Source organism: Hemitrygon akajei, chromosome 1 (assembly GCF_048418815.1).
Source record: "Hemitrygon akajei chromosome 1, sHemAka1.3, whole genome shotgun sequence".
NCBI classification, from domain to species: Eukaryota; Metazoa; Chordata; class Chondrichthyes; order Myliobatiformes; family Dasyatidae; genus Hemitrygon; species Hemitrygon akajei.
This window is the reverse complement of record NC_133124.1, coordinates 214,175,071-214,247,159: the sequence shown is the minus strand read 5'-3', so window position 1 is coordinate 214,247,159 and position 72,089 is coordinate 214,175,071. Positions and strand designations below refer to the sequence as shown.

General features: G+C 42.0%; 2 protein-coding genes across 2 annotated transcripts; both read left to right on the top strand.

The window, feature by feature from the left end:
- The first annotated feature begins 5,961 nt into the window (after positions 1 to 5,961).
- On the top strand, positions 5,962 to 10,302 carry LOC140735382 (interleukin-1 beta-like). The gene is made up of 6 exons (XM_073060374.1): positions 5,962 to 6,035; positions 6,813 to 6,879; positions 7,164 to 7,434; positions 8,274 to 8,438; positions 8,909 to 9,042; positions 10,048 to 10,302. The coding sequence occupies exons 1-6, from the start codon at positions 6,013 to 6,015 to the stop codon at positions 10,258 to 10,260; spliced, it is 873 nt and encodes a 290-aa protein (XP_072916475.1). The 5' UTR covers positions 5,962 to 6,012; the 3' UTR covers positions 10,261 to 10,302.
- A 14,928-nt stretch (positions 10,303 to 25,230) lies between these two features.
- Positions 25,231 to 68,111, top strand: ckap2l (cytoskeleton associated protein 2-like). The gene is made up of 9 exons (XM_073060348.1): positions 25,231 to 25,403; positions 33,968 to 34,040; positions 37,689 to 37,755; positions 39,444 to 40,798; positions 50,539 to 50,740; positions 55,235 to 55,393; positions 55,504 to 55,576; positions 62,505 to 62,649; positions 65,418 to 68,111. The coding sequence occupies exons 1-9, from the start codon at positions 25,358 to 25,360 to the stop codon at positions 65,635 to 65,637; spliced, it is 2,340 nt and encodes a 779-aa protein (XP_072916449.1). The 5' UTR covers positions 25,231 to 25,357; the 3' UTR covers positions 65,638 to 68,111.
- Positions 68,112 to 72,089: the final 3,978 nt, after the last annotated feature.

The following is a 72,089-nucleotide window of genomic DNA, read 5'->3' as shown; positions in this document are numbered from 1 at the left end:
AGTGCAGCGGTTAGCATAACACTATGACAGTGCCAGAGTTGAAATTCCGTTGCTATCTGTAAAAAGTTTCTATTCCTACCCCATGATTGCATGGGTTTTCTCTGGGTTTTCTGGTTTCTTCCTATACTCCAGAGACATCCAGGTTAGTAACTTAATTGATCACATTTCTGCAATTGGGCAGTGCAGGCTCGTTGACCTGTTTCTGTGCTGTACATCTAAATAAAAAGGAATGATCTCAATCCAGCCTTGAATGCTTCAATCAACCCTCAGTATCCAGTCTTCTAGACTCATGCAAAAATCTCCATGATGAAGGGTGTCAACTTGAAATTGTTTATTCAATTCCATAGATGCTGCTTGGACTCCTGAGTTCCTCCAGCATTTTGCATGTGTTGCTCTCTGGATTGCCAGCATCTGCAGAATCTCTCATGTTTAAAGATTTCCACAACTCTTTGGAGTAAATGTTTTCTGATTGGTCTCATACTGATTTCCCCACTGGTCATGGACTTCCCTGTCAAAGGAAATAGTTTTCCTCTAGTTAACCAATCAATTATACTAATAATTTCAAGCATCTTAGCTAGAACCCCATCGATCTTCCATACCCAAAGGTGTACTAGATTTTATGACTCATGTGCACACTTGGGACAATTTATAGTGATCAATTAACCAATAAATGAGCATGTGCTTGGGATGGAGGAAGAAAACAGATCTTGTGGAGGAAACACATGCTGTCACATGGAAACACCCCCCCCCCCCCCCCAACAGACAGCACCCAAGGTCAGGATTGAACTGAGGCCTCCAGTACTGAAGCAGGGGCTCCATGCAGCACACGTTAAATTCATGATTTTACTACAGATTTGAGTTGTGTGTCCTGAACAAAACAGAGTGATCGAGTGTAGTTGGGGAATCATCCCGTCAGTCTCCGCTTGGAGTACCCACCGTTGAAAGACGTGTTCTTTGAGTGAGGTATGGATTTGGCTGTTCCGTAGCCTTCTGGCCACCTCGAGTCTTGGAGCCACCCCAGACCAAGCTCCCTTCCTCTCCCCCGCCTCCGTTGGGTAAGCCAGGCCTGATTGCCATTGCCCTGCGGTTGGCTCCATCCCCTCCTGTCCCTCGCCTCCATCGAGTAAGCCAGGCCAGATTGCCATTGCCCTGCGATTGGTTCTGTCCCTTCCTGTACCTCACCTCCATCGGGTTGTGCCCCGTGACTTGCCCAGGCCCCCTGCGCCCTGCCCAGGAGTTCAGCGGCCCACACAGGAGGCTAGCTCCTTGAACCTAGTCTCTAGACGGTTCTGTCCCTTCTTGTTCCTTGCCTTCGGCGGGTTGTGCCCCGCGTTCTGCCCAAGAGTCCCGCGACCTGCCCAGCCCCCTGCGTCCTGCCTGGGAGTTCTGCAGCCCGCCCAGGAGGCTAGCCTCCTAGAACTCCTAGGGCACAGCCTCAAGCCAAGCTTCAAGACCTCAGCCTCAAGACCTCGTCCTCAAGCCAAGCCTCAAGACCCCAGCCTCAAGACCTCAGCCTCAAGACCTCATCCTCAAGCCAAGCCTCAAGTCCCCAGCCTCAAGCCAAGCCTCAAGACCTCAGCCTTAAGCCAAGCCTCAAGACCTCAGCCTCAAGCCGAGCCTCAATACCTCCTAGGACTCCAAGATCTGCTTGATCTCCACGGTCTCCACGAATGCCACAGTCTCCACAAACGGTGGGATTGAGTGTAGTTGGGGGGTGGGTTGTCCTGTCAGTCTCTGCTTGGAATACCCACTGTTGAAAGATGAGTTCTTTGTGTGAGGTATGGATTTGGCTGTTCCATAGCCCGCCCAAGTCTTCCGGCTGCCTCGAGTCTTGGAGCCACCCCAGACCAACCTCCCTTCCTGTCCCCAGCCTCTGTTGGGTAAGCCAGGCCAGATTGGCATTGCCCTGCGGTTGGTTCTGTCCCTTCCTGTTCCTCACCTCCGTCGGGTTGTGCCCCGCGACCTGCCCAAGCCCCTGCGTTCTGCCTGGGAGTTCCACGGCCTGCTCAGGAGCTCCGTGGCCCGCCCAGGAGGCTAGCCTCCTAGAACTCCAAGGCCCCAGCCGCAAGACCTTCTAGGACTCCAAGATCTCCACAAATGCCACGGTCTCCACAACTTGTCCTGTCCTTTAGCTTTGTCCCATCCTGTTCCTAGTACTTCATTTGAGTCCAGTCTCCACGCCCTGCTTATGACTATATATATCTAGGATCCAGTTTTGGGGGGGAGGTGTTCAGGCCCAATAGACTCAGCTTTCCAATCAGTTTCTGAGGGATGATTGTGTTGAATGCTGAACTAAAGTCTATGAACAGCATCCGAACGTATGTGTGTGTGTATATATAGCTAAATTAAATAAGTAGTGCATAAATAGACATAAAAAAGTAGTGAGATAGTGTTCATGGGCTCAATGTCCATTCAGAAATTGGATGGCTGAGGGCAAGAAGCTGTTCCTGAATCGTTGAGTGTGGGCCTTCAGGCTTCTGTTCTTCCTTCCTAATTGTTGCAATTAGAACAAAATATGACTAGGGTAATGGGGGTCCTTAATGAGGTGTTGCTCCTTGATGATGTCCTGGATATTATTAAAGCTAGTGCCTTTCACATGGCTCATCATAAATGAAAAATCTGTCATCAATCAGTGAGATAGAGTATGTCAGCATCTACTTAATCTGAGTCTCTGTACATTGGGAAGGAAACTGTAAGAATCACTATATGCCAATGCCTCTGATTTATTTCATTGCCTTGTCAACCTCAGCCTCGGCATTGCCCTGTATATAGAGTACAATTGACCACAGGTATTCTGGTATGCATTGACAGCTGAGAATGTTTCTAGTAAATGCAGTCATTGACCTTAGTAACAAACAAGAGAAAATCTGCAGATACTGGAAAACAAAGCAACACACACAAAATGCTGCAGGAACTCAACAGGCCAGGCAGCATCTATGGAAATGAGTCCAGTCCACATTTCCGACGGAGACCTTGGTGCGCTGCCAAGTTATAATTTTCTGAAAATTTCCCTCAAGATGAGATTGGCTTATGTTACTCACTTTTGTCTCACATCTCTGTTTTGGTCTCACAAAAACATCTCTGATGTAAGTTTGGCACGCAAGTTCTGGGACTAGTCCAAAGCTGATGATCGATACTGATCCCTTTGTGTTAAGAATTTGAAAGAATAAATGGGTGCTGACTTTTGCTTGTGTTTATTAAGATGGAATCCCATCTGTTAGAAAGTAGGATACCTTTCTGGGCTTTGATAACATGAATGTGCACTCGAGGGAATATTATGTGTTAACATATTTGACTCAACAGTTCAGTTCTACTTTTTGTTAACCTGTACATCAATTCTTTTCTTGTTTTGTCTTCAGAGTTAGACTATAGGGAAGGGAAAGGAAAAGTATATGACATCATTTGAGGTTCACCCATCTGAAAGAACATTACAGTAGTCACATTTGACTGTTCTTTCATCCTAACACTGCATATTTGCATATTTTCTTTCAAGATTTTACCAAACTTTCCATTGAAACTAAGTCCTATCATTGAATCTACTTCCACCATCCTTTTAGACAATGCTTTTGGATCCAAAAAACTTTGATTAATTATTTCTATGGTTAAAATCCTGTTTCCATTTTTCTGACCAACTGACCAGACAATCGACATCTTGTTGCAGTATAAATCTTTCCTCTAGAAATCACTTTTCTCAACAACTGACCAGACCACCTACATGTTGCTGCTGTATAAATATTTCCTCCAGAAATCAATTTTTCTATCATGTGCAAATTATTTGATCACACCTATCTATGTGCAGAAGTTCGCTGATGACACGGCCATAGTGGGGTGTGTCAGGAATGGACAGGAGGAGGAGTATAGGAAACTGATACAGGACTTTGTGATATGGTGCAACTCAAACTACCTGCGTCTCAATATCACCAAGACCAAGGAGATGGTGGTGGACTTTAGGAGATCTAGGCCTCATATGGAGCCAGTGATCATTAATGGAGAATGTGTGGAGCAGGTTAAGACCTACAAGTATCTGGGAGTACAGTTAGACGAGAAGCTAGACTGGACTGCCAACACAGATGCCTTGTGCAGGAAGGCACAGAGTCGACTGTAGTTCCTTAGAAGGTTGGCGTCATTCAATGTCTGTAGTGAGATGCTGAAGATGTTCTATAGGTCAGTTGTGGAGAGCGCCCTCTTCTTTGTGGTGGCGTGTTGGGGAGGAAGCATTAAGAAGAGGGACGCTTAATAAGCTGGTAAGGAAGGCGGGCTCTGTCGTGGGCAAAGTACTGGTGAGTTTAACATCGGTAGCTGAGCGAAGGGCGCTGAGTAGGCTATGGTCAATTATGGATAACTCTGAACATCCTCTACATAGCACCATCCAGAGACAGAGAAGCAGTTTCAGCGACAGGTTACTATCGATGCAATGCTCCTCAGACAGGATGAAGAGGTCAATACTCCCCAATGCCATTAGGCTTTACAATTCAACCGCCAGGACTTAAGAACTTTTTAAAAGCTATTATTAATGCTTTTTGAGATAGTGATTTAGATGCATATCATATTTTTTACTGAGTTAAGTATTGTATGTAATTAGTTTTGCTACAACAAGTGTATGGGACATTGGAAAAAAAAGTTGAATTTCCCCATGGGGATGAATAAAGTATCTATCTATCTATCTATCTATCTATTGTAAACAGCAACGCAATGTGTTCTGAACCCTGTAGACCCCTACAGTGAACATCACAAATTCCGATTACTCTCAGCAATCTTTATCTTTATGTCCTGCCACTTAACAAATTTTCGATTCAATTTTCCTCTCTCCCTTTAATAACATGGGCTTTACTTTACGGACCAATCTACTATTCGATGACTATTGACGATATCAAGGGGCATTACTGTTACTCCTGGAATTCAACTCTTTAAAGTGACTGATGATTAGTTTCAGTCGTGCTTCAGACTTTAGGAAGAGGCTGAGATTGATTGCTGTCTTGCCATTTAAGTCTGATAGTAATTATAAACGCGTGGGCATACCATCTTTGAGGATGGGAATAGCCATTGAATAGCCTCCTCAGACTATTTAATACATAATCTCTATTTTTGACCGCAATAGCAGTGACTTTGATCTGATTGTGTTTCCACCTCATGAAGCATCAGTTCCACTATACACAATTATCCATAGCATATCTTGATTTATTGATCTGCAACCTTTGAGATAGTCCGTAAACACAAAATAGAATACTGTACTAACTGGAGATCCGGGAAGAAATGATTAAATGCTCACCAGATGAGTGCACAGGTGGAAATTTTGTTCTGGCTAATATCTGTAAATCGTTGGTATGTTCTCTTTGTGAACACATGGGTTTCCATTGGCTACTCTGGTTTCCTCTCACATTCCAAGGACATACAGTTAGGCTTGTGGGCACTGGAAGCATGGCAACAATTGTGGTCTACGCCCAGCACAAACCATGTAGATTTGATTTGACATAAACGATGCCTTTCACCAAATGTTTCGATGTACATGTGACAAATAAACTGATAATCCATTTAATAAATGAAATAGAACAGAATGGCCAAAGAACCACAATTTGTGTTTGCTACAAGATGAATTTTCCAGCATTATCATCAAACAATTTGATTCTTAGCCTCCAAAACAGAGATAGAAAATTGCTGTCAAATCAATATAAATAAGCATAAAGAAAGGAATTTTATTTTTAATTCTTTTGCAAACCTTAGTAATATAATTCTGAATTTTTTTAAAATTTCAAACTTCCATGTCACAAGGGCGCAATTTTGGGAAGATCTGCAAGTGAGGAAGTGAGAGGATAATTCACCAAACTGTGTAATCATAAAATTTCCAATCACTGTGCCACACCCTAGAGGAGGAGCATGGAAGGACAGTGAGCTTTAAATAAGGGATAGAGGCTGTTCATCAGCAGAGCAAAATTAGGAACTCACGCAGTACTGTTCTGACAATTTGAGAGCTACGCTATTACGAGGACTGAGACAGGATCTCTAAAAATTCCAATGGCTGAGAGTGAATCCCTGAGGTGAGCTCATGGTTTTCTCTACAGTACTTTTTGTTTAGCATGTAAAACCCAGTTGTGCAATCATATTAGTGCCCTTTTTGAACAGTGAATATATCTACAGCTACTAAATATGTCTGATTTCAGCTTAAACCAAACCAACAGAATGGTACTCTTATCATTAAGACTGAGCGTACAATTTGAAGAAAATATTTAGACTTAATTGCCTGTGCAGTATTTTTGAGGGAAAAGGAAGTATAACGTTGGTTATGTGTGTGGCATAGTCTACTTATAGTTAAACTTGCCTGTTGCTTATTAACAGATTTGGTAACTGTGGCAATATTCAGAGTATTTACAGTTTTCTTAGAATTTATTTTTCTAATTTTCAAATAAAGGTCAGTGCATCCTGCCAGATCCCAGACATATTATTTTGTAAGTGCGTGAAAGCCAGCTGCAAACAAGTGGATGTGGAGCAGGGTTATCTGACTGGCCCCACTTCCATTGCCTAGGATTCAGAGCAACACATAACTAACTATTTCAGTAACTGAAATCAATAAACAGCTGAAGTTTCGGGCCAAGACACTTCATCAGGACTGGAAAAAAAGGGGGAAGATGTCAAAGAAAGGCTAGATGATGCTGCCTGAGCTGCTGAGTTCTTCCAGCATTTTGTTTGTGTTGCCCTGGATTTCTAGCATTTGCAGAATCTCTTGCATTTGTGATTTTCATGTATGGTTAATAACTTACTGAAGGTGATCTACCCTTTTCCATATAAATTGACTGAAATAAGTCTTTCATCTACAGATCCTTAAGTTACTGGCACAATGGGGATTGTCATACAATATCTCCTACTTCTTGTCCCAGGGTCAAGGTAAGAATTATAGATATGATACCAGAATAAGTTTTGGGGAAGATATTTTTGTTAAAATTGGTGCAAGTTTTAATCAATAAATATTTAATTGCCATGAGGTATCAGAGAACCCAGACGGGAAAGCATGATGTCAGTTTGAGTTTAGAGTTTAACACTCTGATGTTTAGCCCACAAATCTTGGGATGGACCTGGTTATCAATTGTTCTATACCTTAGCTATCAGCCCCTCTAAAATTATTGTGAAAGCTGAATTGGGAGATTTAATGGTGGTTTCTCATTATGCAGAGCCCATTTCAAAAATCATCACCAAATCTGATGGAACTGACCACTGCCCATCACCATTCAGACAGTTACCACTTGAAGATCACAGGAAAGTTCTCGTCCATTAGCACGGCTGGCTCTGCAAAGCTGACACTGGAGAAAGCCATCATGTTGGCCCTTGCTGTTGAAAAATTTAAGAAGAAGTTGCAGCAGCCATGCAGAGACAGCTGGGGCTGTGAAAATACTTGCTTTGAAGATACTGACTTGCTTGGAAACTTCAATGCACTTGTAGAAGGTGAGCTGATCTTTCCTTTCAGTATTGTTACTCTGTTTGTCGTGATTAGTTACAATTGGAAGCAGTGGTTCCAAAGTGAAGGCCTGCAATCTGCTCCTGATGCCAGTGGTTCTGCTGTCACTGAGCCTTCACTGCTGCTCATTCCGTGTCATGAGAGTTTCTACAAAATGCAGAACTGTACCATTCACACAAAGATCTGAGCAGAAAAGTTATCAAAAAAAAACCCAAAAGAGACAGCATGCTGCCTGGACTAGAAAGCATGTCTTTATGAAGAAAGGCTGAGCAAGCTAAGGCTTTTCTCCTTGAAGCAAAGAAGGATGAGAGGTGACCTGACAGAGATATACAAGATGATAAGATAGACAGTGGATAGCCAGGAACACTTCCCAGGGCAGAAAAGGTTAATACAAGGTAGCATAATTTTAAGGTGATTGGAGGAAAGTACAGGAGGAACGTCAGAGGTAAGGTCTTTGTAAAAGAGTAGTGGATACGTGGAATGCACTGCTAAGTGTGGTGGCAGAGGTAGATATACTAGGACCTTTTAAAAATATCTAAGATAGGCATTGATGATGATATATAAAAAATTGGAGAGTTATTTAGAAGGGTTAGATTGATCTCAGAGCAGGTTAAAAGAACATCACAATTTCATGGGCTGAAAGGCCTATATGGTACTGTAATGTTCTATGTTCAACAGAACAACCACGATAAATCAATACACTCAGATTTGCCAGTACTGACAATGCCCAGGAATATTAAAGAAATAGTTGGGTCCAGGATTTCATTTATGTTTAATCTCTGTTAATATACCATAATCAATAACTGATACTTTTTTGTGCCAACAGAAGCCATCACCTACACCAACTATGAAGATGCTGAAGTGGTGCCCAGCTCCTACAGGTTCATGAAGACTGAGTGTCAGCAGGTGAGGGATGAACAAGACAAATGTCTGAAGTTATCAGAGAACTTCCAACTCCTGGCCATGTTCTTGCAGCAGCCATCAGACGAAGGTGGGTAAACTTTATGCTCCCACTTTTCTGTTGTACTGAACATACGGAAAGATTGGCAGAAGTATCTAAATCTTCAAGGTGTTATGACGAATGGGAAGGAACATTGCACAAAAGAGGAAATCTCTTCAATTCCTTTTCACATGTCGCTCTCATACCTTTAACTCCCTAAACATGTGCTGCCTTCAGGCTGTGACATTTTATTTAACACTGTCATCAGTATGCTTCTCCAGCTGAAATAGCAACATAGAGCTAAGCAAAGTTATGAATGAATCATGGGTAGGAATGGGAGTCCAAATAGTTGTCCCGCACCAATGTGTCATGCTCCATTCATGGCCTTAGTTTACTTAGATCCAAAGAATAGCTTGGTTATAACTCCAAATAAAGTAGCTACCACATTGCAGCACTTTTATTAATATGAGCATTAATGTATTTTGATGACTGTGCTAAAATATCCCTCCTTTGGTTGACAGTAACGCTGAATGTGAGGTACTACAAAGCAACTGCCAGTGAAGTAAATTACTTGCCAGTTGTTCTGGGAATAAACAATCAGAATAGGTTCCTCTCGTGCTCAGGGCCACCGGACAATCCCAGGATGCGGGTGGAGGTAAGAAATCATGTATGCATGTGGTTAACTGACTGGTACACAGTCTCATGTATTGTCATCTGGAGAATCTGCCTCTGCTTCCACCTTTTCCTTGGGTCTTCTGCAAATTGCATGTGAAAAAGAATTTGATCCACTTTTCAAAACATCTCCCTTACACTGGTTTTGTTTGCCTATATCCAGCATATATTCAGGTTCCATAACCTCAGTGAGAAACCTTCCAACACCTTTCACCATAACTGAATTCCTCCTGAAGAATTTCCATTCCAGGGTACTGGCCATCTCCAGTTTGGATGTGTGTTTACTCCAGGTGCTCCACTTTTGTCTGTATCCTAAAGACGTGCAGGTTAATTGTCCCCTGCATGTTACCCAGGGTTTTGCTAGCTAGCACAAAAATCAAAGTGAATTGATGGCAAGGAACAGAACAAAGAATAAATTATTGGAAAAAGGAGTAAAATGGCACAATCAGAAGCTAGCATTGAGAAGATAGATTTAATGGTCTCTCTCTCTCTCTCATTCATAAGATGAAAAAAATACATTTCTACAGAGCTGATTATTGAAACTGAAAGCTCTTGACTGGAGAATGATATCACAACTAAATCCTTACTTAGTACCCTAACCTCTGTGGTCAGTTGTCAGTACTTTGTACTTTCGTCCCCAATCCTGGAATGTTGAGATCTATGTCCCCTCCCTAATTCAGGTCAGCCATCTCAGAACAGTTTCAAAACTGAATTGTTAGTGACTTATAAACGATAGATAATTAAGCAATGAGAAGTTTAAACAGAGCAAAGCATCCCAGTTCTCTCCAGTCTGAACACTTTGAACACTGAAAGGGTTGGCAAGGTTAGGGCTGTCTTTACAAACATGCAGTTGGCACAAATCTCATCCCAGCAACAAATGCTCAGCACCTGCTATGTGGAGGCAGCTTGTCCTGAGTAATATTATTTATAGCTTTCTCATTTGACATGTAACTGTACTTAACTTTGTTTCTGACATTTATTTGCACAGAAATGGGATCAGAATTTGCAAAATATCAGTAGTGCCACTGACCTGCTTCGCTTCGTGTTCTTCAAGAAGGCTTCAAGTGCAGGCCAGTACTTTGAGTTTGAGTCAGCTCTGTACCGTGGGTGGTACATCAGCACATCCTACAGGAACAAACAGCCAGTTGAAATGGACGCGAAGGAACACCACAACAGAATCACAATCTTCAAAGCAAAATGAGGCATTTTAATTCTCTGTGTTATTTAGAACTCAAATCAGAAATTGTTGGTTTATAGAGTATGTATGTACTAAGTACAGAATATCTCTTATATGATTAACAGTTAATAGAACTATCTTCTAATTACTGAGATGTACAGGCAGCAATATTTGCTCACGTTTACATTTTATCATTTAGAGCTATTTACTCTTGAGAATAATGCTGAGTTTTCAAATGCAAAAGTATAATAATTCAATATTTATTGTTATTATTTGAATTATTGCTGGACAGGTGGAGAAACTTCCTTGTTGGTTGATTAAATATGTTATTTTTAAATCACAAGTTCCCCTCTTCATTTCATATTTCCTTAAATATTCTGTGAAAAGGTAAAGCACATAATGTTTCTGACATCTATAAGCTCTCAGATTCAGAATTATTTATCTGGATATTGTACATTGAAACATACAATGAAATATATTGTTTCGATTAAGAACCAACACATCTAAGGATGAGCTGGGGCAGCCCACAAGTGGCAGTACATGCCATTGCCAATATAGAATGTCCTCTAGCCTCTTTCTTTACACACACACACACACACACACACACACACACACACACACACACACACACACACACACACACACACACACACACACACACACACACACACACACACACACACACACACACACACACACACACACACACACACACACACACACACACACACACACACACCTCCAGCCCTCCGGACTGGCAGACAATGGTCTGTGACTTCCCCATTGGAATTACAGACTCACGGCTTTGGCCATCGGGCCTCAACCTTCAGACTTCTGATTGACTCCAGGATTTGTCAATGATGGTACCTCAAACTACGGCTTTGTACTCTGGACTCAGGACCCTGAACTCAAGCCTCAAACTCTGGACTCACTAATGCTGGGGCTCCGAACTTCAGGATTTTAACTCCAGACTCGCCAACTCACGTATCTTGGTGGGGGGGGGGGGTTCACCGGCCATCACACCTGCTGCCCACATGGACCTCTCATCTAGCTGATCCTGTGGGGGACATACTGACCTGGATCAACTGATGAGAAGCCCTTGTCCATGCTGGTCTTCATTCACTGTGTTTTCTGGGCCAGATGTCCTAAGGCAACATCATCACTGGCCTTTGGATGTGGAGCAGAGGTCTAGACTCAGCCCAAACTTCTACTTCCCAGCAACCCTGATCCTAAATCCCTGACTCCGCCCTTTGTCCTCAAAATCATCCCTATGAACCTAAGTAAAACAACTATGTCTGAGCTACGACCTTGACAGAAACCGCAGCTCAGCACCATGTTGACCGGAAGCCCCATCTCCCATTGCCAAATGAGGTTTCAGTATTTCCATGGCTGCTTGCTTCTTTTAGCCCCCTTCAACTGGCTGCTGGCTACCTGTTTCTTATCATTGCCTTGAGTTTTTGGCCTTGTGTGGCCCTATGCATTTTACAATGCATAAAACAATTTTAAAATTAATTACCAATGTAATGAAGAAAAACATAGGACAATTTATAATTAGACAACAATAAATATATAGCTAACATACTTTGCAGTAATGTTGGTTAAATATAGCTAACCATTATAAATGCAAGGTTTTGGTTATCTATCTGATGTACATCTTTGCATGTCAAGCCAAACAAATATTCTCCCTCATATTTGTTACAGTGTCAAACCTTGAAAGAGCAAGGTTTCTTAACTATAGGAGACAATTTCAAAATCTACAGTAAACAAAACTTGAGTGTTTAGTGAACTTTGATGACTTAAGATAGTCCAGTGATACAGGTGGACATATAGGCATTGGAAGTGAACACTTGAACCTGCTGATACAGTTGAATAGGAAGCATGAGCAGATCTAGTACAACAGGTTAGAATTTATAGCATATACCACCAGCATTGAAAACACTTAGTAAAGGGAAAATAGGTCTGAAGCAGAGTATAACGTTTTTATTTGCTGCATCAAAGAGAGAAAAGCAAAAATCTGTATTCTCAGAAATATAAATAGAAAATGCTGGAGAGGTTCACAAGGTTAGGTAGCATCTATAGGAGGAGAGGTAGAGTTAACATTTGAAGCCAATGACCTTTCAATGCATTTTGTGCTTTTCTTTCAATCTTTTACAAGCTTACAGAGTCTGGTGTCGATCATGTGAACAACATCGTCAATTACACCCACTGTGATGAAGTGCTTTGAGAGGCTGGTGATTAAACATATCAACTACTGTCTGAGGAGCAACTTGGATCAACAGTTTGCCTGCTGTCAAAGCAGGTGAACAACAGGTGCCATTTCATTGGCTCTTCACTCAACCTTGCATAGTGAACAAGCATATATCAGAATGTTCTTCATTGACTTCAGTTCGGCATTCAATACTGATACCCCTCAAAACTAAACTCCAAGACCTAGGCCTCATTACCTCCTTGTGCACCTGGATCCTCAATTTCCTCACTTGAACACCCCCGTCAGTTCAGATTGACAACACCTCCTCCACAATCACCATCAGCATAAATGCACCACAAATGCTTATCCCCCTGCTCTAGTCACTTTATACTAATGACTGGACTGTGAGGCTAAGCAGCTCCAATGCCATATTTAAGTTTGCTAACACCGCAATTGTTAGCTAAATCAGGTGGTAATGAATTAGCATGTACCGTAGGAGGGAGAATGAAAATCTGGCTGAGCGGTGCCACAACAACAGCAACCTGTCACTCATTGTCAGCATGACCAAGGAGCTGATTACTGACTGAAGGAGGTGGTAACCGGAGGTCTATGAGCCAGTCCTCATTAGGGGATCAGAGGTGGAGAGGGTCAGCAACTTTAAATTCCTCAATGTTATCAGTTCAGAGGATCTTTTCTGGGTCCAGCACACAAGTGCCATGACAAAGAAAGCATGGCAGCACCTCTGCTTTCTTAGAAGTTTGCAATAATTTGGCATGTCATCTAAAATGACAAACATCCGTAGATACGCAGAGGAGAGTATACTGATTGGTTGCATCATGGTCTGGCATGGAAACATCGATACCCTTGAACAGAAAAGCCTACAAAATATATTAGATATACAGCCCAGTCCATCACAAATAAAGCCCTCCCCACCACTGAGCACATCTACAAGGAGCGTTGTTGCAGGAGAAAAGCATCCATCATCAAGGACCCCCACCTTACAGACCACGCCATCATCTCACTGCTGACATCAGGAAGGAGGTACAGGAACCTCAGGACCCACACTACAAGGTTCAGGATCAGGCACTTGATCCAGAGGGGATAACTTCACTCAACTTCATGTAACTATATATTGAACTGTTCCCACCACCAAAGTGCTCAACTTCAAGAACTCCAGCATCTCATGTACTCGATACTTATTGCTTGTTTATTTATTAGTCTTATTGGTTTTCTTTGCACTTGCAGTTTTTTGTCTTTTCCATGTTAGTTGTTTGTCTGTCTTGTTGTGTGCAGTTTTTCATTGATTTTATAGCGTTTCTTTGTTTTTACTGTGAATACCCATAAAATTAATCTCACCATTGGAGATGGTGACATATGTGTACTTTGACAATAAATTTACTTATTAGAACTTAATCATAATAAGGGGGGGGGGGGGTCACCTTCTTGAAAGTGGCTCTGAAGTTCGCTTTTGAGATACCAAACAAGGGGTTGCCAGATTATCTAGGGATTTGCACAGATGAAGTCATATTCTCCCAGGCTAAGCTTACATAAAAGGCATTGAGCTCATCAGGGTGTGAAGCATCCATAGCCGTTGTACATCCAATTGTATCTTCAACTTTACACAGAATTGCTTTTCGCTCTCATGTTGGTTTTCCATGGGTTGTACCTGGATTTCTTGGGGGTGTTTTGGACAGTCTTGAGGGTTGTCAGAGGTTACAATGAGACATCAATATAATGCAGAACTGGGCTGAGAAGTGGCAGATGGACTTCAACCCAGTATGAAGTAGTTCATTCTGGTAGGTCCAATTTGAAGACAGGATATAATATACATGGTAAGACACTTGGCAGTGTGGAGGATCTGAGAGATCTTGAAGTCCGTGGTCAGAAAGCTGCTGGGCAGGTTGACAGTGTTAAGAAGACATATGGTGTGGATTGAGCTCAAGAGCCATGGGATTGAGCTCAAGAGCCATGAAGTAATGTTACAGCCATACAAGACCTTGGTCAGACCCCACTTGGAGTACTGTGTTCAGTTCTGGCCATCTCACTACAGGAAAGAAGTGGATACTATAGAGAGAGTGCAGAGGAGATTTACAAAGATGTTGCCTGGATTGGAGGGCATACCATATGAGAACAGGCTGCATGTACTTGGCCTTTTCTCCTTGGAGCAACGGAGGAGGTGGACTGATAGAGGTGTTTAAGATGATGAGCAGCATTGATTGTGTGGATAGCCAGAGGCTTCTCCCAGGGCTGAAATGGCTAACATGAGGGATGTCAGGGGTAAGTTTTTCACACAGAGAGTGGTAAGTGTGTGGAATGCACTGCTGGCAGCGGTGGTAGAAGCAGATACAATAGGGTCTTTTAAGAGCCTCTTAGATAGGTACATGGAGCTTAGAAAATAGAGGGCTATGCGCTAGGGAAATTCTAGGCAGTCTCTAGAGTAGGTTACATGGTCAGCACAACATTGTGGGCCGAAGGGCTTGTAATGTGCTGTAAATTTCTATGTTCTATGTTCTTGAAGGGATCCGAATTGCCAGTCTTGAATCTGTTGGTTCATCCAAGACTTCTAGTTTAGGAGGACTCTGTAAGTTCTCAAAGGCGCACAATCATCCACGCAAATTCTGAGGGAGTAGTACTTTCCATTTACAATCAAGATTTAACCTTGCAGAGTTTATATCATCTGTTCTCTCCACAATCTGTTTGAAGGATTTCAGAACCTTGTAAAGTGCTGAAGAATTCAGAGCACTGCTCCATCCGAACAACTGTTCAGCAAAGATCAATGTCAGCAGACAACTGCAGTAGTTTTGATCTGATGGTCCTATATTCTGAAGATTCAATTCTACTTGAGACAAAATACAGCTTGATTTATTGATATTCAGCCACTGGATTTGAGACAGCCTGGAAACACAAAGGAAAGTACTCCAGCAACTGGTGCTCTGGGAAGAAATATTGCAAATGCTCTTCGAATCAATCGCATCTGTGGAAGATCTTGCCCTGGCAGAAAAATGAAATAGAACTCGCTGGAATAAGAGCCATACAGCATACCTGGTTTATAACAAGATGAACTTAGCACTCTGTATCCAAAATAAAATGATTTTCAGCTTCACCAACACCAAAGTATCAAATTGTTGTCAAGACATTGTCAACAAATGTAAAGCGGTGAATATTACTTTTAATTCCTTTGCAACAGCACATTAGTGAAATAGTTCAGATTTTCAAATTTCCATGTCACCAGATTGTAATTTTTGGGAAGATCTGCAAACTGAGGAAGTGAGAGGAAAATTCACCAAACAACTCTGCAAGGGTAAAATTTACAGAATAGCACACCCAGGACAAATGAGCATATGGAGTCCAATGAACATTAAATAAACCTGGAGGCTGTTTGTTAGCACAGCAACATTTGGAACTGTGGAAATATTCAGTGTCTATGAAGAAAACAGTAAGAATTACCTAGAGCATTTTTTCTAATTTACAAATAATGGCCAGTGCATCCTGCCTGATCCCAAGCATATGCTACTGTAAGTCTGTGAAAGTCAGCTGAAGATGAGTGGATATGGAGCAGGGTTGTACCTGACTGGCCCCACTTCCATTGCCTTGGTTTCACTGTGACATACAGTAGTTGTTCATCTGAGTACATTGTAATTTCCATCTGTGGTTAATAACACTCTGAAGGCAAATTCATCCTTTTAAGATACTTTTCTTAAAACATTGAGTATAGCCCTTCAGACACCTGCACCTCCTCCCTGATAGTAAGAGCACAAAGTGGGCATGACCATGACATTCAGGGTTTTTAATGACGGATGCTGCCTTCTTGAGTCACCCTCTCTTGAAGATGTCCTTGATGGCGGTGAGGGCTGTACACAATCCAATGTCATTGCTATCTGGAGAATCTGCCTCATCTTCCACCTTGTCCTTGGGCCTTCTGCAAATTGCTTCTGATAGAGAATTTGATCCACATTTCAAAATGACCTCCTTACACTGGCTTTGTTAGTCTATATAGTCACCACATAGTCTGGGTCCATAACCTCAGGGAGCTACCTTCCAATACTTTTTACCATAAATTCAAATTCAGATTCAGATTCAGTTTATTGTCATTTAGAAACCACAAATGCAATGCAGTTAAAAAATGAGACAACATTCCTCCAGAATGATATCACAAAAGCATATGACAGAACAGACGACACTAGAAAATCCACATAACGTTTGGCAATCCCCAGTCCAGAGTCCGGAGAGGCTGCTGCGTATTAATATCGTGCTACCATCTTAGCGTGTTCCCCAGAAAGGAGCTCCAAACCCACCAGACAAAACAAGACCAAAAACTAAAGCTACAAGACCTGCACAAAACCACATAGTTACAAAATATAGTTACAACAGTGCAAACAATAGCATAATTGATAAAAAAAAAACAGACCATGGGCACAGTGAAAATAGTCCAAAGATGTTAAAAGACTATAAGTTCGAAAGAAACCACCACACAGTTTCCACAAGTTCTCAGGGTCCCGAATGACTCGTCATCCCACGCCCGCAGCAGAAGGGAATACCCCCTGCTATGGACTTCCACGGCGCCGCCCGACTCAGCCTCACAGACGCAACACACAATGAAAGCGACCTGACCGCAGAGGATTCTAAGTCCGTCGAACCTCCAACCATCCTCTCCGGCACAGCTTCTCTGAGCACCATCCTCTGCCGAGCGTATTAAGACGCCCCCGCCAACGCAACCCCGAGGACTGGGGGCCTGTTCTTCCCAGCAGAGACTCGGACCTTGCAGCAGCAGCAGCAATGAAGAAGGTCTTCCTGGAGATTTCCAGATGTTCCTCCGTGCTCCCACATCCGTTTTCAACCGATTATGATTGCGCATGGCACCCCTCTTCACAAATAACAGATAATTAGCTCCGGAGTGGCCGCTGCAAGCTGCGTCGCACCACCATCTTGGATCACATCGAAGAATGAACTCCTCCTGAAGAACATCCATTCCAGTAGGAGCATGGGTTTTCTCCAGCTGCTCCAGTTTCCTCCATATACCAAAGATGTACCATTAGATCAATTGGATACTGCATGTTATGCTCGGTGTTGCTGGAAAAGTGAATCAAAGGGAATTGATGGCAGGGAACAGAGAATAGGTTACAGGGAATGTGGTGAAATGGCAACAATTCCTTGTCTATCCACCATAGGATCCCTGTATATTCTTTCCCATATCTTTCAGCTTATCTGCATTTCTCCCAAAGAATTTCTATTCCAGGTTACTGGCCATTCTCCAGTATCAGTGTGCATCTCCTCTGGGTGCTATCCTATCTTCTCACTTTATATCTAATTTGTACAGTTAGTAACCAATAGTCCGTACTATTGTCCTCAATCCTGAAATGTTCAACTCTCTTCCTAGCTCAAACAAGCCTGCTCAGAATATTTCCAGAAGTGAACTGAAAGCAACTTATGAATTTGTAAATACTGTAATTAAACAATAAGAAATCTAAACAGTGGTCAACGTAGTAGCCCTCTCAAGAGCTGAATTCCTCAAGGTTCTGAAGACAAAGCATTGGCAAATTTAGGGTTGAATTCAGAAATCTGCAACAGGGAAAAAAAATCTCCTGACAGCAACACATGCAATGAATCTGTTGTATGTAGGCCAACATGTCCTGAAATCTTATTTGCAACATTTTCATTGAACTATCATTGTATTCAAATATATTTCTGTTATTCTTTAGCACAGAAATGGGACCTGAAGTAATACTATTTACAGATTTCTCATTTGAAATATACACTGTAGCCATTTTACTAGGCACATCATCATCATCATGTACCATTTTGTAAGATGTAGACGATCATGGTCCCACAACCATGATTGTTCTTGGCAAATTTTTCAACTCAAGTGGTTTGCCATTGTCTTCTTCTGGAGTGTGTCTTTACAAGATGGGTGACACCAGCCATTATTAATACTCTTCGGAGATTGCTTAGCGTCATTTTTTTGCATAACCAGGACTTGTGATACACAACAGCTGCCCATATGACCTGCTTGATAATGCAAATATCTAATCAGCCAATCATGTAGCAGTAACTCAATGCATAAAAGCATGCAGACATGGTCAACAGATTCAGTAGCTGTTCAGACCAAACACATCAGAATGGTGAAGAAACGTGATCTAAGTGACTTTGACCATGGAATGATTGTTGATGCCAGGCTGGGTGGTTTGAATATCCCAGAAAATACTGATCTCCTGGGATTTTCACACACAATAGTTTCTGAAGTTTATAGAGATTGATGTGAACAACAAAAACAACACCAATGAGCAGCAGTTCTGTACATGAAAACACTTTTTTAATGAGAGAGGTCAGAGGAGAATGCCAGACTGGTTCAAGCTGAGAGAAAGTTAACAGTAACTCAAATAACTATACATTATTTGACTACATCTGCAGCATGCTAGCACCCACACTGGACCCCCTACAATCTGCCTACTGACAGAACCGGTCTACCAATGATGCCATTGCCCCAGCACTACACACCGTCCTCACTCACCTGCAGAAGAGGGATGGATATGTTAGAATGCTGTTCCTTTACTACGGTTCAACATTCAACACCATAATTCCTTCAACTTGACAGGAAGCTCAAAGACCTTGACCTGCACCCCACCTTGTGTAGCTGGATCCTAGACTTCCTATCAGATTGTCAACAAGTGATAAGGACAGGCTACCTCACCTCTACCCCTCTGTCTTTTAACACAGGTGCCGCCAGGGTGTGTCCTGAGTCCCCTCCTCTACTTCCATTACACCCACGACAGTGCTGCCACATACAGCTCCAATCTGCTAATCAAACTCGCAGACAACACGACATTGATCAGCCTTATTTCTAGCAGTAATGAGACAGCCTGCAGAGGAGGGGTTAACACCCTGATACAGTGGTGCCAAGATAACAACCTCTTCCTCAATGTTCAAAAAAACAAAAGAGCTTATTGTGGATTTTAGGAGGAATGGAGACAGGCTCGTCTCGATCAACATCAATGGGACTGCAGTTGAGAGGGTGAGTAGTTTCAAATTATTCAGTATACACATCACCAAAGATCTCAGTTGGATTGTACACACCGGCTGTGTGGCAAAAAAAAGCACAACAATGTCTCTTCCACCTCTGGCGACTGAAAAAGTTCTGTATGGGCCACCAAATCCTCAAGACCCTCTACAGGTGCACCATTGAGAGCATCTTGACCGGCCGTATCACTGCCTGGAATGGGAATTGCACCAACCTTGACTGCTGGGCACTGTAGAGAGTGGTATGGACAGCCCATTCTACGCATCTGTGGACGTGAACTTCCCTTCACTGAGGACATTTAGAGGTGCCGGTGCATAAAGAAGGCCTAGAAGAGCATTGCGGACACCAGTCACTCCCAACCATAATCTGTTTCAGCTGCTTCCATCTGACAAATGGTACCACAGCATAAAGCTCAGGGACAACAGGTTACGGGCCAGTTTCTTTCTACAAGCCATTAGACTTATATATTCACATGTCTGTACATTTCAAGGGAGACATAAAGCAAAGATTTTACTCCCTCACGTCGTGGGATGGACTTAAGATTTAAATAAATTCAATTCAATTTAAGACAGCAGTCGTGTGCAGAAGTGCACCTCTGAATGCACAACACTTCAAATCATTAAATATAACAATAGCAGAAGATGACAAACATACACCTCAGTGGCCACTTTTATTATGTCTATGAAGTACCTAATAAAATAGACAGAGTGTATTTTTTATTTGCACAGAAATTGGACCTGAAGTAATATTATTTACAGCTTTCTCATTTGAAATTTAATTGTTTACAATATTAGCAGGGCCACCAATCTGCTTTATGACCTTTAGGCGGGTTATATCTGCTGGTGAGTTGTTGGCCAGAAAGAACTACCGTACAATCTACAAATAAGTGCACAGGAATGAGGAAAGGGTGGTGGAAACAGACGAAGTAAAAGTCTTTGTTCTTGCCATGTGATGGCAGGAATGGAGGTGGCTCATTTGTGACACAGCCCTTGCAGCTGCCATTTTGTGAACTATTTGGCGAATTGATTCTTGCTCCAGGACAACTCAATCAGAGCAACTGAACATGGGCGCACGGAGGTTCTGCTCATGATAAGCGAAACCTGAGACCATTCTCAGGTAAGAAGCTGTTTATTATGTAAATTAGCAGGTTTGCAGAAGAAGTGATCTAGTTCACTGAGATCAGCCTGTGATCTAGTTGGAAGGGGCCTAGAGTTAGGGTGACCTGGCTAAACCAGTTTAAATCAGTCCGAGTTGGACATAATCAATAAAGGCACAAGGCTGAAGGAAAAACCCATAAAGTGGTACTGCTTGTAGTCCAATGAGGTTTGACACAGCTCAGTTAAGTGACCTTGAGCCAATGAAATTGAAACACTGTAGATTGATCTGATAAGGAAAGGAATAAAAATGGAGGATAGTGGGAGCACAGGCAGCAACAACTCTTCGGAGACCACCCATCATGGAAGTGGATGCTGCCATATCGGAAACCTGGAGATTACATCAGAACCATGAGAACTGCCTGGCCAGTGAAAACTTTGTCCCAAGTTAATACTTTTCTAATCTTTAATGATTCATGGTCAGAGGAACTTAGTAAGTGTGGTCTTCTACCTTGGTCCTTTTATCTGTTTATCAGGTCAGAAATCAGGCATGTGTACAATGTGTTCTGCCCAGCAAAACCAACTAATGTAATTAGGACCTCAGTGCTTGAGATGCTGGCATGAGAGGGATATTGGTGTTAGTTTCCTTATCCTGCTAGTAGTCAAAGGGTTGAAACAGCCATCACAAAATAGAAGGGTGGACAATTTGTTTAGTTTTAACCAATGTCTGGAGGTGACTTCACAGACAATTGAGATTCCCTTTAGTACTGGGTGGCAAAACCACACAGAAGTCCGAGGTTCTTTGAGAATGTGAAGTACAAGCAAGCAGATTTAGTTATAGAACACTACTACACAGAAACAGGCCCTTTGGCGCATATAGTACGTGTCAAACTATTATGCTGCCTAGTTCCATTGACAACCACTACCCTAACATGCCACTTAGGTATTGTCTATTCAACTAGATCTCATTGCTACATTCTAAAAATTTCTTCAGATTAAGTGTTTGATAAATGGAAGGGTGTTTTTTTTTTATCCTCCAAAAATTACAACACACATAGAGGCATTAACATACTCAAATATTCCTGAGAATTTCAATATAATTATTGAAAACTTGAAGGCCAAGGTAAAGGAGGAAAAAAATGGCAGCTGGAGAACCAGGGTTTGATAAAAAATTTAAAAGCAGAAAATATGAGTAATGTACTGTAACTTTTCCTCAAAACTTAAATCAATGTCTATATAAGGTAAAAACATTTACACATTAAAATCAGTCTTAATTTTGCATGGTTTTGCTAAGTTGGTTTTTAACTCATGTTTTAGTTAACAAATTAATCCTATTAATCCATATTAGCTCCCAGTTAGGCATTTTCAAATTCCTTCATGGCTTCACTGCTCCCAATACTACAAGCTGTTGCAGTCTAAACATTCTTCTAAATATCTGCACTTTAATTATGACCTCTTTCACACCCCCAGCCCTAATTTTATGCCACTAGTATTGATAGCTGGGTCTAGTTACTTCCCTCACTAAATTTTGATACCTCCCTAAAACCTAAAACTACTCCTTGCAACTTTTTTAGGCAGTTATGGAGGATTGAGGACAATTTGCTGCCAATACCAGTTCTTCGGGTTCATAGGCGAGACCAGTATTCCTACCACAGAATTTCAGACTGGGCAGCTGATGTTGAAACAAAGGAAAGGTGTTTTTAGAAAACAGAAAAATACAGCATAGTACAGGTACACACCATTGCGTGTCGACCTTTTATCCTACTCCAGTTTAACTCCTCCCACCATTTTTCTTTCATTTATATGCAGGAAAGCAGCATCCATCGTCACAGACACCAACCACCTAGGATATGCTCTCTTCTCTCTGCTGCCATCAAGAAGGTACAAGAGCCTGAGTACTCTCACCACCTGGTTTTGAAACAGTTTCTGCCCCCTCAACCATCAGACTCTTGAACAAAGAGGATAACTTCAATCACCGTTATTTGCCCCATCTCTGAAATGTTCCCACAACCGATGGACTCACTTTCAAGGACTCTTCAACTCATGTTCTCAATATTTATTACATATTTATTTATATATTTTTTCTTATTTTTGCATTTTCAGTTAGTTGTCTTCTACACGCTGGTTGAAAGCCCTAATATGATGGTAGTCCATAACTATTAATTTGTTGAGTACGCCCTCAAGAAGATAAATCTTAGGGTTGCATATGGTGACATATATGTATGTTTATAATAAAATTTACTTTGATCTTTTAACTATCTAAAAATCTCTTAAAATATCCTTAATGTATCTGTGCCTACCACCATTCCTGGCAGGGCATTCCATACACCCACCTCCATATAAAAATCTACCTCTGATATCCCCCTATACTTTCCTCCAATCACCTTAAAATTCGTCATCATCATGTGCTGTGTCAAATGACATAGGTGATCATGGTCCTGTAATCATCACTGTTCTTGGCAAATTTTTCTACAGAATTGGTTTGCCATTGCCTTTTTCTGGGTAACCCCAGCCATTATCAATACTCTTCATGTATTTGTCTGTGTGGCATCAGTGGACACATAACTAGGGCTTGTGATATGCACCACCTGCGTATATGACCATCCAGCACCTGCTCCCATGGCTTCACATGACCCTGATATTGGGGGGGTGGGGGTGGGGGGAGGTCTAGCTGAGGGAAGGCGCACCTTACACCTCCTTTGGTAGGGATGCGTCTCCACCCTGCCACCCTCAAATAGGCAGGAAGTGTTTTATAAATAGAGAGAAAATTCAAAAATCTGATGTCTGATGGGACTTGGGAGTTCTCATGCAGGATTCCCTAAAGCTTAATTTGCAGGTTGAGTCAGTGGTGAGGAAGGCAAATGCGATGTTAAGGTTTATTTTCAGAGGAGCAGAACATAAAAGCAAGGATGTAATGTTGAGGCTTTACAGAACACTGGTGAGGCCTCACAGGAGTATGGTGAGCAGTTTTGGGCCACTCATCTAAGAAAGTGTGCTGAAACTACAGAGGGTTCAAAGGAACTTCACGAAAATGATTCCAGGATTGAAAAACTTAGAAAGTGCCTGGTTTGCTGTAACATCTGTCCTCCCATCACCTAATACACCCATATGTGCAGGTACCCAACAAAACTCCTTGAATGCTTCAGTTCCAAACTCTGCAGTACTGAGGATCCCACTACCAAGCACATTTTTCCCTCCCCCCTCCTGCTTTTCGCAGGGATCGCTCCCTACGCAACTCCCTTGTCCACTCGTTCCCCCCCCCCCCCATCCCTTCCCACCGATCTCCCTGCTGGCACTTATCCTTGTAAACAGAACAAGTGCTACACCTGCCCTTACACTTCCTCCCTCACCACCATTCAGGGCCCCAGACAGTCCTACCAGGTGAGGCGACACTTCACCTGTGAGTCGGCTGGTGTGGTATACTGCATCCGGTACTCCCGGTGTGGCCTTTTATATATTGGTGAGATCCGATGCAGACTGGGAGACCGTTTCGCTGAACACCTATGCTCGGTCCGCCAGAAAAAGCAGGATCTCCCAGTGGCCACACATTTTAATTCCACGTCCCATTCTGATATGTCTATTCATGGCCTCCTCTATTGTCAAAATGAATCCAAGCTCAGGTTGGAGGAACAATATCTTATATACCGGCTGGGTAGCTTCCAACCTGATGGCATGAACATTAACTTCTCTAACTTCTGTTAATGCCCCTCCTCCCCTTCTTACCCCATCCCTGACATATTTAGTTGTTTGCCTGTTCTCCATCTCCCTCTGGTTCCCCCCCCCCCCTTTTCTTTCTCCTGAGGCCTCCCATCCCATGATCCTTTCCCTTTTCCAGCTCTGTATCACTTTCGCTAATCACCTTTCCAGGTCTTAGCTTCATCCCACCCCCTCCGGTCTTCTCCTATCATTTCACATTTCCCCCTCCCCCCACTACTTTCAAATCTCTTACTATCTTTCCTTTCGGTTAGTCCTGACGAAGGCAACATCTAATCGGCGTTTTGGGCCGAGACCCTACTTCAGGACTGAGAAGGAAGAGGAAATATGTGAGAATAAAAGGGTGGAGGGAGGGGAAACGAGGAGAGCTGGAACGTGATAGGTGAAGACAAGTAGATAAGAAAGGTAAAGGGCTGGAGAGAAAAGAATCTGATAAGAGAAAAGCGTGGACCGCGGGAAAAAGGGAAGGGAGAGTGGACCTAGGGGGTCAGAAGAGGCAGGTGAGAAGAAGTGAAAGGTCAGAGTGGGGAATTTGTTCACCGCAAGGAGAAACTGATATTTATGCCATCAGGCTGGAGGCTACCTAGACGTAATATAAGGTGTTGCTCCTTCACCGAGGGTGGACACATCTTGGCATGAGGAGGCATGGCCCGACACGTCGAAACGGGAATGGAAATTGGAATGTAAATAATTGGCTATCGAGAAGCCCCGCTTGTGGCGGATAGTACGGAGGCGCTCGACTAAGCGGTCCTCCAATTTACCACGGGTGTCACCAAAGTAGAAGAGGGAGCAGCGGGCCCCAGCAGATTCGCAGGGGAATCTTTTGTGTGTGAAGTGTTACCTCACCTGGAAGCGTTGTTTGGGGCTCTGAATGGAGGTGAGTGGGCAGGCGTAACGCTTGCTAGGATGGAGATTGACAACGCCGCTCGCTGAAGTTGCCGCCCTTCAGGACGGACTGCTCCCGAGCCGCTCGCTGACTGCGTCAAAGGGCGCGACCAGCATCGGGGCTGCGATTGGCCGAATTTGAATTACGTCGATGTTGGCGCCGCCCATCAAGGGTGAGGCGGCTGGTTTGAACGCAACGACGGTTGTTGTGCGGTGAGCGGCAACATGGCGACGAGAGGGCGGTGTGATAGCGCTCGGATCGCCGAATCAGGTAAAGATGGGGTGAGGAGGATCCGGCAGCGACTCAATAAGGCGCACGTTGTTTGCCCACCTTTTCGTGCATGAATCGTTGCCCAGCTGAGGACCGCGGGTGCCCGTGGTCAATATGGGTGGGGAGTGGGCGGCTGTTTAGTACTGACATCCATCCTTTCAGGCCTGATCTGCCTTGGGCCTTTAATTTTAGATGGAGTTACTGACATAATGACAAAAACTAAACAAGAATACTGGAAGCGCCCCAAAAGGTGAAAGTGCATCTTTGGGGAAAGAAACAGCCCTTGACATCTCAATCAGTACTTGAATAGGGAGCAAACAAGAAGTGTTTTTGGTGGAGGGAGTAGAGAGAGCAATGAATGTCTCTTAAGTGCAGAACTAAGTTGTCAAGGTAGAAATAGCTTTTACGAACCGGGAGTTGGAGAAGAATGCGTGAGGGGTGGAGCCTGTGATGCTGCTGCAAGTAAGTTCTTCTTTGCCCCTGTGTATACATGTCTTTTTCTTAATGTGCCTTGCACGTTACCCGCTTGGGCTATCATGGCTCTCCACATCGAACTCGCAGCGTCAATGATATTTCGCACATTTAGATCTATTAGTTCTTTCACTGTGTCCACATATTTTCTTCTTTTCCTTTACTGTACCGCGTTTCCCAGGCATACAGCCTTGCCAAGTCAAGTCACTTTTATTGTCATTTCGACCATAACTGCTGGTACAGTACATAGTAAAAATGAGACCATGGTGTTACATGACACAGTACAAAAACTACACTAGACCACAGACCTACCCAGGACTGCATAAAGTGCACAAAACAGTGCAGGCATTACAATAAATAATAAACAAGACAATAGGCACAGTAGAGGCTAGTAAGGTTGTGGTGAACTACATATACCTGTCTGGACACGCCCTACTGCTGACTGCTCCTGTGGCTCCTCCCACAGACCCCTGTATAAAGGCGATTGGAGGCACTGCTCCTCCCTCAGTCTCCAGGATGTTGTGTGGTGGTCTCTTGCTGCTAATAAAAGCCTATCGTTCACCTCCCGTCTCCGAGAGTTATTGATGGTGCATCAAAGGTGTCAGTCCAGGCTCTGGGTATTGAGGAGTCTGATAGCTTGGGGGAAGGAACTGTTACTTAGTCTGGTCGTGAGAGCCCGAATGCTTTGGTGCCTTTTCCCAGACCGTAGGAGGGAGAAGAGTTTGTATGAGGGGTGCATGGGGTCCTTCATGATGCTGTTTGCTTTGTGGATGCAGTGTGTAGTGTAAATGTCCGTGATAGTGGGAAGAGAGACCCCAATGATCTTCTCAGATGAACTCACTATCCGCTGCAGGGTCTTGTGAGCCGAGTTGGTACAATTTCCGAACCAGGCAGTGATGCAGCTGCTCAGGATGCTCTCAATACAACCCCTGTAGAATGTGATGAGGATGGGGGGTGGGAGATGGACTTTCCTCAGCCTTCGCAGAAAGTAGAGACGCTGCTGGGCTTTCTTTGCTATGGAGCTGGTGTTGAGGGACCAGATGAGATTCTCTGTCAGGTGAACACCATGCTCTTAACGATCTCCACCGAGGAGTTGTCGATGTTCAATGGGTGTGGTTGCTCCATGCCCTCCTGAAGTCAACAACCACCTCTTTTTTGTTCACATTCAGTGACAGGTTATTGGCTCTGCACCAGTTCATTAGCCGCTGCACCTCCTCTCTGTAAGCTGACTTGTCATTCTTGCTGATGAGACCCACCACAGTCGTGTCATCGGCAAACTTGATGATGTGGTTCGAGCTGTGTGTTGCAGCACAGTCATGGGTCAGCAGAGTGAACAGATGTGGACTGAGCACACAGTCCTGGTGGGCCCCGTGCTCAGTGTGATGGAGTTGGAGATGCTGCTCCCGATCCGGACTGACTGAGGTTTTCCAGTCAGGAAGTCTAGGATCCAGTTGCAGAGGGAGGTGTTCAGGCCCAGGAGGCTCAGCTTTCCAATCAGTTTCTGAGGGATGATTGTGTTGAATGCTGAACTGAAGTCTATGAACAACATTCGAATGTATGGGTCTTTTTTGTCCAGGTGGGTTAGGGCCAGGTGGAGGGTGGTGGCAATGGCATCATCTGTTGAGTGGTTGGGACGGTACGCAAACTGCAGGGGGTCCAGTGGGGGGGGCAGCAGGGTCTTGATATGCCTCATGACGAGCCTCTCAAAACACTTCATGATGATGGATGTAAGTGCAACAGGACGGTAGTCATTGAGGCAGGACACTGAAGACTTCTTTGTCACGGGGACGATGGTGGTGGCCTTGAAGCACATTGGAATGGTGGCGCTGCTCAGGGAGATGTTGAAGATGTCAGTGAGAACATCTGCTAGCTGGTCTGCACATCCTCTGAGCACTCTACCAGGAATGTTGTCTGGTCCAGCAGCCTTCCGTGGGTTGACCCTGCACAGGGTTCTTCTCACATCAGCCACGGTGAGACATAGCACCTGGCCATTTGTTTGGGGGGGTGGACTTCCTCGCCGCCACATCATTTTCCACCTCAAAATGGGCGTAGAAGTTATTCAGTGCATCAGGGAGGGAGGCATCACCCGCACAGTCAGGTGATGTTGTCCTGTAATTGGTGATGTCCTGGATGCCCTTCCACATGCGCCGTGTGTCACCGCTGTCCTGGAAGTGGCTGTGGATTTGCTGGGCATGTGCACGTGTACAATATCCTGTGTATGTTTCTAAAAAGGGCTTCTTTGGTTTGTTACGAGTAGGGATGCTTCTTTGTTAAATGTTTCTCTCGCCGTTGTTTCGCTTTAGAATGGCTGATATGGTAATTGTATTCATTTGTTAATCAGTGGGGAATGTTATTGTGTTTTGTGAGGCTGGGAACTTGGGGGAGGGGTTGCGCGGGCTTGGGGTGTGAAGGGAGTCGGGAGGGAGACGCCGAGGAAGGTGGACGTGCGCTCGGAAGACCACCGGAGAGTCTGAGGTGGAAGACCTGGAAGTCGGAGGCAAGCGACGAGGGGTCGAATGGTTCGCTGGTTGAGCTCCAACGAGTGCACTAACTGACTGAACTTTGATCAGTTGGCGCCTTTTGTTTTTTTCTTGTATATATATATATATATATATATATATATATATATATATATAAATTGTATTGCCTAATACTCTTTTAATTTTAGTAAACTCTTTAAAGTGTATTTCATAACGGTATTTGTTGTGGGTTTGATACTGTTGGCGGGCGCGAGGCATAAACACGATTCTCACAGCACCTGCGTGTACGGGAGGTGGGTTGGTGAGTGGCTGGATCTCCTTTTCCCCTAGACATATACCAGCCTTTTGGGTAAGTGTTACACATGCTTAGCCCCTCTGATGGCCCAGGACAGTCTGGCCCTTTCTGTTGTTAGGGCTACCTTGTCGCCTGCTCTGAAGGCGGAGTCACGGGTCCTCAGCAGTGCACGCACCTCCATTGTCATCCCTGGCTTCTGTAATGTAAGGCATTCTATTTCTCCCTTTCTGATGACATGGCCCAGGAATTTAAGTTTCCTCTCATTTAATGTTCTCATTAAAGATCTTTTTGTATCGGCACGTTGGAGTACTATCTCATTAGTTACTCTGTCTCTATATGATATTTTCAGCATTCTTCTAAGAAATAACATTTCTGTTGCTTCTAAGTTTCTTTAGAGTTCTGGTCCATGTTTCAGAAGCATACGGCAAGATTGACTAGATGTAACCTTTTAGTAGCCTAAGCCTTGTTATAGAAATGTGTCTGTTGGTAAAAATGGGTTTCATTATTTGGAAGTTGGTTTTGGCACTAGCAATTCTTTTTATTTCTACTTCTAGCATCTTGCGATATAAAACTACCAAGGTAATTAAAACTGGTCTTTTGTTCAATCTCTTGGTTACCGATGTACAATTGGCAGTAGAAAGTAGCCTGCTGTTTTGATATTACCATACATTTCGTTTTTTTACAGTTGATGGTTAGACCAAAATCTGCACTTGTTTGTACTACTTTGTCTAGGAGGATTTGTAGGTCTTCTGCAGCACTTGCTATTAGGGTGGTATCGTCTGCATATCTTGTTGATGTTAACATCTCCAATTTTTATCCCATCTAGGTCTTCTATTTCTCACTATAGATATTAAATAATTCCGGTGAGGCAATGCATCCCTGTCTAACTCCTCTCTGAAATTTAGTTCAACTGCTAATATTATCATCAATTTTTACCACTGCTGTTTGATTCCAATATCAATTTTGAAGCAGTTGTTGGTCCCTTCTGTCTATGTTTAGTTTAGCAAGAATTTGAAATAACGTCTAGTGTATGATTCCTAATTGGGAACACCAGTAGAGGTCAAATGCTCTAGTTAGATGAGGACTGCGGCAACCGAAAGCAACGGCAAACTACTGTTGTAATTTCTGCCTAGTCAATCATGAACAGAAACAAAAGAAGGAAACCAGTCAACAGCATGAATGGGGTTGATTCTAATCAACAGAACAACACTTCACTTGGTAGGGGTAGTCATGTGCTGCAGGTGACACCAGACCGTCATCCAGAGACTGTAACTGATAGGGAAAGGCTAAGGGTGGCAACATGGAACATCCGTACACTTTACCAGAAAGGAAAGTTGGACAGCACATTAAATGAAATGAAAAGGTAGGAAGTTGATATCTTAGGCCTGTCAGAAATTAGATGGACTGACTGGCAAATTCACTAAGAATAGTTCTCTGAGAATTTATTCTGGAAATCGACATCATATGTATGGAGTTGGAATTATTTTAAACAAACAAGTATCAAAATGTCTTATGGGATATTGGGCGATATCCGACCGGCTGCTTTTATTAAATTAAGGGGTAACCCTTTTAACGTTAGCATAATCCAAGCCTATGCATCAACAAATGATGTGGATGAAGAAGATATCAAGAAGTTTTATGAAGATCTCGACAATGCTTATGAGCAATGTAAATCTCAGGATATAAAACTAGTCTCGGGAGATTTTAACTTCAAAGTTGGACAGGAAAGAGTTAATAACATCATAGGACCTTTCGAATTAGGGAAGAAAAATGAAAATGGAGAAAGGTTTACTGATTGGTATGTCAGAAACAACCGTGTGATCACCAATACTTGGTATAAAAACCATCCATGTAGATTGTGTACTTGGATTAGCCCTGGAGATAGAACAAGGAATCAAATAGATTTCATTACTATCAATGAACACTTTAGAAATATCACAAATTCTAAAGCCTACCCAGGAGCAGACTGTGGTTCAGATCACCATCCAGTAATAGCTACCATTAAAGCTAAATTAAAGAACCTGAAACGCGGAAAAAAGGGAAAGAAATATATGTTGGGAGAACTTAGTAATGATAGCATACTTGAGCAGCAATTGGGTGGATAACCCAAGAAATTTTAGATCTGATGGAACAAAGAAGGTTGGTGAAGAATGATAAGGTGCATACATGTACTTGTGTAAATAATAATAAACTTGACTTTGGCTTTGAAATCGTTAAACACAAAAAGCTTGAACATGAGATACAACCTCTTGTACCTGATGCTGTACGAGAAACATTAAGGGATGAATGTGATGGAGAATTAAAGTAAGAGGCAACTGGAAGCTCAGAGTTGACCTTACTGACCTTATCGTAGTGTTTTGCAAGTCATCATACAATCTGAGTTTAGCCTCTCCAAATTAGAGCATGAACCATGAACTGGGTTTCTTCCAGGGCAGTTTGGTTTGCTGGATGATAGGAGATGAAGAATTTAAAGGGCAGGATAAGATACCTGGCTCTGTCAACATCCAGTGTGGACTATATCAAAACCTACAATAAAACACGCAAGTCCTGATGAAGGGTCGCGGCCCAAAATGTGAACTGTACTTCTTCCAATGGATGCTGCCTGGCTTGCTGCATTCCACCAGCATTTTGTGTGTGTTGCTTGAATTTCCAGCATCTGCAGATTTCCTTGTGTTTGCGCTACAATAAAACACAGTTTTTGCTCTACCGGTCTAGTGGCATGTGCACCTTTCATATCTTCTATAGGAAGAGATGGCAGAGGTCTGCTGCCGTGTTGATTCTCGATGCAGACCCTCAATCTGAATTGCTGACCATCCTTTTACCTCCTGCTTGACCCACTAAGTTCTTCCAGTGGTTTTGCTGTGATTAATATTGCTGTAATGTGAGCCTGCTAATCTTTCAAAACCTGATGTAGTGCTTTTGCATCAGAATGTCCATTAGAGGGTGTTTTTCAAGAGGCTCTCCGTGGAGACACAGAATGCTGGAGGAACCAGCAGATCAGGCCACATCTATAGAAATGAATAGATAGACAACTTTTCTCTGTGGACTCATCATTTCTTGCTGCCTTGGTAAAGCAGCCAATGTAAGACAACCTCGACATTCTGTCATCTTTACCTCTACTGCCAAATAGAAATTAAAAGCCTGAAAGCACCTGTCAGCAGGCTCAAGAACAGCTTCTGCACCACTAACTATTGAATAATCCACAATATGATAAAATGGACTTTTAACCTCATAAACTACCTCGTTATGGACTAGCACCTTATGATTGACTAGCACTACACTTTTGGTGCATTCTGTTATTGTTTTCCCTTGTATCACCTCAATGTTACTGTTGTAATGAGAAAATGGCAGCGCGTGGCCACTCCAGGAATAAGTATCTGTAAGTAGGGGCCGTGCACAATCCTGATTTGATGGGGACGGACGTGAGAAGCACAGAGGAACATCTGGTGAAACTTCGGACATGCCTGTTTCGCTGCCGCTGCTACTGTGCGATCAAAAAATCTCCAGAGAGGAAGGCCCCGAATCCTCGGCTTTGCCTGTTGCTTGGTGACCGGGGCAGGGGTCGAAGTACTCAGCAGAGATGGTGCTCGGTGTCGGAGGGTTGGTCGGAGGCTCAAAGTTTTTCAGACGGACTCAGAGTTGGCTGTGGTCAGATGCTTCCAGAGGCTGCATCGGGAAGCTTTGCGGCACTGGAGGTTCATGGCAGGAAGAGTTCTTCTTCCTTCTACTGTCTACGTGAGATGATGAGCTATCGAGGACTTCGAGACTTTTTATTACCATGTCCATGGTCTGCCCTTATCAAATTACGGCAATGCTTTGCACTATTGTAACTATATGTTATAATTATGTGGTTTTTGTACGTTTGTAAGTTAGTCTTGGTCTGTCTTGTGTTTTTGTGATATCATACTGGAGGAACATTGTATCATTTCTTAATGCATGCATTACTAAATGACAATAAACGAGAACTGAGTGTCCTCACAATCAATCTAATGATCAGTATGGATGGATGCAAAATCTTGTTACATGTGACATTAATAAACCAATTTACCAATTTATTTTTAAAAGGTGTGTAGTCCCAGGAATTCGACCCATCATTTAAGTCAGTGCACCTTCACACCATCCGCCACAAGCGGGACTTTCCTGTGGCCAAACATTTTAATTCTGATTCCCGTTCTGACGTGTCAATGCATGACGGCTTCTTGTGTCAAGAGGAGGCCACCCTCCAGTGGAGGATTAACACTTTATATTCCATCTGGGTACTCTCCATCTTGATGGCATGAATATAGATTTCTGCTTCTGGTGTACAAGTTCCGCACTCAGATCTTGTACTTCTCACCTTCCTTTTCGTTCCTTTTGATAATAATTATTTCTCCCTGGGTCTCCTTCTCTTTCCTTTCGTCCTTCTCTTTCCTTTGGTCCATTCTCCACTCCTGTTAAATTCTTTCTTCTCCAGCCCATGACCTTTCCCACTTAGCTGGCTTCACATTCACATTCCAACTAGTCTGTTTTCCCTCCCTCCACCTGTCGACTGTTTATTCTTTTCCATAGATGCTGAGTTCCTCCACTGTTTTGTGTATGTTTGCTAAGTCAGGATGGCGTTTGCCTTGAAGGGTATTTCCATGTACTTCTAGCAAGACTAGCAAGGGCACAGACATTAAAAATTATAATGGAAAACAGCAGTGAAATTAAACAATTATGGAAGACAAGCAATATTAGAGAACCAAGGATGTAGTGAGAATGAGGAAATGCAGGATTTATCTGTTGACCAAATAGAGTATTAGAAAAGTTGGTGAGTGAAAGCTGATACATACCAAGGACTTGATGAACTACATCCCAGAGTTTCGAAGGAAAGTATTTTAACAATAGTGGATGCTCTGGTTGTCACTTTCTGGGATTCCCATACATTTTGGAATAATTTCTGTAGGAGCATTACAAACGTGAACTACAAACGTATATTAAAGAAATAAGGGAAGAATAAAATGGAGAATTATCAACCTGTTCATCTAAAGCAGATGGTAGAAAAAATGTTGGAATCTATAACAAAAGCTGTACAACAAACAAGCTTGAAAAGGTTTGAGCCAAGTTGCCAAGGATTTATGAGAAGTAAATTGTGGTTTCTTGATTATGAGCAACTTTCAACAGATTTTTATTGGTTACCTACGTACAGTATTTACGTATTACGCAGTTTGTGATTTTCAGCAGTTGTATTTTCAAACACTTTATCCTGTGAAAGTTCTGTGATTTCAGTGCATTTTTAGATTTAATTAAATGATGATTACAAGTTTAACCTGTAACAACTCTTTCCCCTTCTGAAACAGAATGCCGAAGGCAACAACTTGAAGCCTATCTTCAGAGAAAGGGGAAACTGAAGATTCCAGGTCCTAATGACAGGTTTGTCTGCATTAGTTCAGGAAAACATTCTAGTCATAAATGCAAATGTGTTACATTGCATGAGTGTGGCAATTATCTGAGAGATTTGTCCCTTTTACCCCTGTAGTATTGTTGGATGTTTTTTTTCTTTTTGAAAACTACATACTCCTGTTTCTGGCATAAGCTATGTATTTGATAATAATTTTTCTCAAAGGTTAATTTTATATTATTTCTGTTCTAAAGTGATTTGGTTGAATGACTAATTTCAACTCAACCCAGGTCTTCCTGCTCTTCTAGCTTTCACTCAACCTAGTAAATTGTCTTCATATCCCCACCATTATCTGACATGAACACTTGGTGAGTCTCCTTTAATGATGTGCCAATTTTAAACAACTTTATTATAAGATTAATTTTGCATAATTTACAAATAACTAAAATCAATTGCTGTTGAATTTATTTCTTGCTGAAGTTAGCACAAATTCCATGGGCTATCATCTTTTAGAGCTGAAGGATATGGAAGTAACTAGCATTGATACATATATTAGGTGTGATTGTTTTCGTTTCAGCCATTAAATTTAATGGTAGGAAGTATGGTGTTCAAAACTTTTACATATTAATTTCATTGGAACATAGCTATTAAATTAGCAGATATTTCAAAGTGCAGATTTTCAGGTGTGTTTTTAGTCCACACTTTTCTCTCTTCTCTCTGTTAATGATCTGCTAAACTTGAGACCATTCTCAGATAAGAAGCTGTTTATTATGTAAAATAGCAGGTTTGCGGAAGGAACAGCCTGTGACCTGGTTAGAAGGGGCCTAGAGGGGGGACGTCACGTGGATGCCAGGCAAGATGGCTGCATGTTAGTGGAGCTCCGACAACCCACCATAAAATTCTATCAATTAGAGCATATTTATCCCACCTTATTCAGATACAGCTGTTCTACAGTTAAAAACTGTTTTTTCACTAAAAAATAACAACTTTGCGAGATAATTTGGTACAATGCCAAGACCTTTGAAGAGCGCTACAGCGAGCCACGTGGCTACAAGACGGCCCGCAATCCGAAGGTCAAGGCATGCTAACGACACTGACGGACCAAGGCTCCAACATGGAGAATTTACTGGCTGAGGTTCGTCGTATAAGTTCCATTCTGCTCGGGGTGGCTACCGATGTATCTACAATTAAAGAAACGACAATGGAGTTGAAGAACTCCGTCAATGCCATTCAAGAGAGGCTGACGGAAGCTGAGGGTCGCCTCTCCAGTGTGGAGGACACCACTGTGCAACTGAAGTTAGTGCCAGCGAGCAGAATAAATAAATGCTTGGACCTGCTGTGGAACTGTGTCAAGGAGCTTGAGAACAGGAGCAGACGCAACAACGTCAGGCTGATTGGTCTAAAGGAGGGTGCGGAAACGGGCAGTCTGATTAAGTGTGTGCAAAGAATCATGTCTGAGGGATTTGGCATCGAACTGAATATTTAGAGATGCAGCATAGTAACAGGCCCTTATGGCCCTACGAGCCCCTGCTGCCTAATTATTTACATATGACCAATTAACCTAGTAACCTGTACATGTTTGGAGCTGAATATGCAGTTCAGAACCTACATGAGAACTTGCTGGTTTAGAGAGAGTACAAAGGTTTAATTATCCAATGGAATAATAAACACTTGATACAATTATTGGGTTCAGTCATGCATTTCTGAGAAGTATTTGATGGATAGAGCCAGTACAACTGACTAAATATCCTATCACACAACACTACTTCCACAGGACTTTGTGTAAAGGAATGTCTCATCATCTACTCTTTTGATGCATCAAAGAATGAAAAGAAAAAATTGCAGATGCTCAGAAATCGTTAGAGATGCTCACAAGGTCAGATCGCATCTGTGGGAGGTTAATCAGTTAACGTTTCAAGTCAATAACCTTTCAATGCTTTTTTCTTGTTTTTATTTGGAATATTTCTATCTTGGACCTTTTATTTGTTTATCAGGTCAGAAATCAGGCATGTGAACAATATGTTCTGTCCAAACAAAACAAACGAAATGTAATTAGGACCTCAGTGTTTGAGATGCTGGCATGAGAGGGATATTGGTGTTAGTTTCCTTATCCTGCAAGGAGTCAAAGGATTGAAACAGCAATCACAAAATAGAAAAATGGACTGTTTGTTTAGTTTTAACCAATTTCTGGAGGTGACTTCACAGACAGTGAGGTAGTGTCCAAAGTTTCAATGTGCATTTAGGAATTGGATGGCAGAGGGCAAGAAGCTGTTCCTGAATCGCTGAGCGTGTGCCTTCAGGCTTCTGTACCTCCTACCTGATAGTAACAGTGAGAAAAGGGCATGCACTGGGTGCTGGAGATTCTTAATAATGGACGCTCCCTTTCTGAGACACCACTTCCTAAAGATGTCCTGGGTACTTTGTAGGCTAGTACCCAAGATGGAGCTGACTTGATTTACAACCTTCTGCAGCTTCTTTCAGTCTTGTGCACTGTGGAACTTGAAGTTGTTCACTCTCACCATTTCTGATCCCTCTATGTGGATTGGTATGTGTTCCTTCGTCTTACTCTTCCTGAAGTCCACAATCGGCTCTTTTGTCTTGCCCTCTGCCATCTGATTCCCAAATGGATGCTGAGTGCCAGGTTGTTGCTGAGGCACCATTCCACAAGTTGGCATATCTCAGTCCTGTACACCCTTTCGTCACCACCTGCGACTCTACCAACAATGGTTGTATCGTCAGCAAATTTGTAGATGGTATTTTAGCTATACCTAGCCACACAGCCATGTGTATACAAAGAGTAGAGCAGTGGGCTAAGCACACCCCTGAGGTGCACGAGTGTTGATCGTCAGTGATGAAGATATGTTATCACCAGTCTGCACAGACTGTGGTCTAACAAGCAAGCAGATTTAGAGTTATAGAACTGATGCACCATCAATAACTCTAGGAGACGTGAGGCAAGAGATGGGCTTTTATTTGCTGGAAGAGAAAGCACTATCAGCAGCAAGAGACCATCACACAACATCCTGGAGACTGAGGGAGGAGCAGTGCCTCCAATCGCCTTTATACAGGGGTCTGTGGGAGGAGCCACAGGAGCAGTCAGCGGGGGGGGGGGGGGGGGGGGGGCGTGTCCAGACAGGTATATGTAGTTCACCACAAGAACACAACACAAAAGCAGGTATATTGACCCATATAGTATGTACCAAACTTTTATGCTGCCTTGTTCCAGTGACAACCACTGCCCTAACCTGCTGCTTAGGTTCTGTCTATTCAACCAGATTTCATTACTGCTTTTTAAAAATTTCTTCAGACAAAGTGTTTGATAAATGGAAGTGCATTTTTTATGCTCCAAAAATTACAGCACACATATATTAGCATTAATATACTCAAATATTCAGAAGATTATCAATATAATTACTGAAAACTTGAAGGTGAGGGTAAAGGAGGAAACAAACATGGCACATGGAGAACCAGGGTTTAAGAAAAAAATGTAAAAGCTGAAAATATGAGTAACTAGGATCTTAGCTATTAAATTGGCAGATATTGCAATGTGCTTTTTAAGTCCACACTTTTCACTCTTCTCTGCCTAACCCCCACTTTTTTTCTGCAATTGATTCTTTGGGGTCAGTATTCTGCTTTGATGACGGTGTATATTGTTTTCATATTAAAATATTTCTTTTCAGATACTATTTGGGGGACAAAACTAATCGGAAGCTACAGCGACAAACTGCTGCATTCAAAGCTGCCTTGGTAAGTCAGAAACTGATCCATTTCAGACTAAGTAACTAAGTATGGCTAATTTTTACTGAAGGGCATTAAGTTTGTAGTACAACACTGTTTCTGGTTTGGATGAACTTGATTAGGCTTAATCTAGAACTTGTTTTACCGGTTTACCTATTGATAATGACAATTTCTTGCCAATTCCACAAGTGTGTGTTACATAGTTAAATCAAAAATATTGCAAAAACAAAAGTAATTTTCAAAAGTGAGGTAGTGTTCATGGGTTCAATGTCCATTTAGAAATCAGATGGAAGAGGGGAAGAAGCTGTTCCTGAATTGCTGAGTGTGTGCCTTCAGGCTTCTGTATCTCCTTTCTAACAGTAACAATAAGAAGAGGGCATATGGGGAAATGCTAGAAATACTTGGGTTAACATCAATTGTTGTGGATGTAGTTGCTGTTTTGAGTTAAAAATCTTTCATCAGAGTGTCTGTGCCTCACTCAAATTGATATGTCAAAGCAGTATCTTGGTGTGTATTTTCTTTTCATTAAGCTATTCCAGGTTGTAGTAGATGAGGCTTATTAATTTGGCATTTGTAGGAGGGATCATTGAATATGTCTTAAATTATCTTTTCATTTTCTCAAGTTCTGTATAGAATGAGAATTGGGAACTATTGTGTTCAAAACCCACGGGGCAAAATTTAATATCTTAAAACGCTGATTTAGTAGTTGGTAATCTCTTCTCTGTTCCTTAAATTGTTTTTAATTTTTGTTTAAAAAGAGATGTGAGGAAAAACTAAATAAGCTGGGAAGCAATTGGTAATTGAACATTTCCTTATAAAGAATAACAACAGGATTTATTGGTTTCCGAGGGAGGGAAGATGGGAATCAGCAATTAAGTCTTTCAAAGGTGGTTTTGGGGTGAGAATTTGATATGAAGCATGAATATTATGGATAACTCTGAACATCCTCTACATAGCACCATCCAGAGACAGAGAAGCAGTTTCAGTGACAGGTTACTATCGATGCAATGCTCCTCAGACAGGATGAAGAGGTCAATAATCCCCAATGCCATTAGGCTTTACAATTCTACCGCCAGGACTTAAGAACTTTTTAAAAGCTATTATTAATGCTTTTTGAGATGGTGATTTAGATGCATATCATATTTTTTTACTGAGTTAAGTATTGTATGTTATTAGTTTTGCTACAACAAGTGTATGGGACATTGGAAAAAAGTTGAATTTCCCCATGGGGATGAATAAAGTATCTATCTATCTATCTAGTTTTGTAAAAGCTCTGTATTTTAATCAGTACAGCATTAGTTAGTGTGCTGGTTTACAGTGGTACATGTGAGCATACTGTGGAGTTTGCAGAAGTTTAGTTTGGAGCTAGAAAAGCCAGGAAGTGGAGACCTAAATTGTAGGAGATTGAAGATGACTTAAATTTAAGTGATTCTGAAATGAGTTTGGAAGGTTTAAAAAAAAAATGCAGAAGTTGTGAAATATCTGGTCGAATAAATGACAAATGAGAAAGTGATATGCTCAAGTACAATTTTCATAGTGAATGGATAAGGGGAGAGGTTAATAGGTTAGGAGGGTAAAACATTTAAAATTTTCCAAGTCATCAGAGAAACATTTGTGAAATGAAAGGATTCTAAAAATAAAACTTGGTTTAATCATTGCTTTGACTAATGTTGCATGAACTTTGTCTGCTGTTTCAGGGAGAAAATCAGAAGCGTGATGCTCGCACAAAGCCATCCAAACTAAACAGTGTGAAGAACCCAACATGCATGAATCATTTCAAATCAGTAGTTTCTAGGAATCAAGTTCAGAGTGATTCAAAAACCACACTCACTAAACAAGTTAAGGCTGTTCTACTCCCTGTGGATTCAAATACAGAAAAGGAATCTATCACCGATCCAATGGCCCAATCCAGACAATGTGTGGGGGATTTGCATCCAGAAGCTTCAGCATCTGGTGAATTCAATTATAATTCAAGAGATCAAGAAAAGGAAAATAAACTCACAGTTGGTACAGCTCAAATTGTGGGACAGTCTACAAACAGTGCTTTAATTAAGCAGTTTACTTTACGGTCAAATAATATTCAAGACAGCAAATTAAAGAATACTGCTTCAGACAATCAATCATGGGCAATTGGTACTGACAATATAGCCAGGGCTGCCCCCGGAACAGCCAGGCCCGTGGGTGCGCCCAGGGCCGCCCCCGGAACAGCCAGGCCCGTGGGTGCGCCCAGGGCCGCCCCCGGAGCAGCCAGGCCCGTGGGTGCGCCCAGGGCCGCCCCCGGAACAGCCAGGCCCGTGGGTGCGCCCAGGGCCGCCCCCGGAGCAGCCAGGCCCGTGGGTGCGCCCAGGGCCGCCCCCGGAGCAGCCAGGCCCGTGGGTGCGCCCAGGGCCGCCCCCGGAGCAGCCAGGCCCGTGGGTGCGCCCAGGGCCGCCCCCAGAACAGCCAGGCCCGTGGGTGCGCCCAGGGCCGCCCCCGGAGCAGCCAGGCCCGTGGGTGCGCCCAGGGCCGCCCCCGGAGCAGCCAGGCCCGTGGGTGCGCCCAGGGCCGCCCCCAGAACAGCCAGGCCCGTGGGTGCGCCCAGGGCCGCCCCCGGAGCAGCCAGGCCCGTGGGTGAGCCCAGGGCCGCCCCCGGAGCAGCCAGGCCCGTGGGTGCGCCCAAGCCTGTAGGAGCTCCCAGAGTGGTTAAGACAACCTCAGCAGCAGCTAAATCTACAGGTACGGTGACAATTCCAAAAGAGAAGATGGAAAAGATCTGTGGGAAATTAAGCAAGAGAGAACAAGAGTTTGCAAGTGTCAAAGCAGGGAAATCTTCGAACAGTGCAAGCATACAGAATGGATCTAATTCTGCTACCAGTAGGCCAGTGACAATATGGAAACCTTTTGCAAGATCTGCTCAAAAGTTGCATTTGACTTTGGAGTCTCCTACAAGAAATATAAAAAGTAAAGGAGCATTACAGAGCGTAAGTGGATCTACAAAAACAGTAATGAGCACAGTTAAGCGGCAAGATGTCAAAAGCTCTATCAGGACACTGAGAGGAAAAGATGAAAGAAGGTAAACAAAATTTCTATTTGAAGCTGACTCCTTTTTAACTTGTTTTGTTCTTGAGGGTTTTTTTTTTCAAAATCTACACATGGACACCTTGTTAACGCAAATATCTAATTGGCCAAGCGTAATAGCAACTCAATGCATCAAAGCATGCAGACGTGGTCAAGAGGTGTATTTGTTGTTCAGAACAAACATCAGAATGGAGAAGACATGATCTAAGTGACTTTGACTGTGGAATGATTGTTGGTGCCAGACAGGGTGGTTTGAGTACCTTGGAAACTGGGATTTTTGCACACATCAGGCTCTAGAGCTCACAGAGACAAAACAACATCTAGTGAGCAGCATTTCTGTGGGGAAAAATACTTTGTTAATGAGAGAGGTTAGAGAAGAGTGGCCAGACTGGTTCAAGCTGACAGGAAGGTGACGGTAACTCAAATAGTCAAGCATTACAACAATGGTGTGCAGAAGAGCATCTCTGAATGCACAGCATGTCGAACCTTGAAGTGGATGCGCTACAGCGGCAGACCACGAACATTCAGTGGCCACTTTATTAAGTACAGGAGTTACCTCATAAGTAGCCACTATGTGTACTTATCACGAGAATTAGTTCTTTTGCTAACTGAATTTATTTCACAGTCATGCAGTGGGGTTCAGAGGCACCTTGCCCTCTGAAAGCTGGAATAGGTTTGTCCACTAAAATATCCTTTAACCTGGAGGAACGTGTCTTGCAAGTCTATCATCCTTAAAGCAATATTCAGTGGGCTGGAAAAACTCAGTGAGTCACGCACCTACTGTAGGAGGAAAGAAATGGGTTATCTGGGTTGAACCCTGCATCAGATCCTGTACTGTTCTGCCATTATAGAACCTTTTCAATTTCCTGCTGGTTGACGTAGACTACATCAGTTCCATTGCCCTTATCAATAGTTCAAAGTAAATTTATTATCAAAGGTTCTCCTTATCCACGGGAGATTGGTTCTGGGACCCCCCGCAGATACCAAAAAATGCAGATGCTCAAGTCCCTTATTTAACCTGTCTCAGTGCGGTGGACTTTAGGACCCGTTGGAGCTCTGAATCCGCAGTGTTTCTGTTCACTGAAATAATCACGATCACAATTGGAAAATAAAATGGAAGTATTAAAGCAATCTGAAAGAGGTGAAATGCCATCGGTCATTGGAAAAACGTTAGGCTACAGTCGGTCAACAATCAGAACAATTTTAACGGAGCATGTGAAAGGCCCTGCCCCAATGAAAGCTACAATTATTACTAAGCAACGCAGTGGTTTAATTATTGAAATATATACGTTTCTTAAGTGTTTTATATGCATAGAAAGGTAAAATATATATTATGTACTAAGACAAACATTTGACTAACTGGCGCTAAATAATACCGGATGTACCTGTTCCAACTTCAAATCCAGCTTAAAGGCGGACTCATGAATGGATCTTATTCGTAACCTGGGGACTGCCTGTACTTTTAAGTCATTTCTAGATTACTTATAATATCTAATACAATGTAAATGCTATGTAAATAGTTGTTATACTGTATTGTTTAGGGGATAATGACAAAAAAAATAGTCTGTATATGCTCAAATAATGAGTGCTGGAGAGAGAACTTCCGGGTTTCCCAATCCATGGTTGGTTGAATCTGTGATTGCGGAACCTGCATACAAGGAGGGCTGACTGTACATGTATGTCACCAGATACAACCCTGAAGTTCATTTTCTTGTGGGCATACTCAATAAATCCATAATAGGATAATGGCCATACATAATAGAATCAATGAAATATATAATAATAAATAAATAAATACACAATAAATATCAAGAACATGAGATGAAGAGTCCTTGAAAGTGAGTCTATCGGTTGTGGTAAATTTCAGTGATGGGGCAAGTGAAGTTATCCCCTTTGGCTCAAGAGCCTGATGGCTGAGGGGCAATAACTGTTCCAGAGGCTGGTGATGAAGGTCTGAGGTTCCTTTACCACCACCTTGATGGCAGTAGGAAGAAGAGAGCATGACCTTGCTGGTGGGTCCTTATTACCTATTCAAAAATTACAGAATTGGTCAGATAAGATCTCTCCATTACAAATTCATGATGACTGTGTTGGATTAATTCCTTCTTTTCTATGTGTGCATTAATTTGTCCTTCAGAAGTTTTCTGCAGTAACTTCCCTACTTAAACTGAGAGTGGAGAGGTGAGAAAAGATTCCGAGGTAATTAATTGACTGAGGAGAGATTTAAGATGATAGGTACATAGTGCCGAGTGGAAGAGATGAGTGTGCAACATCTGGGAAGAAAGGAGGGCAGGATTGATAACTCAACATTCCATGCCACAGAATCTTCGGACATGGCATTGGAATGATATAAGCGGGGTGGGGGGGTGGGGGAGCATTGAAATGTTAAGGAGGGACTCAGTGAAGGAACAGGCAGGTGTTTCAGAGAGGCTGCGTTCCTATCAGTGTACAAAGGGAAATACTAAAGTACAAATAACTATTCCTGAAGGTTTACTGGGACCAAGCTCTGCTGTATCCATGCGGATTGAAGGTGTTTATGATAGAGCCATACTTGACACAGGTTCTCAAGCTCCTTTGCTTATAGATCCTTTTACAACCGGTATTTGACAGATTTGCCATTGACGCCACTCAGTGCCCTTGAGATTAAGGGGCTTAGTACTGATGGATACTCTTACGATGGTTACGTCGTTGAAGTTGGAGTTTTCGGAAGCAGATGTTGGAGTAACTGAGACTATTGATGCACCAGTGTTGGTCTGCCCAGAACCGGTTGTAAAGCTTCCATTCTTGTGGGAACAAATACTGCCATTGTAAGAAGGCTCTTAGGAACGTGCAAGGAGAGAAATGGAGAGAACTTTTTGAAAACCTTGTCCATTCACCCTGTGTTCAGAGCTGCTTTTGAGAAGGAGCCTCCTTAGTGGGAAGATGAGCAAAAATGAGTAACTGTGGTACACCTAGTTTAAACCTGTCATGTTACATCCTGGAGGAGTAGATAGAATGACAGGAATTCACAAATTTGGCAGAATGTCCAAGGAATCTTGGGATTACTGCCTGTATCATGCAACAGTGAGTATAGGAATGGAATGAGGTGGAGGATAAATGCATGGCTGAAGGATTGGGGCAGGGATTCAGATTTCTGGATCATTGGGACGTTTTTTGGGACAGGCGTGACCTGTACAAAATGGATGGGTTGCACATGAATCCAAGGGGGACCAATATCCTGGCAGGGAGGTTTACTAAGGCTACTGGGGAGAGTTTAAACTAGAATTATTGGAGGGTGGGAACTAAACTGAAGAGATAGAGGAAGGAGCTGTTGGCTCACAAATAGAGAAAGCTTGTAGGCAGTGTGAGAGGGAGGATAGGTAGGTGATAGAGAAGGGATGCGCTCAGACTGATGGTTTGAGATGTGTCTATTTTAATGCTAGGAGTATCATGAACAAAGCAGATGAGCATAGAGCTATGGAGCTATGATGATGTGGCCATGACAGAGACTTGGATGGCTCAGGGGCAGGATTGGCTACTTAGAGTGCCAGGCTTTAGATGTTTCAGAAAGGACAGGGAGGGAGGCAAAACCCTGCTGATCAGAGATAGTGTCACAGCTGCAGAAAAGAAGGAAGTCATGGAGGCATTGTCTACTGAGTCTGTGTGGGTGGAAGTTAGAAACAGGAAGGCGTCAATAAGTCTGCTGGGTGTTTTTTATAGACCACCCAATGGTAACAGGGACATCGAGGAGCAGATAGGGAGACAAATTCTGGAATGGTGCAGTAATAATAGGGTTATCATGATGGGGGATTTTAATTTCCCCGATATTGATTAGTATCTCCCTAGACCAAGGGGTTTAGATGCAGTAGAGTTTGTTAGGTGTGTTCAGGAAGGTTTCCTGACACAGTATTTAGATAAGCCCACAAGAGGAGAGGCCGTACTTGATCTGGTGTTGGGAAATGAACCTGGTCAGAAGTCAGGTCTCTCAGTGGGAGGGCATTTTGGAGATTGAAATAGGATCACTATCTGTTTTACCATAGCATTGGAGAGGGATAGGAACAGACATTCAGAAAGTGTTTAATTAGAGTAAGGGGAAATATGAAGCTATCAGGCAAGAACTTGGAAGCATAAGGATGTTCTCAGAGAAATGTACGGCAGAAATGTGGCAAATGTTCAGGGGATATTTGCATGAAGTTCTGCACAGGTACGTTCCAATGTGAAAGGGAAAGGATGGTAGGGTACAGGAACCATAGTGTATAAAGGCAGATGAAAATCTAGTCAAGAAGAAAAGAATAGCTTATGAAAGGTTCAAATAACTAGGTAATGATAGTGATCTAAAAAATTATAAGGCTAGCAGGAAGGAGCTTAAGAATGAAATTAGGAGAGCCAGAAGGGACCATGAGAAGGCCTTGGTGAACAGGATTAAGGAAAACTGAGGCATTCTACAAGTATGTGAAGAGCAAGAGGATAAGACGTGAGAGAATAGGACTATCAACTGTGACAGTGGAAAAGTGTGTATGGAACCGGAGGAAGTAGCGGAGGTACTTAATGAATACTTTCCTTCAGTATTTACTATGGAAAAAGGCCTTGGTGATTGTAGGGATGGCTTACAGCTGACTGAAAAGCTTGAGCATATAGACGTTAAGAAAGAGGATGTGCTGGAGCTTTTAGGAAGCATCAAGTTGGATAAGTCACCAGGACCAGACAGTGATGTACTCCAGGCTACTGTGGGAAGCGAGGGAGGAGATTGCTGAGCTTCTGACAATGATCTTTGCATCATCACTGGGATGGGAGAGGTTCCAGAGGATTGGGGAGTTGCAGATGTTGTTCTCTTATTCAAGAAAGGGAGTAGAGATAACCCAGAAAATTACAGACCTCTGAATCTTACTTCAGTGGTTGGTAAGCTGATGGAGAGGATTCTGAGAGGCAGCATTTATGAACGTTTGGTGAGGCACAATATGATTAGGAATAGTTAGTTTGGCTTTGGCAAAGGAGGGTCGTGCCTTACGAGCCTGATTAAATTTTTTGATGATGCGACTAAACACATTGATGAAGGTAGAGCAGTGGATGTAGTAATATATGGATTTCAGCAAGGCATTTGATAAGGTACCCCATGCCTTATTGATAAGTATGGAAGCATGGGATCCAAGGGGACATTGCATTGTGGATCCAGAACTGGCTTGTCCACAGAAGACAAAGAGTGGTTGTAGACAGGCCATTTTCTGCATAGAGTTTGGTGACCAGTGGTGTGCCTCAGGGATCTGCTCTGGGACCCCTTCTCTTTTGGTTTTTATAAATGACCTGAATAAGGAAATGGAGGGATGGGTTAGTAAATTTGCTGATGACACAAAGGTTGGGGATGTTGTGGATAGTGTGGAAGGCTCTCAGAGGTTACAGTGGGACATTGATAGGATGCAAAACTGGGCTGAGAAGTGGCAGATAGAGTTCAACCCAGATAAGTGTGGGGTGGTTCATTTTGATTGGTCAAATATGATGGCAGAATATAGTATTAATGGTAAGCAGTGTGGAGGATCAGAGGGATCTTGGGGTCAGAGTCCATAGGACACTCAAAGCTGCTGCACAGGTTGCTCTGTGGTTAAGAAGGCATGCGGCGTATTGGCCTTCATCAACCGTGGGATTGAGTTCAAGAGCCAAGAGGTAATGTTACAGCTATGTAGGACCCTGGTCAGATCCCACTTGGAGTACTGTGCTCAGTTCTGGTTACCTCACTACAGGAACGGTGTGGAAACTATAGAAAGGGTGCAGAGAAGAGTTACAAGGATGTTGCCTGGATTGGGGAGCATGCCTTATGAGAATAGGTTGAGTAAACTTGGCCTTTTCTCCTTGGAGTGACGTAGGATAAGAGGTGACCTGATAGAGGTGTATAAGCTGATGAGAGACATTGATCGTGTGGATAGTCAAAGGCTGAAATGGCAAACACGAGAGGATACAGTTTTAAGATACTTGGAGGTAGGTACAGAGGAGATGTCAAGGGTACGTTTTTTACGCAGAGAGTGGTGAGTGTGTGGAATGGGCTGCTGGTGATGGTGGTGGAGGCAGATACAATAGGGTCTTTTAAGAGGCTCCTGGGTAGGTACACAGAGCTTAGAAAAATAGAGGACTATGGATAACCAGAGGTAGTTTCTAAAGTAAGTACATGTTTGGCACAGCATTGTGTGCCAAAGGGCCTATATTCTGCTGTAGGTTTTCTATGTTTCTATGAATGGAGCCAGGAGTACTTGCCACACTATTGGAGCGACCGAGGGTACCCCTTTCCGAGAGAGGACTCACCTGTAGCACCAGCGGAGTTTGAAGTAGTTAGGCAACACCAGCTTAAACTAATGGTAGTTAAATTTGTTCATGGAGAAAGCGGACCTGAGCCGCCAGAGGACACGAGCGTTAAGTAGGGAGAGGCACCCTCTAGTAGACAGGGAGGGTCCCAAGCGGTGGTTGAAGCTGGAGGAGCTGAAGATGGAATAAGGAAGTCTCAAAGAGTTAAGACACCCCCAGATAGGCTGGCTGATGACACACCAGGGGAACAGAGTGTAGCATCTATCCCTTTAGTGAGATATGAACTATGTCACTACCATTTACAAATGGTTTGGAGATCCTGACATCATGAAATTCCTTTGAAAACTGTTATTAGTGATGAGTTGATAAGCTTCAAAGTCATGAGCATATGACTTTTTGGTTAGGGAGAGAGTGTAACGTCCTGGTTAAAGTTTTTACTGCTCTGCTGTAGGTATTTCATTTTAGCAGTTCTGTTCTGCTTTCAACCTGTTTGGGTTTGAGCTAAGATAAGGGACTTTGTTGTTCAACTTGGGAATATTGTGTCAGCCAATCAGGATGGTGGAAATGGGAGATGGTTCTAGAGAATGCTAAGCAGAGAGGTCATTGTGATGGACACTGGTGGTGGGGGCGATGTCTTTTTGGCAGGAACTGGGAGAAGATAGGAGGGAAGATGAGTGAGGATGCCATCCCTGTTGCACAAGGTGCTTTGTGCTGATGAATGGCTTCAAGGAGGAAGGACCAATATTCCCATGGGGGAGCCTGTTTGTTTAAGATGGATTTCAACATATTTATTTAACTCTTGAAAAAAACTTCTGGGGTAGTTGTATTGGTAGTGATTGGAATAAGTATTGTAATCTAGGGAATATATTCATTTTTACGGCATTTACTGTACCTACTAATGTTACTGGTAATATCATCCATTTATCAAGATCTTCTTTAATTTTTTTCAATAATGGTAAATAATTTAATTTATATAAGTTCTTTATATCATTATCAACTCTTATACCTAAATATTTTATACCATTTATCGGCCATCTAAATTCAGTTATTAATCGACATTGACTATAATCTCCTTTAGTAAGAGGTAGAATTTCACTCTTATCCCAATTTATTTTGTAACCTGATATTTTCCCATATTCTTCCAATCTAGAAGATAATTTACTCTTTTTTGTTATTTCCAATTAAGGGCTTATTTAAGAGAAAAATTGGGTCAAACAATGTTATTGCCGAAATCTAATGAAATAGAAATTTTAATTCAAAAAGGAAAAATTAAAAAAATTATTTCTTGTATGTATAGTTTGATTCAAAAACAGGCAATTAAACAAGGAATCCATAAGTCAAGACAAAAATGGGAAACTGACTTGAATATTAAAATTTAAGAAACAAGTTGGTCAAGACTATGTCTTGATAGTATGACAAATACAACAAATGTCTGGTTAAGGTTAGTGCAATATAATTTTTTACATCAATTATATATTACACCACAAAAAAATAAATAAATTAAACCCAAATTTATCTGATCAATGTTTCCAATGTAATCAAGAAATTGGTACTTTTTTACATTCTACTTGGTCTTGTTCTAAAATTCAACCTTTTTGGACAAATTTAAGAGTTTTACTGGAACAAATAATTGGAACACAACTTCCACATAACCCAACATTATTTTTATTAGGTGATATTGAAGGGATAAAACCGAAACCCAAATTGAATAAATATCAGAAAGAATTCATAAAAATTGCATTGGCAGTAGCCAAAAAGGCTATTGCAGTTACTTGGAAATCGGATTCATACTTAAGTATAGATCGTTGGAAGAACGAAATTTCCAGCTGTATTCCACTTGAAAAAATTACTTATAAATTAAGAGATAAATATGAAACATTTCTGAAAATTTGGCGCCCTTATTTATAAAAGACAGGATTAAATATGTAGGTGCTCTGAAGATAAAATAATTGGTTATTTGGGGAAAGAAATAAATATATATACTAAAGTTATTATGAACTCCGTGGAGCATGTGGGGATCTTCCGATATCCAGGCATTCTTTCTTTCTTTCTTCTTCTCTTTCTTTTTCTTTCCTTCTATAGGGATATGTTAGGGGGGAGGGGGAAGGGTTGATAATTTTTCTTTCTGTAATCATTTGTAAACTCAATTAAAAAAAAAGTGACAGCAAAACTTCCTTCTCAGATGTGCTCAATGCCTTCTATGCTCACTTTGACCATCAAAACAAGGAGGCACCTTCACGAACTCCCATAGCCCCTGATGACCTGTGATTTCAGTATCTGAGGCCGACTTCAGAGCAAACTTCAGAAGGTGAACCCACGGAAAGCATCCAGTCCAGATGGAGTACCTGGCCTGGTACTAAAGACTGTACTGATCGACTGGCTGCAGTTGTCGCTGATATTTTTAACCTCTCCAGCAGACTAAGGAAAAGAATTTTAACAAAGACAAAGATATCGCTCTAAGTAAGAACTGGAATTTGATTGTAAACAAGGTGGAGCAGTGGAAATTGATTGGATGAGGACAAACCAATCAGGAGAAATTGACTGGGGAGTATAAATTCTACCAGATTAGACATGCCCAGGCATCGACATGATGAAGATGGCAGAGTTGGTCATTGAAATGTTGGTTACAATTGATACCTGTACCTGACTGGAAGCCCTAGAATTTATTCATCCTTAAGCATAACTAACATTCTGCTTAACATCCCAGTAAAATAAACCTAATAGATGACCGAATATACAGGAACAGCATCCACTACATCTTAATTCCAGGTGAGGTAACACTTCACCTGTGAGCCTGCTGGGGGCACTGTATCTGGTGCTCTTAATGTGGCTTCCTGTGAGAGCTGACAGATTGGAAGATTGCTTTGCCAAGCACTTTTGTTCCATCCACCACAAAAGCTGAATCTCTCGGTGGCCACCCTAATGTTATTACAGCACCAGTGACCCAGGTTCGATTCTGCCACTGTCTGTAACTAGTTTGTACAATCTTCCCGTGACCACATGGGTTTCCTCCGGGTGCTCTGTTTTCCCCTCACGTTTAAAAGTATGGGTTAATTGGTCAAATGGATGAAATTGTTACCGTGCTCTACCTCAAAATAAAGAATATTATTCTTCCCCCCCCCCCCCCCACAAAGGTAGAGCGTTCCTATGAAACCTTTCTTAAGCCGAAATGGCATAAAGCGAAGAACCATTAATTTACATGAGAAAAATTTTCGTAAAAGCAAACATCCGCTTTGTAATGCAAAAACAGGTTACTAATATAGGTCTTTTGTAAAAGCGAAGTGTAAAGCAAACATTTGTAAAGCAGGGGACACCTGTAAATGTTTGGTGGTTATATTGAATTTTTATGGGACTGACTGCATTGCTTTGCACTCCACATGTTTTTTTGTGCCATTACAATGCTGTTGTGGTTCTTTTCATCATTTCATCGTCGTTCCTTTGACCTTTGCCTGTGTTTTGCTTCAGGAAGCAGCTTGAAGAGTGGTTGACTTCCAAAGGGAAGACCTACAAACGCCCTCCCATGCCAACTCCTTTTAAGAAAGTAATAAAGTCTGTTAAGAAGAATTTGGAGCATTCTTTCTTGGAAGTAATGGAAAGAGAAGAACAGAAAGACCTGGCAGATGGGGTACAGGACATGTTGGATGATTGCATGAAGTTACTCGAAAGGGTATGGAAGATTTTTTAGAACACAAGATTGTAAAGCGCAGGAACAGGCTTTACATTCTACAATGTCTGCACTGAACACAATGCCAAATTAGGCTAATTCTCTTCTATCTGTATGTGGTCCACATCTCTTCATTCCCTAACACTATCTATCTTACAGACTTTTAATGCTGTGATTGTATCTGCTTCCAATGATCCCCACCCTGGCAGCCAGTTCCAAACACCTACCAATCTCTATGTGTAAATAAATACAAACAAAACAAGTCCAACACATTTTCTTTAAACATTCCTCCCTCACTTTAAAATACATTTCCTGTGGTTTACCTAGAATGACATTAGTATTAATGCTTAGCAGGCAGGGCTTCAGATTCCTGGATCACTGGGGCCTATATGGGGAGATGTGACCTGTACAAAAAGGACAGGTTACACTTTATAGGGACCCAAAGGGGTCCAATATCATAGCAGGCAGGTTTAATAGAGCTGTTGGGAGGGTTTAAACTAATTTGGCAAGGGGATGGGAACTGGACTGATAGGGCTGAGGAAGGGGAAAACAGAAATAAATCAAAGATAGCGCGCAACTGAGATCATAGAAAGGACAGGCAGGAGATGAGGCAGAATCACAGCTAGTGGGATGAGTTACAGGGCAATAGAGACATGGTGCAGTTAAAACAGAAAGCAACAAATACTGGACTGAAAGTATTATATTTGAATGCACGCAGCATGAGAAAGAAAATGGATTACTGTATCTTGAAATACAGCTGCAGTGTGGCAAGTATGACATTAGGGCCATTTCTGAAACTTGGCTAAAGGATGGCTGCCATTGGGAGCTGAACTGAATATCCAAGGACATACGGTGTATCGGAAAGATAGGTTAGTAGGCACAGGGGGTAGTGTGGCTCTGTCTATAAGAAATAATAAATCATTAGAAAGGGATGACATAGAATCAATTGAAAAGTGTAGAGTCTCTGGGTTGAGTTAAGAAATGACAAGGGTAAAAGGACCCCTAATGATAGTTGTATACAGGCCTCCAAACAACAGCCGGGATGCAGATTACAAATTACAGCAAGAGATAGAAAAGGCATGTCAGAAGGGCAATGTCATGATAATCGTTGGGGATTTTAACATGAAAGTGGATCGGGAAAACCAGGCCAGTACTGGACCTCAAGAGAGAGAATTTGCAGTATGTCTAAGGGGTGGCCTTTTAGAACAGCTTTTGTTGAGCCCACTAGGGGATTGGCTGTGCTGGATTGGGTGTTGTGCAATGATCCAGAGGTGATAAGAAAGCTTAAGGTTAAGGAACCCTTGGGGAACAGTGATCACAATATGATAAGAGTTCACTTTGAAATTTGAGAAGGAGATGCTAAATTCAATGTGTTGGTATTTCAGTGGAATAAAGGAAATTACAATGGCATGAGAGAGGAACTGGCCAAAATTGACCAGAAAGGGACACTAGCAGGAAGGACGGCAGAGCAGCAATGGCTGGATTTTCTGTGAAAAATGAGGAAAATGCAAGACAGATTTATTCCAAATAAGAAATTTTTGAATGGAAGAAGGGCACCACCATGGCTGACAAGTGAAGTCAGAGCCAAACTTAAAAGCAAAAGAAAGGGCATACAAGGAAGCCAGAACTAGTGGGAAGATAGAGGATTGGGAACGTTTTAAAAGCTTGCAGAAGGAAACTAAGAAGGTCATTAGGAAGGAATAGATGAATTATGGAAGGAAGCTGGTGACTAATATTAAAGAAGGTACTAAAAGCTTTTTTAAATATATAAAGGGCAAAAGAGTTGAGGGTAGATATAGGCCCAGCAGAAAATGATACTGAAGATATTGTAATGAGAGATGCAGAAATGGCAGAGGAACTGAATGTGTATTTGCATCAGGCTTCACAGTGGAAGATGTGCAGTATCCTGGACATTCCAGAGTGTCAGAGAAGTGAAGTATGTGCAGTGAAAATTACGACTGAGAAGGTGCTCAGAAAGCTTAATGGTCTGAAGGTGGATAAATATCTTGGACCTGTTGCAATGCACCCTTGGGTTCTGAAGGAAGTAGCTGGAGAGATTGCGGAGGCATCAACAAAGATCCTTCAAGAATCCATAGATTCTGGCATTGTACTGGGTGACTAGAAAATTGCAAATGTTACTCCGCTATTTAAAAAGGGTGGGGGCAGCAGAAAGGAAACTATAGACCTCTTAGCCTGACATCAGTGGTTGGAAAGTTGTTAGATTTAATTGTTAGGGATGAGATTACAGAGTACCTGGAGGCACATGACAAGATAGGCCAAAGTCAGCATGGTTTCCTGAAAGGAAAATCCTGCCTGACAGACCTCCTGCAATTTTTTGAGGAAATTACAAGCAGGGTAGACAAAGGAGATGCAGTAGATGTGGTGTACTTAGATTTTCAGAAGGCCTTTGACAAGGTACCGCACATGAGGCTGCTTAACAAGATAAGAACCCATGGAATTACAGGGAAGTTACTAGCATGGATGGAGCATCAGCTGATCGGCAGAAAACAGAGCAGGAGTAAAGGGATCCTCTTCTGGCTGACTGTTGGTTACCAGTGGAGTTCCATAGGGGTTAGTGTTGGGACTGCTGCTTTTTACAATGTATGTCAATGATTTGGACAATGGGATTAATGGATTTGTGGCTAAATTTGCTGATGATACAAATGTAGCTGGAGGAGTGGGTAGTGTTGAAGAAACGGTGTCTGCAGAGAGACTTAGATAGTTTAGGGGAATGGGCAAAGAAGTGGCAAATGAAATACAATGTTGGAAAGTGTATGGTCATGTGCTTTGGTGGAAGAAATAAACAGGCAGACTATTACTTAGATGGGGAGAGAATTCAAAATGCAGAGATGCAAAGGGACTTGGGAGTCTTTGTGCAGAATACCATAAAGGTTAACGTCCAGATTGGGTCGGTGGTGAAGAAGGTGAATGCATTGTTGGCATTCATTTCTAGCGGTATAGAATATAAGAGCAGGGGTGTGATGTTGAGGTTCTATAAGGCACTTATGAGATCACACTTGGAGTATTGGGTGAAGTTTTGGCTCCTTATTTTCGAAAGGATATACTGACATTGGAGAGGGTTAAGAGAAGGTTCACGAGAATGATTCCAGGAGTGAAAAGGTTACTGAATGAGGAATGTCTAGCAGCTCTTGGGCTGTATTCCCTGGGGTTCAGGAGAATGGGGGTGGGGGGTTTCTCATAGGAAAATTCTGAATATTAAATGGCCTGAACAGATTAGATATGGCAAAGTTATTTCCCATGGTAGGGGAATCTAGGACAAGAGAGCACGACTTCAGAATTGAAGGACGTCCTTTTAGAACAGAGGTGCGGAGAAATTACTTTAGAGGGTGGTAAATCTGTGGAATTTGTTTTCGCAAGAGGCTGTGGAGGCCAAGTCATTGGGTGTATTTAAGGCAGAGATAGATAGGTTCTTGATTAGCCAGGGCATCAAAGGGTATGGAGAGAAGGCAGGGGAGTGGAGATGACTGGAAGAATTGGATCAGCCCATGATTGAATGGCAGAGCAGACTCTATGGGCTAAATGGCCTACTTCTGCTCCTATACCTTATGGTCTTACCAAAAGAGGACCACCGGACTCAAAAACATTTACTTCCACAATGCTGTCAGGCTGGTCAACACTTCCACCCACCACACACCCCCATCACCATTACTTTATCGTCTTCTGTGCCAGAATCACTTTGGGTACAGGCACTTCTGTACCTATCAATACTTTATGTACATACAATTTAATCTTTTAATAAAATAGAAGTTAATCTTTTGTTTTATTTTTAATTGTTTTGTTAATACTTCATCAGATCCAGAGTAACAGTAATTGTTTTGTCCATTACACTTGTGTACTGAAGAATGATAAACTGTCTTGAAATTAATAATGTCGTAAATGCGTAAAATGCAATTATTTATTGAAATACAGGATCTTCCAGCCCTCGAACCACACTGCCCAGCAATCCCCTAATTTAATCTTAGAGTAATTATAGGATAATTTACAATGACCAATTAACCTACCAACCAGTCTTTGGTCTGTGGGAGGAAACCAGAGCACCCAGAGGAAACTCAAGCGGTCACAGGGAGAATGCGTAAACTCTTTACAGGCAACAGCGGGAATCACTGGTACTGTAAAGCATTGTGCTAACCAACTAAGCTACTGTGCTGCTGCTTTTAAGAAAGTAATACAGTCTGTTAAGAATTTGGAGCAGGGGTTTTCTTCATTCTTCTATTGACATCCACTTGGTACTTCTGATTTAGCTGCAAAGTAGCAGAACTGATTGCTCAACTTCATTCCTTTTTTTGTAAACTAAATTGGTCTTTAAAATAATTGACTGTACTTAATTGTTTACCAGTTACTGTCTATCAGTGGGTTCAATCACTGATAAATTCACCAGATTTTGGCTGGATTTTAGGATAGATAGTGCAGTCTTGTATCACTATTCAGGTCCACTCTTCTCCGATTGTCTTTAACTGGAAACCTCGATTTCCCTAGGGTTCCTCTCCTAAACACATATATGAAGCACTGAAGAATGTTCCAGAAGGTGAAAAGTTTGCCAAGTACTGGATTTGCCAAGCACGTCTGCTGGAATTAACAGGCACAATGGAGGCTGTCATTGCCCTTTTTGAGAAGGCTGTTCACAGTGGCGCACAGGTAACAATATTTGGGGAAAACACTAAAACGCATTTGAATTATTGAAAATAGCAGGTTTAAATTTTTGAAGTTTTGTCTTTTGCAATGAGAAACTCTTAACTCTTTCATAGCCTGTTGAAGAGCTGCGGTCTGCACTTGTGGAAACCATCATGAGAAATGCAAACTCTCACACAGCCTGTACAGGTAAATCTGTAGCTTTAAGCATTTCCTTTAGATTTATAATGATTTTTTATAAAATTATGTCTAAATGATGTTCTTGTGCTAAACTAATGTCCTCAGTTTTAAACCATCAAGGCCGCTTAAACAAAGAAATTCAAGTTTTTCAATGGTGTACCTAGAACCATAGAACAGTACAGCACAGATACAGGCCCATCAGCCCATCTAGTCCATGCCAACCTATTCTGCCTAATCTCATTGACCTGCACCTGGACCATAGCCCTCCATATCCCTCCTATCCATGTATCTATCCAAATTTCTCTTAAATGTTGAAATCAAACTCACGTCCACCACTTACCTTGGCAATATGTTCCACCCCCTCACCACTCTTGAGTGAAGAAGTTTCCACCTTAGGTTCCCCTTAAATATTTCACCTTTCACCCTTAACCTATCACCTCTAATTTTAGTCTCACCCAACCTCAGTGGAAAAAGCCTGCCTGCATTTACCCTGTCGGTACCCCTCCTAATTTTGTATACCTGTAGCAAATCTCCCCTCCAACTCCTATGCTGTAGGGAATAATGTCCTAACCAACTCAACCTTTCCGCTATATCTCAGTTTCTCAAGTCCCGGCAACATCCTTGTAAATTTTCTCTGCACTCTGTCTATCTTATTGAAATAATACTTATAAATTAAATTTGTGAAGAAGCTATAATGTTGTACCCAGGGTTCTTCACATTTTGTGGTTAAGATTCTGATTTTGTTTTAGTATGTTAGAGCAGATTGTTCAGGCATTGATTTCTTCCTGTTTTATGCTGTATGTTCATGATTGATATTCTAAATTAGGATCACTCTACAACTGCCACCCCCCCCCCCCCCACACACACACACACACACACACGCCAAAGTAGTATGAAACTCAGCCATTTAGATCAGAGTGGTTCCTGATTTGACGTTTTTCCATGCTGACCAAGAATGAAAGGATTGTCATATGAAGAGCATTTGATGGCTCTGGGCCTGTTTTCACTGGAATTCAGAAGAATGAGGAGTGACCTAATTGAAACCTATGGAATGTTGAAAGGCCTTGATAGAGCGGATGTGAGAGGATGTTTCCTGTGGTGGGAGAATCTAGGACTGGAAGGCACATCCTCAGAATAGAGGGCCATCCATTTAGAACAGAGATGAGGAAGAAGTTCTTCAGCCAGAGATTGGTGAATCTGTGGAATTCATTGCCACAGCTGGCTGTGGAGCTCACGTCTTTATGTATATGCAAGAGAGAGGTTGATAGATTCTTGATTGGTCAGGGCTTGAAGGGGTATGGGAAGAAGGCAGGAGATTGGAGCTGAGAGGGAAAATGGACCAGCCATGATGAAATGGCAGAGTGGATTCAATGGGCCAAATGACTTAGTTCTGCTCCTATATCTTATGGCCTTGTGGACCATCTTGGACTTGTACTCTTATCTCTATCACTGGATTAAAGAGGTGCTAGGTTTCTATTCCCACCTGCATTTGGCAATGCTTGTTCACAAATTCAACTGGATAGTGAATGAGGATAGAACCAAGTTTAACTTGCACGAGAAAATCTGTAAATGCCGGAAATCCAAGCAACACACACAAAATACTGGAAGAACTCAGCAGGCCTCAGGACTGATGAAGGGTCTTGGCCCAAAACGTTATCTTTTCTATTCTTTTCCATAGATGCTGCCTGGTCTGCTGAGTTCCTCTAGCATTTTGTGTACAGTCGGCCCTCCTTATCCGCGAGGGATTGGTTCCGGGACCCCTCGTGGATACCAAAATTCGCGGATGCTCAAGTCCCTTATTCAACCTGTCTCAATGCGGTGAACTTTAGGACCCAGCGGAACCCCAGACCTTATTTAACCTGTCTCAGTGCTGTGGAGTTCTGAATCCGCAGTGTTTCTGTTCGTGAAAATAATCACGATCACGATTAAAAATAAAGTGGAAATAATAAAGCGATCGGGAAGAGGTAAAACGCCATCGGTCATTGGAAAAGGGTTAGGCTACAGTCAGTTGACGATCGGAACAATTTTAAAGGATAAAGTGGGAAAGGCCCTGCCACGATGAAAGCTACAATTATTACTAAGCAATGCAGTGGTTTAATTATTGGGTTTTGGGTTTTCAATCCTCCACATCAACCCGGCACGGTGGAGAGCGCAATCGGAAGCGGTCTGTCACTGGATCGAACTGAAGCCCGGTGCTGAAACATACGTTCTTAAGTGTTTTATATGCATAGAAAGGTAAATTATATACTATATACTAAGACAAACGTTTGACTAACTGACACTAAATAATACCTGTGTACCTGTTTCGACTTGCTTAGTAAGAGAACTTCCGATTTTTTTTTTGATCCCGATCCACGATAACCCACACTCATCTTCCCGTATACTTTAAATCATCTCTAGATTACTTTTAATACCTAATACAATGTAAATGCTATGTAAAATAGTTGTTATACTGCATTGTTTAGGGAATAATGACAAGAAAAAAAGTCTGTACATGCTCAAACAACAAGTGCTGGAAGAGCACTTCCGGGTTTTCGCGATTCATGATTGGTGGAATTCGCAGATAAGGAGGGCCGACTGTAGTTGCTTCCCCCGTCCTCTATTGTGTAGCCTAATTATTTAAGTGTGTCAAATGGGTAGTTGTCAGTGGTCAAGCAGCATTTGCAGAAAAAAAGCAGAGGTAGCAGTTTGGGTTGATAATCCTGAAATTAACCAGAGCTTCTGCAGCTGTTGCCTGCCTTGCATGAGTATTTACAGTGCTTTCTGCAGCTGTTACTGATGTCACATTTGGAAATGTACCCATGGGAAGTTAATTATTCTAGGTTCAAAAGGTGGTTGTATGTGTGGACTGTTTAAAACATACTTTCTGAAGCAGATTTGTGTTGGTCATGGTTTTCCATTCTGATAATTAAATAGAGCATACAGTGGATTCTGGTTAATTGGGGCTAGTACATTTGACCCAATTTTGTTGCTGCCCTAATTATTTGAAGTTTCATGGAAATAGTTTAAGAAAGACAAACCACCATTTAACTGAGTAACAAGTTACGTATTTAAATAAAAAATGAAACAAAATAGAACACTACCAGTATTACTACAATACTATAAAATTTTGTATTAGTTCCTACATTTATCATCAGAGGAATTCATACAGTGTACACTACTGTTTTTATTTGATTGACTATAAATGAACAACATTAGTGCAGATAATGGGCTGCCTTCATTGCCTTCCTGCATGAAGTAGTGTGAAAAATCAATGGTTTTTTTAAATTCAGCATTGGTTGGCCTAAATGAATAACATAACACAAGCATACACAGCTGATACTATTTAAAGCTGTTCACTTTAAGTACAGTATTGTGTCTAATAGCCACACAAGTGCATGTGACTGACGCTAGTTAGAAACTGTTGTATCAACCAAATCTTCATTTTCATTGTAACATTAAAGATGATTGTCAATACCTTAAAATTCTTTGTAGTTTATAACTTATTGAAGTAGTGAAACCATTTCATTTTCACTCCCAGCCGTTTCTGGCATCTCCAAGCCTGAATGCTTAAACCACTGTTCTGAATTGTCTTACTACTTATTTCTCACTGCCTATCAGTGACAAAAATCACTGCTTTTTGAACACAAACAGATGAAAATGACACTATTTATAAACTGTTCACTCTAAACACGGTATCGTGTCTAATGGCTACAGAAGTGCAGAATGGCTACGTTTGGCAAAAGTGTCCTGTCCCAATTAAGCAATATAGTGTCCTAAATAAACGAGGAAAATCCTGAAGAAATTTTCTTCATTAGTTTGTTTTTTAAGTGTTGTCCCAAATAAGTGGCTGCCCTGATTAACTAATGGCCCAGTTAACTGGAATCCACTATACGTATTTAAAACAGATGTTGATAGGTTTGTGATTAGTAAGGGCGTGCAATACCCCAGATACAGTTGAACTAGAGTCCTATAAAGCTGCCACATAACTTCCTGATTTTTGAACTCAATGCCTCAACTAATAAAGGCAAGCATTTAAGGTGCCTTCTTCCACCCCATCAACTTCTGTAAGCACTTACAGGGAGATATGAACATGGGCCCCCAAGTCCCTCTTCTCATCAACATCTGCAGATCATCACTGATCAAAAACATCTAGCTAGAATAAGTCCTTTCAACCACTACCCTGTGTCTTCTATAGGCTAGCCAGTTCTGAATCCAAGCGGTCAATTCACCAGGAATTTTCTGCATCTTAATCTTAAGACTATAGACTATATGACCTTGGAGCAGAATTAGGCCAATCGGCCATTGAGTCTGCTCTGCCATTCCATCATGGCTGATTTATTATCCCTCTCAACCCCATTTCCTTGTCTTCTCCACATAACATTTGACACCCTGATTAATCAAGAACCTACGAACCTCTGGCTTAAATATACCCATTGACTTGGACTGCACAGCTATCTGTGGCAATGAATTCCACAGATTCACCAACCTCTGGCTGAAGAAAATTTTCCTCATCTCTTCTAAGTGGACATCGCTGAATTCTGAGGCTGTGCTCTCTGATTCTAGACTTCCCCCCACTATAGGAAATATCGTCTCCACATCCACTCTATCCAAACCTTTCAATATTCAATAGGTTTCAATGACATACCACCTCATTTTTCTAAACTCCAGTGAGTGCAGGACCAGAGCCATCAAGCTCTCCTCATATTAACCCTTTCATTCCTGAGGTAATTCTCAGGTACCTTCTCTGGACTGTCCTATGCCAGCGCATCATTTCTTAGATAGGGGGCCCAAAACTGCAATTAATACTCCAGGTGTCGTCTGACAAATGCCTTGTAAAGCTTCAAAATTACATCCTTGCTTTTGTATTCTTGTCCTCACAAAACAAATGCTAACATTGCATTTGTCTTTCTTAACACCGACTCTACCTGCAAGTTGAACTTTAGGGAATTATGCAAAAGGACTCTCAAGTCCCTCTGCATCTCTGTTTTTTGAATTTTCTCCCCATTTACAAAATTGTCCACCTTTTATTCCTTCTGTCAAAATGCATAAATATGCAGTTTCCTATATTACATTCCATTTGCCACTTCTTTCCCCATTATATAACCATATAACAATTGCAGCACAGAACACAGGCCATCTTGACCCTTCTAGTCCGTGCCGAACGCTTACTCTCACCTAGTCCCACCGACCTGCACTCAACCCATAACCCTCCATTCCTTTCCTGTCCATATACCTATCCAATTTTTTTTAAATGACAAAATTGAACCTGCCTCTACCAATTCTACTGGAAGCTTGTTCCACACAGCTACCACTCTCTGAGTAAAGAAGTTCCCCCTCGTATTACCCCTAAACTTTTGCCCCTTAACTCTCAACTCATGTCCTCTTGTTTGAATCTCCCCTACTCTCAATGGAAAAAGCCTATCCACGTCAACTCTATCTATCCCCTTCATAATTTTAAATACCTCTATCAAGTCCCCCCTCAACCTTCTACACTCCAAAGAATAAAGACCTAACTTGTTCAACCTTTCTCTGTAACTTATGTGCTGAAACCCAGGTAACATTCTAGTAAATCTCCTCTGTACTCTCTCTATTTTGTTGACATCTTTCCTATAATTTGGTGACCAGAACTGTACACAGTACTCCAAATTTGGCCTCACCAATGCCTTGTACAATTTTAACATTACATCCCAACTCCTATACTCAATGCTCTGATTTATAAAGGCCAGCATACCAAAAGCTTTCTTCACCACCCTGTCCACCTGAGATTCTACCTTCAGGGAACTATGTACCATTATTCCTCGATCACTCTGTTCTACTGCATTCCTCAATGCCCTACCATTTACCAAGTATGTCCTATTTTGATTATTCCTACCGAAATACTGTTTTACAATGCTGTTGCAAAATAAATTTCATGAACACAGAATCTAATGGGCAAAGGGAAATCAAATCCTTATTATTAACACTCTCCTCTGTGGAGATACCTAAGAACCTAAATACTACAAATCAGAATCGGGTTTATTATCACTGGCATGTGACGTGAAATTTGTTAATTTAGCAGTAGCAGTTCAATGCAATACATAATACAAATGATTTTGAAGATAGCAGTCTTAATCTGTTCTATTTTGGATGGAATAACTTCATTTATGATATGCTGTGATAAAGAATTGTAGAATTAAGACACACTTGACCTAATGTGGTTTTGCCAGATCCCAGCAGAGCAATTTTGTAAGTTCCATTTCTCTGCTTTTGACCCATACCCATGCCAATTATTTATTGAAGTGCATTTCCAATTTCCAAGTGCTTACTGATTTTGTTTCAAACACCTCTAATAGTAAATTCCAGACTCTATCCAAAAAAGGATTTTTCATTGTTGAAAATATTTTTTTACCAAAACTAAGTCCTGAAGACATCACCAAAAATGGAACTCTATTCTTGGTCAGCCGGCTAAGCCTGTGCCAACCTTGATGCAAATTAATCCCAGCAGAGTGCATGTGGTCTGCATCCCTCCATTCCCTCATCATCATTACGTGCCATGTTGTATGGTGTAGGCGATCATGGTCTTCCATGACCATCGTTGTTCTTGGCAAATTTTTCTACAGAAGTGATTTGCCACTCTGTATTTGCTCCCTATTTGTCTAAATTCCTTTTAAATATTCCTCTCGCATCTGCTTCTACCATCTCTCCTGGTGGTGTATTCCAGATGCCTATTCTTCATGTAAAATAAAATTGCCTCGCAGATCCCCTTAAATCTGTGCCCTCTGGCATTTGACACTTCCACCTTTTACCCATGTTTTGATCTGTGAAGTGTGCCAACTCTTTCTAAATGTAAGGCAACTGAAGTGACAGAGGTTGTTGTTCCCCCAATCTGTTAAGTCCTTCTGCAGACTTGGCCACAAAGCCATCAATTCCTTCATCCAAATCATTCCCAGTTTTGCCTGTGTTTATATTCTGGCAGAAAAGGAAGATACTAAAACAGAAAGTTTTGAAGAGACTGCAGTTGTCACACCTTGTACAAAAGTGAGGCTTTTGTGTGGCAAAACAGATGAGCGTGGTTCATCCGTGATCAAATACAGAATTACTGCAACACCTCAAGTGCTCAGGTAAGGCTTTAGAATCAACCCACTTCCACTGATGAAAGTGAAAAGAAGCAAGAGAGCCAACCAATGTACTTCTCTCTATTGATCCCTTGTACTTGCATTTGTAGCCTTCCATATGTTGACAATTCAACTGTCTACATGCTGCTTAAAGGTTGTGAGGATACCCGCCTTCACCACCGTGTCAGGCAGTGAATTGTAGATGCCAGCCACTTTGTTGAGGGGAGGGGGTGAAAATTCCCCTTGAATCTCCACTAAGCCTTCTACCTTATCCTTATTCCTTTGCCCTCTTGTTTTGACACACCCTACCATGGGGAGAAAGATAAACCCTATCTATTCCCTTCCTAAATTTGTATACCTGTTATTGCTTGGCTACTTATGCCCCAGCCTATCCAATCTCCCCTTGTAACTTAAATGCTACAATCCCAGGAATGCCCTGATTAAGTCTCCTTGGTAAACTCTTTAATGCAATCACATCCTTTTTACAAAGTGTGGTAACCAGATCTGCATATAGCCCTCCAGGTGTGCCAGTATTCTGCCCAACTTTCCAGCTGATCAATGCCATGGTAGCCTAAGACAATCCTCAGTGATTACAACACAGTTTGCAAATGACACTAGTTATACCTCTACATTCTCATACAAGTTGTTAATCACTAACATCACGGGTCCCAGGACCAACCTTTATGATATTCCACTGGTCACAGGCTTCCAATCAGAAAAACAGATGCACAACCACGCATTTGACTCTTATTATCAAGCTGACTTTGGTAGCTTGCCTCGGATAGCGTGAACTTGATAGAAGAATATATGTTATGAGCAATACACACAACGTGCTGGAGGAGCTCAGCAGGTCAGGCAGCATCTATGGATGGAAATAAATAGTCAAAGTTTCGGGCTGAGACACTTCTTTGGGACTGGAAAGGAAGGGTAAGAGTAAGAGTCATAGTAGGTAGGTGGGGGGAGCGGAGGAAGAAGGTGGTAAGTGATAGGTGAAACCAGAAGAGGGGGACGGAGTGAAGTAAGGAGCTGGGAAGTTGATTGGTGAAAGTGATAAAGGGCTGGAGAAGGGGGAATCTGACAGGAGAGGACAGAAAACCATGGAGGAAAGGGAAGGGGGAAGAGCACCAGACGGAGGTAATGGGCAGGTAAGAAGAGAAAGTGTGAGAGGGAAACAAGAATGGGGAATGGTGAAGGGGAGGAGGGGGAACAATTACCAGAAGTTCAAGAAATCGATGTCCATGCCATCAGTTTGGATTCTACCTAGATGGAATATAAGTTGTTGCTCCTCCACCCTGAGTGTGACCTCACCATGGCAGTAGACGAAGACTGACATGTCGGAATAGGAAGCAGAATTGAAATGTGTGGCCACCCAGTTGGAGCGAAGGTGCTCAATGAAGCGGTCTCCCAATCTACGTCAGGTCTCACTGATACACAGGAGGCTGTATATCAATGAAACACGATATGAAATTATAAACATGGAGAGGGAGCATAGCCAGAGACCTTTTCCCCTGGGCAGAAATGGCTAAATGAGGAGTCATAATTTTAAGGTGACTGGAGGAAAGTATAGCAAAGATGCTAAAGGTGAGCATTTTATTCTCTGAACGAAAGGGCATAATTGGTATAGGTAACTGATGCAGCTCATTTTAACATTAATAAATATTTAACAGTGATCTAAATATATCAAGAACATTTAAACCGCAGAGATGACTTATTACAAAATACTGACTTGTGTTGCGTGAGATAAAAATATTTACATAGGAAGTGTGGCTTAAAATCATTAATTCAAATGTCAATCTCATTCGAGATTTGAGCATATAATCTAGTTCAGAGTTAGTGATGTACCCTTTTGGTGGCGGGTGAAGACATGTCTCTACATAAGGATACGATACAGCACATGATGATGAATACTATAACATTGAAGGTTCTGTCTTCTACGGGGAGGGGGGTGGATAGGGTGCAAGGGTAAGAGGAGAATTAGAATCAGATGCAAGAGAACCACAGTAAAACTCAAAGAACTATGATCTACTGTTCTGGCTACTATCACTCAAGCAATACCACTAAACCAGACTGATTTTGGAATCAGCAGCGGATACATCTGTCCTGGCCAATAAACTTTTAGAGTATTTTCAGATTTGATTTACCTCAGCTTGTTGTCAGAAGTGAGACCCTATGCTGACGTTACTTGTCCCTGTGTAAATTCCGAGAAGTAATGCAGCACTACAAATTATCACAGAGCAGCAAGAAATCCTGTGGTTGATTAAACCTGGCTTCTTACCAAAACAATCAAAAGGGTTTTGTAATTTTTTTTATTTTTGAAAGTTTTCCAAACCATTCTGGAATTCTTAAATAGTTACCAAGCTCTTACTTTATCAAGTATTTTGAGTAATCAGAAAAATTATGATAAAAATAATTGGTTGTCAGTTTCTCAAAGAATGGACATATTTCCTGTTCCTGAGTTGTTATTGTTTGTGATGCCTTGCATGGCACTTACACATTGGTTGTCATAAGTAAATAACTGTAAAGCCTTCAGATTACAGAAAGTGCTTACCAAACATTTATTTTTTTAATTGGGCCAGGTGGAGGATGGTGTGCTTCTGTACTGATGCTCCCTACATGTTCTGTCGGTATTATTAATTTAGCTATCTAGTATGTCATTTTGACATGATCCACCTACAGCGTCTTGTTTTGGGGCTTTCCATCTTACCAGTTCCTGCAAAGAGCGAAATCAAAGAAGTGACACGTTTTTTAAACTCACATATTGCATCCCTTTGCAGAATGAATGAATCTATGAGAAGAATCCGATCAACAGGTCAGCAAGATCTGAAGTTTCTAACCCCGGTCCGACGCTCAGTTCGCATTGAGCAGGTTTCTGCTTCACACCCTGAGATGCTAAGAGAACATGACTGCTGTGTGACCTCACTGAATGAACTTTTAGATGAAGAAGAGGCTGAAACATTTGTATATAGAGAAAACCAAGCTCTGCTGGGAGAATAACAGAATTGTGACTGGTATGCTTCAGATGTTTAGTGCATACCATTCACATTAGCTACCAGATTATTTGTACGTTTTGTATAGAATAAACTATTGTGTTTGGTAATCTCAAAAATAAGCTTCATTTTTATTTTTATTTTAGAGAAACAATGCAGAACAGATCCTTCTGGCCCAATGGGCCACACCACCCAGCAACCCACCTATTTAACCCTAGCATAATCACAGAGCCAGTTACAATGACCATTTAACCTACTAACTGATATATATATCTTTAGAATATGAGAGAAAACCGGAGCATTCACGTGGAGGAACGTACAAACTCTTTACAAACGACATTGGAATTGAGCTTCGAACCCTGATGCCCCTAGCTGTAATAGTGTCATGCTAACTGCCAAGCTACTGTTGTTGCCTACAGAAGTGCTAACTTATCTCCTTGGCTAAGCAGTCTCCTGATTCCACAAATAATGTACCAATACTCTATTACTACTTGATTTTTTACTGGGAAAAGCTAATTACTGGGTGGTAAGTTTATATTTCTTCCAAGTTCTGTGTCCTATTGTTTCTCTTTGCCCTTCCACCCATCTCTGTAAATATACCTTTATGTTTCTTGTTTTATTTTTCTCAATATTTTCCTGCCTACATCAATAACAGCTTGTTAAAATCTGATTGGATGACTTCCAAGGGCTCTATGTAATTCTGAGGTCATTGATATCACTTAGGGAAATGAAATAAACACAAGAGCTTCTGCCGATGTTGGAAAGCCAGAGTAACACAAACACAAAGTGCTTGAGTAACTCAGCAGGTCATGAAACATCTATGGAGAGGAATAAAGAGCCAATATTTCATGCTGAAACCTTTCACTGGGACTCCATAGATGTTGCCCTACCTACTGAGTTCCTCCTGTAGTCTTTTGTGTGAAGTAACTCATACCTGTTCACTGTGGCATGTAATCTGTGAAGCAAGGTTTATTAGTTTGTACTTTCATCAACTATTTAACATGTTCCAAAGGAGCTCATTAATAACATTGCTTATTAAACTTATTCTCATATTTCATTATTATATGGGAGGCTGCCATTTGGCTCATTGTGCCTACGTCTGCTCTAATTAATTCCATTTCATCTTTTTATTCCTTTGTAAGATATTGTCTTTTATTGCTTCCCTCACCATGTCTACAAATAGGGGCAGTTTACAAGTTCAGATTTATTTATCACATGTACATTGATAATATGCTTGGGGCAGTCCGCAAATTTCGCTACCCATTCCTGTGCCAATAATACAACTTGCCCACAATGAACCTATCAACCAGCATGCCTGATATGGGACAAAACTGATTTCCCCAGGTACTGCAAGGTGGTCACAGGGACAATACATAAGCTCCACATGGCAGCACTAGAGAATGGGATCAAAGCTAGATTACTAGAACTGTGAGCCAGCAATACTAAATGCTGTGTGACCATGCTGTCCTACTGAGCATATTAGGCAAGACATGATATATACACACAGTGGCACTTTATTATGTAGGAGTAGAACCCAGTTTGGTCTTCTGCTGCTGTAGCCCCTTCAAGGTTCGATGTCTTGTGTATTCAAAGATGTTCTTCTGCACACCACTGTTGTAGATTGTGTTTATTTGAGTTACTGTTGCCTTCCTGTCAGCTTGAACCCGTCAGGCCATTCTTTGAACTCTCATTAACAAGGCATTTTCTCACACAGACTGTGCTCACTGTATGATTTTTGTTTCTCGTATTCTCTGTAAACCCTAGTGCAGGGGTTCCCAACCTTTTTTAATGCCATGGAACCTTACCATTAACCAAAGGCTATATGGAACACAGGTTGGGAACCCCTTCTCTTGAGACTAATGTGTGTAAAAATCCAAGGAGATCAGCTGTTTCTCAGATGCTTGAACTTCTTTCTCTGGCACCAATAGTCATTCCATGGTCAAAGTAACTTAGATCATATTTCTTCCCCATTCTGATGTTTGGTGTGAACAATAACTGACCCTTTTGATCATTTCTGCATGTTTGAATGGATTAAGTTGCTGCCATATGATTGACTGATTAGATATTTGCATTAATTGCCAGTTGTGCTAATAAAGTGGCCACTGAGTGTGTATATATAGTGGTATACACAAGACTGTACTTAAGTAAACCTAGAATCCTCACAGGGCTTGCTTTCTGTGACAAGTAACCAGATCTTTCAGCTGCCTCTGTCATTACCAGCTCTAGCCCATGTATGACTGTAAACACATCCACATAGTTGATTCTTAACTGCCCTTTGAACTTCCTAAGCAGTTCAAGCTAATTTGGTTCCACTTGAATTGTCTATACCCTAGCAATAGGGAGGAAATTAGTAACCTTGCCATTGAAGGAATGGCACAATTGCTGTAAAGTTTTTAAAGTGATAAAAATTAAACATGTATATAATAAACTTATGTATAGGTACCATCATGTGCTTAAAAAATAAAATGTTGCTTTCTGAAATCACCTTGGTGAAATAAATGCCATGTGTATGTGTTTGAGTACTGTTAACGTTCTGGAAAGATGATATAACTACACTTACACGATGAAATCTGCAGATGCTGGAAATTCAAGCAACATATCATATTGCTTATTATATAGGTGCATATCATATTTTTTTTACTGAGTTAAGTATTGTATGTAATTAGTTTTGCTACAACAAGTGTATGGGACATTGGAAAAAAGTTGAATTTCCCCATGGGGATGAATAAAGTATCTATCTATCTATCTATCTACACAAAATGCTGGTAGAACGCAGCAAGCTAGGCAGCATCTATAGGAAGAAGCACTGTCGATGTTTCGGGCCAAGACCCTTTGTAACTACACTTGTTTAGGCATGAGACTCTCCCATTTCCAGCAGTTAATATGCACAACAAAAGACTAATCTGAGGTATTTGATTTCAAGTGGATTAGTAGCAAGGTGACTGTCTAAACACATTTATGCAATGATTTCTTAGGCGCTAGCAGGATTCCCAAAAGGTTAATTTGCAGGTAGGGTGAGTGGTGAGGAAGTCAAAAGCAGTGTTAACATTCATTTTGAGAGGATTAGATTATAAAAGCAAGAATATAATGCTCGGGCTTTATAAGGCACTGGTGAGGCTTCTCTTGGAGTATTGTGAGCAGTTTTAACATAGAACATAGAATAGTACAGCATATTACAGGCCCTTCAGCCCACAATGTTGTGCCAACCCTCAAACCCTGCCTCCCATATAACCCCCCACCTTAAATTCCTCCATATACCTGTCTAGTAATCTCTTAAACTTCACTAGTGTATCTGCCTCCACCACTGACTCAGGCAGTGCATTCCACGACCCAACCACTCTCTGAGTGAAAAACCTTCCTCTAATATCCCCCTTGAACTTCCCTCCCCTTACCTTAAAGCCATGTCCTCTTGTACTGAGCAGTGGTGCCCTGGGGAAGTGGCACTGGCTGTCCACTCATTTATGCAAATGATTTCTGAGGCGCTAGCTTGAGCCAATTCCTTCCACCCACATGCCCCAACAATAAGAGCGGCTACTATGTGCTGGAAATTTAAGTGGGAGGTATATACCTGTTAGAATTCCTTTGAGGAAACAAGCAGGTTAGACAAAGGAAAGTCAGTGATGCTAGAGAGATAGTAAATGGGGGGGGGGGGGAGGCAACAAAATGGTGGATGAAGTGAGTAGGTTTTTTGCCTCAGTCTTCACTATGGAAGACACCAGGGGACAGAAGTGAGTGAAGTTGCCATTACTAGGGAGAAGGTGCTTGGGAAACTGAAAGGTCTAAAGGTAGACAAGTCACTTGGACCAGATGGACTACACCTCCAGGGTTCTGAAAGAGGTGGCTGGAGAGATTGTGGAGGCATTAGTAATGATCTTTCAAGGATCAATAGATTCTGTTGTGGTTCCAGAGGAAATGTCACTCCACCCTTCAAGTAGGAAGAGGCAGAAGTAAGGAAATTATAGGCCAGTTAGTGTGACCTCAGAGGTTTGGGAAGATGTTGGAGTCGATTGTTAGGGATGTGATTTTGAGATACTTGGAGGCATTTGATTAAATAGGCTGAAGTCAGCATGCTTTTCTTAAGGGAAAATTTTGCTTGACAAAACTTTTAGAATGCATTGAAGAAATAACAAGCAGGATAGATAAAGGAGAGATGGTGCATATGTGGTTGGATTTTCAAAAGGCCTTTGACAAGGTGTCACACATGAGGCTGTTTAACAAAATAAGAGCCCATGGAACTACAGGAAAAACTAGCATGGATAGAGCATTGGCTGATTGGCAGGAGATAAAAAGTAGGAATAAAGGGAGCCTTTTCTAGTTGGCTGCTGGTGACTAGTGGTGTTCCACAAGGGTCTGTGTTGGGACTAGTTCTTTTTACGTTATATTTCAATGATTTAGATGATAGAGTTGATGGCTTTGTGGCCAAGTTTGCAAATGATATGAAGATAGGTGGAGGGGGCAGGTAGTGTTGAGGAAGCAGAAAGGCTACAGAATGACTTAGACAGATTAGGAGAATGAGTAAAATGTGGGAAATGGAATACAGTGTCAGGAATCGTATAGTTATGCACTTTGTTAGAAGGAATAAAAGTGTAGACTTTCTAAATGGAGAGAACATTTAAAAATCTGAGGTGCAAAGGGACTTGGGAGTCCTGTGCAGGATTCCCAAAAGGTTAATTTGCAGGTAGGGTGAGTGGTGAGGAAGTCAAAAGCAATGTTAACATTCATTTTGAGAGGATCAGATCATAAAAGCAAGAATATAATGCTCGGGCTTTATAAGGCACTGGTGAGGCTTCTCTTGGAGTATTGTGAGCAGTTTTAACATAGAACATAGAATAGTACAGCATATTACAGGCCCTTCGGCCCACAATGTTGTGCCGACCCTCAAACCCTGCCTCCCATATAACCCCCCACCTTAAATTCCTCCATATACCTGTCTAGTAATCTCTTAAACTTCACTAGTGTATCTGCCTCCACCACCGACTCAGGCAGTGCATTCCACGACCCAACCACTCTCTGAGTGAAAAACCTTCCTCTAATATCCCCCTTGAACTTCCCTCCCCTTACCTTAAAGCCATATCCTCTTGTACTGAGCAGTGGTGCCCTGGGGAAGTGGCACTGGCTGTCCACTCTGTCTATTCCTCTTAATATCTTGTACACCTCTATCATGTCTCCTCTCATCCCCCTTCTCTCCAAAGAGTAAAGCCCTAGCTCCCTTAATCTCTGATCATAATCCATACTCTCTAAACCAGGCAGCATCCTGGTAAATCTCCTCTGTACCCTTTCCAATGCTTCCACATCCGTCCTATACTGAGGCGACCAGAACTGGACACAGTACTCCAAGTGTGGCCTAACTAGAGTTTTATAGAGCTGCATCATTACATTGCGTCTCTTAAACTCTATCCCTTGACTTATGAAAGCTAACACCCCATAAACTTTCTTAACTACCCTATCTACCTGTGAGGCAACTTTCAGGGATCTGTGGACATGTACCCCCAGATCCCTCTGCTCCTCCACACTACCAAGTATCCTGCCATTTACTTTGTACCCTGCCTTGGAGTTCGTCCTTCCAAACTGTACCACCTCACACTTCTCCGGGTTGAACTCCATCTGCCACTTCTCAGCCCACTTCTTCATCCTATCAATGTCTCTTTGCGATCTTTGACAATCTTCTACACTATCTACAACACCACCAACCTTTGTGTCATCTGCAAACTTGCCAACCCACCCTTCTACCCCCACATCCAGGTCGTTAATAAAAATCACAAAAAGTAGAGGTCCCAGAACAGATCCTTGTGGGACACCACTAGTCACAACCCTCCAATCTGAATGTACTCCCTCCACCACAACCCTCTGCCTTCTGCAGGCAAGCCAATTCTGAATCCACCTGGCCAAACTTCCCTGGATCCCATGCCTTCTGACTTTCTGAATAAGCCTACCGTGTGGAACCTTTTCAAATGCCTTACTAAAATCCATGTACATCACATCCACTGCACTACCCACATCTATATGCCTGGTCACTTCCTCAAAGAACTCAATCAGGCTTGTTAGGCACGATCTGCCCTTCACAAAGTTATGCTGAATGTCCCTGAGCAGACCATGATTCTCTAAATGCCCATAGATCCTATCTTTAAGAACCTTTTCCAACAGCTTTCCCACCACAGATGTAAGGCTCACTGGTCTATAATTACCTGGACTATCCCTACTATCTGTTTTGAACAAGGGGACAACATTCGCCTCCCTCCAATCCTCCGTTACCATTCCCGTGGACAATGAGGACATAAAGATCCTAGCCAGAGGTTTAGCAATCTCTTCCCTTGCCTCGTGGAGCAGCCTGGGGAATATTCCGTCAGGCCCCGGGGACTTATCCGTCCTAATGTATTTTAACAACTCCAACACCTCCTCTCCCTTAATATCAACATGCTCCAGAACATTAACCTCACTCATATTGTCCTCACCCTCATC

What these genes read in the sequence shown, in the direction of transcription:
- LOC140735382 (XM_073060374.1), top strand. Translation starts at nt 6,013, where the DNA reads ATGGCTGAGAGTGAATCCCTGAG. An exon ending in CTTCTTGTCCCAGGGTCAAG is followed by an intron (nt 6,880 to 7,163) that starts GTAAGAATTATA and finishes CTCATTATGCAG; the next exon opens with AGCCCATTTCAAAAATCATC. An exon ending in ATCCCAGGATGCGGGTGGAG is followed by an intron (nt 9,043 to 10,047) that starts GTAAGAAATCAT and finishes TTATTTGCACAG; the next exon opens with AAATGGGATCAGAATTTGCA.
- ckap2l (XM_073060348.1), top strand. Translation starts at nt 25,358, where the DNA reads ATGGCGACGAGAGGGCGGTGTGATAGCGCTCGGATCGCCGAATCAG. An exon ending in ATTCCAGGTCCTAATGACAG is followed by an intron (nt 34,041 to 37,688) that starts GTTTGTCTGCAT and finishes ATTTCTTTTCAG; the next exon opens with ATACTATTTGGGGGACAAAA. An exon ending in GCAACACCTCAAGTGCTCAG is followed by an intron (nt 62,650 to 65,417) that starts GTAAGGCTTTAG and finishes ATCCCTTTGCAG; the next exon opens with AATGAATGAATCTATGAGAA.